General features: G+C 45.1%; 2 protein-coding genes and 1 non-coding gene across 7 annotated transcripts; all 3 read left to right on the top strand.

Moving 5' to 3' along the window:
• Positions 1–25,211: 25,211 nt before the first annotated feature.
• On the top strand, positions 25,212–30,349 carry LOC121558550 (equistatin-like). Of its 5 annotated transcripts, XM_041871922.1 has the most exons (5): positions 28,533–28,647; positions 28,897–28,960; positions 29,733–29,864; positions 30,022–30,110; positions 30,214–30,349. In XM_041871922.1, exons 2-5 carry the CDS (start codon positions 28,909–28,911, stop codon positions 30,223–30,225), a joined length of 285 nt encoding a protein of 94 aa, XP_041727856.1. In that variant the 5' UTR covers positions 28,533–28,647; positions 28,897–28,908; the 3' UTR covers positions 30,226–30,349. The 5 variants fall into 5 exon arrangements, with proteins under 5 accessions (XP_045074898.1, XP_045074899.1, XP_045074897.1 ...); XM_045218963.1 differs by lacking the exons at positions 28,533–28,647; positions 28,897–28,960; positions 29,733–29,864 and adding exons at positions 25,212–25,297; positions 25,909–26,037; XM_045218964.1 differs by lacking the exons at positions 28,533–28,647; positions 28,897–28,960; positions 29,733–29,864 and adding exons at positions 25,212–25,297; positions 25,909–26,037 and having other exon boundaries at positions 30,205–30,349.
• A 342-nt stretch (positions 30,350–30,691) lies between these two features.
• On the top strand, positions 30,692–30,760 carry trnag-ucc. The gene has a single exon. It is a non-coding gene; the product is annotated as a tRNA-Gly (tRNA).
• Positions 30,761–33,479: 2,719 nt separating this feature from the next.
• LOC123481225 (ladderlectin-like) lies at positions 33,480–36,361 on the top strand. Its single transcript, XM_045218967.1, has 5 exons — positions 33,480–33,537; positions 33,681–33,778; positions 33,962–34,111; positions 35,912–36,023; positions 36,134–36,361. Exons 1-5 carry the CDS (start codon positions 33,480–33,482, stop codon positions 36,202–36,204), a joined length of 489 nt encoding a protein of 162 aa, XP_045074902.1. The 3' UTR covers positions 36,205–36,361.
• The last annotated feature ends 14,571 nt before the right edge of the window (positions 36,362–50,932 follow it).

Here is a 50,932-nt window from a genome sequence, read left to right as displayed (position 1 = left end):
CCACGTATTGCTGGTCCAATTTTTATCATAGGTACACTTCAACTGTGAGAGACGGAATCTAAAACAAAAATCCAGAAAATCACATTGTATGATTTTAAAGTAAATGAATTAGCATTTTATTGCATGACATAAGTATTTGATACAGTGGGGAAAAAAAGTATTTAGTCAGCCACCAATTGTGCAAGTTCTCCCACTTAAAAAGATGAGACAGGCCTGTAATTGTCATCATAGGTACACATCAACTATGACAGACAAAATGAGAAAAAATATTCCAGAAAATCACATTGTAGGATTTTGTATGAATTTATTTGCAAATTATGGTGGAAAATAAGTATTTGGTCAATAACAAAAGTTTCTCAATACTTTGTTATATACCCTTTGTTGGCAATGACACAGGTCAAACGTTTTCTGTAAGTCTTCACAAGGTTTTCACACACTGTTGCTGGTATTTTGGCCCATTCCTCCATGCAGATCTCCTTTAGAGCAGTGATGTTTTGGGGCTGTCGCTGGGCAACACGGACTTTCAACTCCCCCTCCAAAGATTTTCTATGGGGTTGAGATCTGGAGACTGGCTAGGCCACTCCAGGACCTTGAAATGCTTCTTCACGAAGCCACTCTTCGTTGCCCGGCGGTGTGTTTGGGATCATTGTCATGCTGAAAGACCCAGACACATTTCATCTTCAATGCCCTTGCTGATGGAAGGAGGTTTTCACTCTAAATCTCACGATACATGGCCCCATTCATTCTTTCCTTTACACGGAAAATGTCCTGGTCCCTTTGCAGAAAAACAGCCCCAAAGCATGATGTTTCCACCCCCATGCTTCACAGTAGGTATGGTGTTCTTTGGATGCAACTCAGCATTCTTTGTCCTCCAAACACAACGAGTTGAGTTTTTAGCAAAAATTTATATTTTGGTTTCATCTGACCATATGACATTCTCCCAATCATCTTCTGGATCATCCAAATGCACTCTAGCAAACTTCAGACAGGCCTGGACATGTACTGGCTTAAGCAGGGGGACACGTCTTGCACTGCAGGATTTGAGTCCCTGGCGGCGTAGTGTGTTACTGATGGTAGGCTTTGTTACTTTGGTCCCAGCTCTCTGCAGGTCATTCACTAGGTCCCCCTGTGGTTCTGGGATTTTTTGCTCACCGTTCTTGTGATCATTTTGACCCCCACGGGGGTGAGATCTTGCGTGGAGCCCCAGATCGAGGGAGATTATCAGTGGTCTTATATGTCTTCCATTTCCTAATAATTGCTCCCACAGTTGATTTCTTCAAACCAAGCTGCTTACCTATTGCAGATTCAGTCTTCCCAGCCTGGTGCAGGTCTACAATTTTGTTTCTGGTGTCCTTTGACAGCTCTTTGGTCTTGGCCATAGTGGAGTTTGGAATGTGACTGTTTGAGGTTGTGGACAGGTGTCTTTTATACAGATAACAAGTTCAAACAGGTGCCATTAATACAGGTAACGAGTGGAGGACAGAGGAGCCTCTTAAAGAAGAAGTTACAGGTCTGTGAGAGCCAGAAATCTTGCTTGTTTGTAGGTGACCAAATACTTATTTTCCACCATAATTTGCAAATAAATTAATATAAAATCCTACAATGTGATTTTCTGGAAAGAAAATTCTCATTTTGTCTGTCATAGTTGACGTGTACCTATGATGAAAATTACAGGCCTCTCTCATCTTTTTAAGTGGGAGAACTTGCACAATTGGTGGCTGACTAAATACTTTTTTCCCCCACTGTACATCAGAAAAGCAGAACTTAATATTTGGTACAGAAACCTTTGTTTGCAATTACAGAGATCATACGTTTCCTGTAGGTCTTGACCAGATTTGCACACACTGCAGCAGGGATTTTGGCCCACTCCTCCATACAGACCTTCTCCAGATCCTTCAGGTTTCGGGGCTGTCGCTGGTGATAAAAATGACATACCTCTACATGCTTTGTAAGTAGGAAAACAGCAAAATCGGCAGTGTATCAAATACTTGTTCTCCCCACTGTACGTTCTTTATTACTTTCCAACCCCACCATCCCTCCCTAATTGGAGTAAAGTAGTGAACAACAATGCTTAGGCTTCTACTTCCAGCTTATACATACTATATACATTTTATGGACACAGTCAATAATTATATTTTGTTTGTTTTTACTCCTGAACTTCCTCGGATCATTTTCATGATGTCCAACTGGTATGCTTCTATATGCCATATCTTTCTAACTGTGCTCTTTCACAAAAGCTCTCAACCTATAACCTATATACTTATTATGGACACAGCATGTCTTACATTATTAGTTATCTTGTTGTTATTAGTAGTTGTTATTAGTCCCATCCTTCAGCTCCATTCAACACCTCCCATCTATCTCTTAACACCAACTTTTGTGATGTTTTTGAACCTTTCTATTCTCATTGTTTCTACAGTTTGTGATTTGAAAATAAACATTTTTGCTAAAAGTATTATTATATTATTGATTGATTGACAATAATTTTATATAATAATTTAAATTGAAAAAATTATACGTTTTGAATCCGGCGTCGTTTTGCGTATCAGTTCATAAACACTATGCCATGGAATCGGTACGTCAAAAATCTCTTCCCAACTATTTTGCAATCTATATGGGATGGCTGTCAATCTTTTGGACCTTAAATTAAACTGGTAAAGTTTTTTATTTATCACAATTTTCTTTAACCAATGATGGTCTTTGATGCAGTCAGACAAGTTCCTTACTTTCTCCCCTTCCACTTTCCTCTTCCAATTTTTGTGCTATACTGCAATTATTTGGTTGTACTTTTGGGTAGAGCAGACATTCCCATATGTTTTTGTTAGCTGCATGTGTGACATAACTCCACCATTCCTACCGATAATATCATTTACGAATATTATACCTTTTTTAAACATTCTCTCAAAAAATATATATATTTTTTTATCTGTTAGTATATTTGAGTTTAACCACAATATTTGTTGCAATATTTGTTCTGTCATTTCTGGAGAATTAAATAGAAATTGTAACCAACTTTCTATGGCTTGTTTTAGAAATAATGATATTTGGGAGATGATTTCCTTTTCAAATACCTTAAAGTGAGGGGTTGTAATCTGAATAAAGGGAAAAAGTCCCTTCCTGAACATTGGGTGAGACAATCTTACTAGTTCGGATTTAAGTATAATTTTTGTATGACTGAAGCTTTTAGTGATAGGTCTAATGCTTTAATATTTAATCATTTCTGTCCTCCGAATTCATATTCATTATATAAATAGGCCCGTTTAAATTTTGTCTGGCTTGCCGTTCCAAATAAAATGGAATATTTTTTTCTCATATAATTTAAACTGTTCGCTCGGCGTAGGCAAGACCATAAGCAAATAGGTAAACTGGGATAATACTTGAGTCTTGGGTCGTATCGTACAATCTGGATACACAGGTAACACACATTGTAATGTGGACATTACATAACATTGCTGGACAATGTATGGACATAATATACATTGCTGGACATGCATTTTGAAAGCTTGGGTTGAGTCTGGAAGCTTGGGGTGCGTCCCAAATTGCACCCTATTCCCCTATGGGGCCTGGTCAAAAGCAGCTTACTATATGGAATAGATGTAACCTAGGTTTCCCTCCAAAAACAGATACCAGTCTCAAGGGACTTCCTGGCTAAATATTGAAATTCTGCTACTTGTTTAAAGTCCCAGTGCAGTCAAAATTCAGTTTTGCATCATATTGTACAACAGCTGATGAAACTAAAACTGTAAAAGTGGGGTAAATTATATCAGTGTTATTTCCTAATAGTTGGTTGACAATCCAATCATGCATCCATCCAGTTGAAGGACCAAACCTTTCATATCAGAATACCTCAACACTCCAGCATCTAGACACCAATATACATCTCTGGAACTAGAGGAGTGGCATTTGGCCAGTAACCGAAAGGTTGCTAGTTCAAATCCCTGAGCTGACAAGTTGAAATATCTGTCTATGACGTCCCTGAGCAAGGCACTTAACCCTAATTGCTCCAGGGTTGCCGTTGATAATGGCTGACCATAGCTGTGACCTCGACTCTCAGGAGAGTGGGATATGCAACAACAAGACAGATAAGCTCCCAGCAATGTTTAAACAATTTATTAAATGTCGTGGGTGAGTAAGTCTGAGGTAGGCCTCGCTTACCTCCCAACGCAAAAGCCGTGCTGACAAGCAGAATGATGGTCAATGTCGCCATGGTGATATTCTCCTGAGAGAGAGTTAGTTAACCATTAGAATCAGCTGTGATTGTACAGTAATACTTCAAATTAGTGGAATGGCGGGTACCAGAGGAGAGTTAAGGAAACCCTGTGTTAGGGTCTTCATTCTATTGAAGGTGGGGTGAAAGGTCAATGTCTTAAGGCTGAAGGGGAGGTTGTGTTGCTAGGAGAGGAGAGGAGCTTCTGTATTTCTGGAAGAACAGGATAATGGAGTAGATTAATGGGTTCATGGCCATAACTACATCTGAGGACACAGAGGTCCAGACCAAAATAAAGAAAATCTATTATGGGTCAACATCTAAATATTGCTCCCATCGTTGATCAAGAATTTAAGCATTCTGAGCTTTGATCTGACTGACAAGTTGAATCATGAACAGTGGTTTGTTCGTCATGTTCGTTTGAGTCCCCCAGATTTGTTGCACGGATGTGTGTAACGATCCCTGCAGTCTGAGTCGGTTTCTGTCTGGGTATTAGTTTTTCTGCTCGGGATCTCCAGTTTCCCGAGGGTTCTGGAACGCTCCCTGCCTGGTTGCCGGGCAACGTTGCTAGGCGGGAGCTCTCTTGATTTCCGCACCTGCATCCCATCAGCAATCTGCACACCTGGTCCTGATCATCACCCTTCTTAGGCTCTGTCCTAACATCCATTCCCTGCCGGATCGTTAGCCATGAACAGTATGTTTGTCCGTGTATCAGCCTTGGAACTTCTAGCGTTAGTTTTGTTGTTTTGCACCTTTTTGACTTGCTGTATACTTACCTCCGTTTTGTTCTATCTGCAGTCACTCACCCGGAACCTTCACCCAACCTCTGCCTGATGGTCGGCGGCTGCCGAGCCATTACTGGACCTACCACTGCACCCTCAACAACCCATCCACGCCACCCGCTCTGTTCCCTGGATTATTCAGCCTCACTCGTGGATCTATTAAATAAACACTCACCTTTGTTTCAATTTACCTTGTCCTGGTCTGCTTCTGGGTTCTGGCTTAGTAAACCGGTGACAGAACGATCCGGCCAGTAATGAACCCAGCGGACCTGGACTCTGTTCGCCATGCCATTACCCATCAGGAGAAGATGTTGGGCCATCATAGCACGGAGCTACAGGAGATCGCGTTAGCAGTTCGGAACCTTTCTACCGGTCTGACGGAGGTCCAGAACCAGCGCAAGTTTCCGGTGGAGGATCCACTACCGGTTTCACCCATCTCGCCTGCCGCTTCTGGAGCTGTGTCCTTCCGTGAGCCCAAGGTTCCGACGCCGGATAAATATGAGGGGAGCTGGGAAGATGCCGTTCTTTCCTTATGCAGTGTGGGTTAGTGTTCGATCTACAGCCCTACTCTTATGCCACAGACAAGGCTAGGATAGCCTTTGTGATTGAGTTGCTGCGTGGTCGAGCGCTGAGTGGGCTTCAGCCGTTTGGGAACGACAAGACCCCTGCATGGCGTCATACCAGGGGTTCACGGCCGAGATGAGGAAGCTCTTCGACCATTCCGTCCGAGGAGGGACGCAGCCAGGCGCCTGTTTTTCGCTTCACCAAGGAACTCGCAGCGTGGCCGACTTCGTGATCGAGTTCAAGACGTTGGCTGTGGAGAGTGGGTGGAATGAGGAGTCTCTGCAAGCGGCCTTTACCAGGGTCTGTCGGAGCAGCTCAAGGATGAGTTGATCTCCCTATCCGGAGCCTAGTGACCTGGACAGCTTGGTAGCCTTGTCTATTCGGGTGGATAATCGAGTCCGAGAGCGAAGGAGGGAGAAGCAATGGGTTCCGTCCAATCGATCAGCTTCTCAGGTTCCAGTCGGGTCGGGGATTGGACCAGAATACGTCGATCATCGTCCACCACACAGGATTAGTGGAGAGGTCCTGTCTCCCGATTCTGAACCAATGCAAGTAGGGCGGCACGGGTTAACCAAGGAGGAACGCCAACTCAGACGTAGGACTAACTGTTGCCTCTACTGTGGTGGTTCGGGACAGTACCTCGCCACCTGTTCCCGGCGGTCGTCAAACTGCGCGGCTCGCTAAAGTTGGGAGGACTTTTAGCGAGCCAGTTTCGACCTCTCAATACCTCTGTCAGACCCCGTTTCCCGGCTACCCTTATGAACAGGAATCAGAGCTTAGCGATTAACGCTTTTATCGATTCAGGTGCCGATGGAAGCTTTCTTGATGCCGAGTTGGTGGAACAGCTGGGGCTTTCCAAGGAGCAATTGCCCGAAGCCATTGAAGCGACCACTCTGAACGGCAGTAGTCTGGCACGTATCACGATGAGGACTGAACCGGTTAAGATGCTGTTGTCGGGAATCATTCGGAGATGATTTCATTCTTCATTCTGCCGTCTTCCCATGTTCCTCTGGTCCTTGGATACCCCTGGCTGAAGGAACACAATCCCACGTTCGATTGGGTGACGGGCAAGGTAACGAGTTGGAGCCTTGATTGTCATGCTAACTGTCTCAAGACTGCCTGTCCCCATTCGGTTCCCAGTCAGGTGATTGAGGCTAAACCCCCAGATTTGTCCCTGGTTCCCGAGACATATCACGATTTGGGGGAAGTGTTCAGTAAGCAGAAGGCTCTGTCACTCCCTCCCCACCGACCATATGATTGTGCCATCAACCTGTTCCCTGGAGCTGTCTACCCCAAGGGAAGGTTATACAGTATCTCCCGACCTGAACGTGAGGCTTTGGAGACCTACATCAAGGAGTCCCTAGCTGCTGGTCTCGTTCGTCCTCGTCATCACCCCTGGGGGCAGGATTCTTCTTTGTGGGTAAGAAGGATGGCTCTCTTCGACCGTGTATTGATTATCGGGGGTTGAATGACATCACGGTCAAGAACAAGTATCCCCTGCCCTTGATGAGTTCTGCCTTCGACTCCTTACAGGGTGCTACGGTGTTCACCAAGCTAGACCTACGCAATGCGTATCACATGGTCCGGATCAGAGAGGGGGACGAGTGGTTGACGGGTTTCAACACACCGATGGGTCACTTCGAGTATCAGGTGATGCCGTTTGGACTGACCAATGCTCCAGCGGTATTCCAGAGTATGGTGAACGACGTCCTGAGAGATATGATCGGTCTCTTTGTGTTTGTTTACCTGGATGACATTCTGATCTTCTCGAAGGAACCTTCCGACCACGTCCAGCATGTCCGGCAGGTTCTGCAGCGATTGTTGGAGAATCGCCTGTTCGTGAAGGCCGAGAAGTGCGAGTTTCACGCCCACACGACATCCTTTCTCGGGTACATCATCTCCAGGGGAGAGATTAGGATGGACCAGGAGAAGGTTAGAGCGGTTCTGGAATAGGCCCAGCCCGACGAGATTGCAGCTCCAGAGATTTTTGGGGTTTGCGAATTTCTACCGCAGATTCATCCGGGATTACAGCCGTGTGGCCGCTCCGTTAACTGCCTTGACTTCCAGTATCAGGATCTTCAAGTGGAATCCGGAGGCGGATCGAGCGCGTTTCTGGATTTGAAGAGGCGATTCACCAACGCACCGATTCTCTCTCAACCGGACACGGCCCGTCAGTTCGCCGTTGAAGTGGACGCGTCTGATGTGGGAGTTGGCGCCATCCTGTCGCAGCCGATGCTCCACGGACAGTAAACTCCATCCCTGCGCCTACTACTCGTCGCCTTTCGCCTGCGGAGAGGAATTACGATGTGGGTAACCGGGAGCTTCTCGCGGTGAAACTTGCCTTGGAGGGGGCGGAGCAACCGTTTATTGTCTGGACTGACCACAAGAATCTTGCTTACGTGCAATCGGCTAGACGTCTCAACTCCCGTCAGGCCAGGTGGGCGTTGTTTTTCGGACGATTCAATTTTTTCCCTGACGCTCCGACCTGGATCTAAGAACGGCAAGGCGGACGCCTTGTCCCGGATGTTCTCCAAGACGGAGGAGAGTGGGTCCAAGACCGAGACAATTCTCCCCCGAACTGCGTCGTGGGAGCAGTTAGGTGGAAGATTGAGGAGGAGGTGATGGCGGCCCTTCGGACGCAGCCCGGTCCCGGTAACGGTCCACCCGGGTCGGTTGTTTGTGCCTGAGTCGGTTCGTCCTGCTGTCCTCAAATGGTCCCACGCCAGCAAGATGGCTTGTCACCCTGGCGTGGCTCGGACGATGGCGTTTCTTCGCAGACGTTTTGGTGGCCGCCGCCATGGCCGAGATACTCGGGGTTATGTTGCTGCCTGTCCAGTGTGTGCGCAGAATAAGAGTACCAATCGGCCCAGCTCTGGACTACTTCACCCCCTTCCTATTCCCCGCGACCATGGTCGCATCTGGCCCTGGACTTTGTCACTGGGTTGCCCGCTTCTGAGGGGAAACACGGTCGTTCTGACTATCGTGGACAGATTCAGCAAGTTCGCCCACTTTGTGCCTATTGCCAAGCTTCCCTCTGCCTCGGAGACGTCCGAGATCCTGGTTAGGGAGGTTTTCAGGGTCCACGGTTTGCCCAGTGATATCGTTTCCGACCGTGGCCCTCAGTTTACCTCTGCTGTCTGGAAGTCCTTCTGTTTGGCCATTGGAGCTACAGTCAGCCTCACATCTGGTTTTCACCCCCAATCTAATGGTCAGGGCGGAGAGAGCCAACCAGAAGATGGAATCCACGCTACGCTGCCTTGTCTCCTCCAACCCCACCTCCTGGGTCTCTCAGTTGCCTTGGGTTGAGTATGCCCACAATACTCTCCCTACATCTGCCACTGGGATGTCTCCCTTCCAGTGCCTGTATGGCTACCAACCTCCCTTGTTCCCTTCTCAGGAGAAGGAGCTCTCAGTGCCCTCTGTTCAGGCCCATATTCGTCGTTGCCACCGGACCTGGCATCGGGCCAGAAAGGCACTCCTTAGAGTTTCGGACCGGTATCAGCTCCAGGCGAATCGTCGCGGATCCCCGCTCCCACCTATACCATCGGAGATAGGGTCTGGTTGGCCACACGGGATCTTCCTTTACGGACTGAGTCTAGGAAGTTGTTACCGAAGTTCATTGGTCCGTTTGTGGTGGAGAAGGTGATCAATCCGGTGGCAGTTCGACTCAAACTACCGAGGACGCTCAGAGTCCATCCCACCTTTCATGTCTCCTGCCTCAAGCCTGTTCTCCTCAGTCCTCTGTTGCCTCCTCCGCCTCCTCCTCCTCCTCCTCGGATGATCGGAGGTGGTCCTGCCTACACGGTGCGACGCATCATGGATTCCAGACGGCGGGGCCGGGGTTTCCAGTATCTCGTGGACTGGGAGGGGTATGGTCCTGAAGAGAGGAGTTGGATTCCGCGGCGACAGATCCTAGATGCTGACCTCATTCGTGACTTCTACCGCCTCCATCCTGGCGCTCCGGGAGTCCGCCCGGTGGCGTTCGCGGAGGGGGGTACTGTAACGATCCCTGCAGTCTGAGTCGGTTTCTGTCTGGGTATTAGTTTTTCTGCTCGGGATCTCCAGTTTCCCGAGGGGTTCTGGAACGCTCCCTGCCTGGTTGCCGGGCAACGTTGCTAGGCGGGAGCTCTCTTGATTTCCGCACCTGCATCCCATCAGCAATCTGCACACCTGGTCCTGATCATCACCCTTCTTAGGCTCTGTCCTAACATCCATTCCCTGCCGGATCGTTAGCCATGAACAGTATGTTTGTCCGTGTATCAGCCTTGGAACTTCTAGCGTTAGTTTTGTTGTTTTTGCACCTTTTTGACTTGCTGTATACTTACCTCCGTTTTGTTCTATCTGCAGTCACTCACCCGGAACCTTCACCCAACCTCTGCCTGATGGTCGGCGGCTGCCGAGCCATTACTGGACCTACCACTGCACCCTCAACAACCCATCCACGCCACCCGCTCTGTTCCCTGGATTATTCAGCCTCACTCGTGGATCTATTAAATAAACACTCACCTTTGTTTCAATTTACCTTGTCCTGGTCTGCTTCTGGGTTCTGGCTTAGTAAACCGTGACAATGTGACTTTTAGCAGCATACTCACCACTCTCTCGAACCACCATTCACCACTCTAACTCTGCCCTCTCGTGGAAACGAACTACCCCAGCTCGGAGTTGGCTCACTAGAGAGGTAAGCAAAACTAGAGACGCTGCTGACAGTGTGTCTGCGAGATGCCGGACAATAGGCAATTTTGAAACCGTCCCGTGACTCCTGCCGTGTCTACAGACATAACGCAAAGAACATGAAAAAGACTCCGAGAACGAGTGGACAGCTGGTAGTCACTTATAGATGTGTCAGTCAGGTGGCTAGCTGCTGGAAGAGACTTATATTGCCGTAACGTTGAAGGGCTCTGGTTAGTATAGCGGACTAAACTCCATGGTGAAGGAAGTTTCTAGTGAACTCCACCTACGGAGTGGAGCAGAGACCAGCCAAGGTCATTACTTCAAAACTGTTTCATCATGAAACGCCTACCTTGTATCCATGTTTGTCCTCTCTAGTTACTTGCCTTTCTTTGTTTGCTGAAATCCATTGTAACACCGGAGGTCAGGACGCAGACGGTGAGTTTAATCATATAAATCATGTAGCTGAACAAAACCAACACTGCCTGTTGACTGAGGATACTGAGGGCTATATGAAGGGAGAGTAATCAAGGTGATGATGAGGTCCAGGTGTGTGTAATGATGGTTGCCAGGACAGGGTGGTTAGTAGACCGACGACGTCAAAGCGCTGGAGCAGGTGTGACATCCATACTTTTTCAATAAACATTCATCAAATACAACCACCGACTTTTTGCTCATTTCAGTATCACGAAGATGGCAACTGTGTCAATTTAATCGCCGATGGGGGGCGCTAGAGAGCGTGCTATGGAGTAGACGTGCATTGCTAGAGCTCCGCTCAATTTTGAAACAAATTAATATTTATCTTAACCTCTCACAACCTATAACTTCAAACAAATATGACAAAGGGAAAAGGCAACAAAAAAGGGGGCGCTAAACAAGATAATTGGAATGAGATAGACAACGAACCAATTTCAACGTCGCCGACCCACGAGGAGCTAGCTGAAGAGGCTAGCTTCCAAGAGTTCCCCACAGATCCTACTCAAAGTGACATACTGGCTGCCATAAACGCACTAAGCAAGAAGGTAGACACAAGGTTGGCTGATATCTCAAAGAGTATTGGGACTTTGGCCGAAACTGTGAAGGCAACTAAGGGAAGGGTGCACGAGGTTGAGCAGACGACAATCGATCACGAGGCCAGGCTACAGGACATAGAGAAACAGTGCGCAACGTTCAAAAATGACAACAAAACCCTGAAGGCCCGACTGGAAATGCTCGAGTCGCATTCAAGACGCCAGAACATCCGAATATGTGGGATCCAGGAGGACACTGAGAAAGGGAAACCCACTGAATTTGTCTCGGAGCTGATACCGGCATTGCTGGGGAGTGAACACTTCAAAACGGCCATCCTGATCGACCACGCACACAGAGCACAGGCAACGAAGCCGGCCAAGGGCGGGCCACCAAGGCCATTCATTGTAAGGCTGCACTATCCCCACACCAGGGATCTTATCCTCAAGCTGGCTAGTCAAAAGTTCCCCCTTAACTACAACGGAGCCAGGGTGTCTTTCTACCCAGATCTTACCTTGGAGGTGAGGAACCAACGGAAAGAGTATGATGAGGTACGCAACAAATGCAGGGCGGCCAACATCCGATATGGATTCCTCTTCCCAGCCCGGTTTAAGGTGACAGTCGAGGATCAACACGTACGTTTGACAACGCAAAAGAGGCCGATCTGTTCTTGACAAGCAAGCTCCCCCGGCTGAGGATACAGAACGGCTGTGCCACCAGGCTAAATGGCCAAATACAGGCCAGGAATGTGTGTGAATTGAATTTCCGGCCTATGTCTTTTCGATCAGAAGATCAGAAATTGGGACTTATATGATAGGTGAGATGTTGTGGCTAATATAGCATTGTTTGGCATGTCATGTTTTAGCGCCACTCACCCCTAACATGAGAGTTAAGTTAAGTGTTATTTAATATTAGTTTATATGCGGAGCATCTATAGAAGACGAAGTTAGTTCAAGCTTTATGTCTAGACACCCTAACGTTTGTGTGTTAGCCAAGGAGTGCTTCGTTTGGGGAAGTCACTCAGTAAAGGGACGGGAGGGGGGTTGGGGTCTGTGTTTTATGTTCACGTTTATTAGTACAGGTGGCATGACAAGCTCCTTCAGCACGGCGGGACGTTTTTCTTCTGGGTTTTGTATGACAGCAGCAATTTGCTTTAAAATAAGAAATGCCACATAGTGACCGAGCACAGAGTAGACCAGGTGGAATAAAGATAGTCAGCTGGAACTGTAATGGATTAGGGCATGTCGTGAAACGAGCTAAGGTTTTTTCTCATCTTAAATCACTGGGTGCTGACATAGTGCTTCTTCAAGAAACTCATATTAAACGCACCGCGCAGGCCAAGCTACGAGTCGGCTGGATCGGTCAGATATACCAGTCTAACTTTGACGCAAAAGCGAGAGGGGTAGCAATCCTGATAAGGAAAAACATTCCTTTTGTTTACTCAACCTCGATTTCAGATCCTAATGGTCGGTATATTATTGTGGCTGGTACACTGAATTCAAAACCAATAACCTTGGTCCATTTATATGGACCCAACTTCGATGATCCATTATTTTTTCAAAGGGTATTTAAGGCCATACCAAATATCTCGGATACAAGTGTTATTGTTGGAGGTGACTTTAACTGTACGTTAGACCCTCTTTTAGATAAACAGCTATCAAGGTCACTTCAACAATCAAATGCCAGTGTCTGTCTAAATACATTGATGACAAACCTTAACATTGTCGATATTTGGAGACTGACGCACCCAACAGACAGGGATTATTCTTTCTTTTCATCAGTTCATAAATCATATTCCAGAATTGACAATTTTTTGTTGGACTCCAAACTAATTTCAGCAGCTGAGTCGGTTACCTATCACCCAATTCTAATTACGGACCACTCTCCTCTGTCCATGGTGCTGAAACTCGACAATATGTCGACAGGTCGGCGACCGTGGCGCTTAGACGCATACCTGTTGAAAGATGAGGCTTTTTGTCAGTATTTGAAGGAGCAGATTGCCTTTTTCCTCAGTACTAACGACACGGGGGATGTTGACGACTCCACCCTTTGGGAATCTCTAAAGGCTGTGATTAGAGGTTACATTATTTCTTATACATCAGAGAGGAAGAAACGTGCCAATACTAGGCTGAGAGAAATTGAAAGAGAGTTAGGGGAACAGGAGAACGTTTTTAGGACAAATTCCTCGTATACAGTCCTTGAGAAGATCACAAAGTTAAAGTATGAATACAATACCATCCTTTCGAAACGGGTGGGCTCTTTACTTGCTAGAACGCAACAAAGTTATTTTGAACTGGGGGACAAACCACATAAATTATTAGCAAGACAGCTAAGGCATGTACAAGCATCTAGAGCTATTCACAAAATAAAAGACAAGAAGGGTAAAATAGTAACAGATCCGCAGGACATTAATAAATGCTTTGCACAGTTTTACTCAGAGCTATACCAATCAAAATGCGATGCTACTGATCCACAAACTATGGAACGCTTTCTCGCTGATTGTGAACTTCCTAAACTAGACAGGGGGCAGCTGCCGCACTCGATGCAGGGATAACCTTAGATGAAATTAACACAGCGATAGCACAATTTCCAAACAGCAAGGCCCCTGGGCCCGATGGATATGTAATAGAATTCTATAAGAAGTACTGCGCTTAGTCTATCTCCACTTATGCTGCGAATGTTTCAACAATCCAAAGAAAATACCAAACTCCCGCAAACACTGTATGAGGCTACAATAGCCCTGATCTTGAAAAAGATAGAGATTCCATGGAGATGTCGTCGACGCCCGTGTCGTTTACTCCCCATAGAAAACAAGGTGTTGACAAAGATATTGGCAAACCGATTAAAAAAATATATTTCCGACATCATACACCCTGACCAGACAGGTTTTATCCCGGGCCGACATATATACTACAATTTGAGACGCCTTTTCAACGTAATGTATCATGATCATAAAGTTGAGTCAGTGGTAATAGCTCTTGATGCAGAGAAGGCGTTTGATCAGATTGAGTGGAAGTATATGATGTCGGTTCTGGAGCATTTCGGATTTGGAAAGGAATTTATTAATTGGATAAGAATTATTTATGCACACCCAATGGCGTCCGTGGTGACCAATCAGGAAATGTCGCAGTCATTCCGCCTGTTCAAGGGGTGCCCGACAGGGGTGCCCTATTTCGCCTGCTCTCTTCGCTATAGCCATGGAACCCCTTGCTACGCGCGATTCGGGCATGTGCCGATATAAGCTTCTGTTAAAATAAAAAGACACACAGCACAAAAATTTCCCTATATGCAGACGATGTTCTTTTGTTTTTGTCCAAGCCTAAAACTTCTATTCCACCATTACTTAACTTGATAGACACATTCGGCTCCTTCTCTGGCTACAAGATAAACTGGCAAAAAAGTGAGTTGATGCCAATATCACGGCCTGTGGATATGCAATTTCTGCAATCTACCCCGTTTAGAACAGTGAGGGACAAGTTCACAAGCCTTGGCATTGTAGTGACAAGAGACCTTGACCAGCTATTGAAAGTGAATTGGGACATGAAAATATATCAGCTTAAACAAAATATAGATTTCTGGAAAACTCTGCCTATTTCCTTGGTTGGTCGTATAAACGCTATTAAAATGGTTGTCCTACCCAGGTTTCTTTACCTCTTCCAATGTCTACCCAATTTCATACCACAAAGCTATTTTAAGAAACTGGATTCAATAGTAACTCCATTTTTATGGGATAACAAGGCAGCCAGAATTGCAAAGAAGCATTTATGCAAGTACAAGATAGAGGGGGGCTTTGGCCTTCCTCACTTCCAACTGTATTATTGGGCTGCTAATCTGAACATTGTGTCTTTCTGGAGGGAAAGTTTACCTGAGATGAGACGGAAGGATATGCCTTCATGGCTCTTGATTGAGCAGGCCTCCTGTCAACGTTCCTCACTCCCTGCACTTGTTAATAGCCCATCATATGTGAAAAAAGCCACTTATGACTCTAACCCAGTCATTGGTCATACTCTTAGGATCTGGAAACAGATTAGGGACTTTCTTAACATACCCACTGTTTACATAGACAGCCCGATTAGCCTGAATCATGCTTTCCACCCTGCATTGGATGATGTGGTGTTTTCACAGTGGAGGGAGAAGGGGCTCACAACAATTGGTAATCTATACATAGATGGTCAGTTAGCTTCATTTCAACAACTACAGGCAAAGTTCAACATGCCAACAACACATTTTTTCAGATACCTCCAAATCAGGAATTTCTTAAGGACACATATCCCACAGTATGGCATGAAGCCAAATAGTCCTACATTAGATAGCTTGATCCTTGTCAAACCCCATTCAAAAGGGTCGGTCTCTAGACTGTATGATGTGCTACAGGCCCACATAGAGGTATCCACAGACACCATTAAAAGGGCTTGGGAACAAGAACTTGGTTCAGAAATCTCAAATGAGGACTGGATAGAAGCTCTCAGGAATATAAACCACAGTTCAGTGAATGCCAGACACAACCTTGTACAGTTTAAGGTGATACACAGGTTACACTACTCAAAAAGTAAAACTGCATAAAATATTCCCGGACACCTCACCACTGTGTGAGAGGTGCAAGCAGGAGGAGGGGACGTTGACCCACTTATTCTGGACATGCCCTAAATTACATGCTTACTGGGCTCTCATGTTTGATTACTTATCTAAGGCCTTTGATAGAGTTCTAGCCCCAGACCCATTGATCGCTCTGTTTGGTACAGTTGATGGGAATAACCAGGAGGGGAAAGCTGTCTCTCTTTGTACTCTATTAGCCAAAAGGCTCATATTGCAATTTTGGAAATTGGAGACTGTACCTACCTTTGAAATGTGGTTACGGGATTTAGGGAATGTAATCCATATGGAAAAGATTCGATACAACACCTCCAATAGAAGTCCATTGTTTTACAAAATATGGCAGCCGATACTGGATAAATGGTCTAGTCCCGCTTCATAACTGGGCTGACGATCTGCTGCTACTCTGTGCTGTACTCCACTCAATATTTATTTTTGGCTGAACTACACTGCTTGTAATGACTATATGCTGTCTTCTTATACTGTCACGATTCAGACAGACGACCAGAGGACCACAATTGCGTCACACCAGAAAGTTTATTAAACTTAAGGGAAAAGGGAAGTAGGGAGTGAATGAAGGCTCCAGGGGTAACAGGGATCCCGTCCAATGCGCTGGGTCTGTGCCCCCCAGTGGCAGCGATGCGTCCTATGAAGCCGGTGGTGGGTGGTCCAGAAGTCCCTGGGGGGGAGACACAGACACAACAGGGCGGAATGAAACCAGGCAGCAGTACAGTTCAAGGGAAATCCAAAATACGTAGTAGCAAGGCAGAAGGCTGGTCAGAGTTACCGGGATTGAAGAGTAGTCAGGAGTCGTAATGGCAGAAGCAGGTCTGGATCTCCTGAGGCAGAAGAGTATCCAAAAAACAGGCAGGTCCGGGGTCACAAAACCAGGGTGAGCCAGAAGCGCGAGCAAACAGGTTCCGGGTGTGAGCTTTGCAGACGATCTGACACCGGAGAGCTGAAAGACAGGGCCTTAAATACTGGGAGAGGTTAGTGGGTAATGCAGCGCAGCTGGCAGAGTAATTAGAGCCGAGCAGAGCAGGGACAGGTGGAGCTAGTTAGGCTGAGTAGAGAGAGGGAGGTGAGCAGAGTGGAAGATAGTGGAAACAAATTAAGGTGGTAACCCGGTGGAGTGAGAGGGCTCATGACAGAACCCCCCCCAAGGGACGGCCCCAGAAGTCCCAAGAGCAACACCACGCCGGGCGGGAGGAGGGGAGCCGGAGGAGGGCTAGGAACTCCTCCGAACGGTCCGAGTGAACGTCCTCATCCTCGGAGGAAGCCGGAGGGCCGTGGTCGGGAGATGGGACAGGTCCCGAGACAGGATCAGGCACAGGACAGGAAGCCGAGCGGGCCGGACGGTTAGGGACCCCTCTGGGGCGGCCCCTACGGATTGCAGGTTGATCAGGATGCCGTTGGTGGAAAGCGGTGATGAGAGTCCTATCCACAATCCGACTAGCTGGCACCCAGGTCCTTTCCTCAGGTCCATAGCCCTCCCAGTCAATGAGGTACTGGAGACCCCTACCCCTCCGTCTGGACCGAAGCAGGCGGCGGACGGTGTAAACCAGACCACCATCGACGAGCCGTGGAGGAGGAGGACCAGGCGCAGCAGGGACCAGCGGACTCTCATGGATGGGCTTAATCTTAGACACATGGAAAGTGGGGTGCACCCTCAGGGAATTAGGCAGTTGGAGCCGGACAGCAGTTGGGCTAATCACTCTTATGATAGGGAATGGGCCAATGAACCGAGGTGCCAGCTTCTGCGACTCCACCCTGAGTGGCAGGTTCTTCGATGACAACCACACCCTTTGACCAACATGGTAGGTGGGAGCAGGAATTCTCCGACGGTTGGCCCCGGTAGTGTAGCTGGCAACGGACCTGAGGAGTGTGGCTCGGGCTTGTGACCAGGTGCGGCGACATCGACGGGCAAAAGCAAGTGCAGATGGGCAAGCAACCTCCTCCTCCTGGCTGGCAAATAGAGGAGGCTGGTATCCATAAACACATTGGAAAGGGGACATACCGATGGCAGAGCAGGTCAGAGAATTGTGTGCGTACTCCACCCATGTCAATTGCTGCGACCAGGAGTGGGGGTTGCGTGAAGTCATGCATCGCAGCGCCTTCTCGAGCTCCTGATTAGCCCGCTCTGACTGCCCATTGGATTGGGGATGGAATCCGAAGTCAGACTGACTGTGGCTCCCAGCAGGTGACAGAACTCCTTCCAAAAAGCGGAGGAGAATTGTGGACCACGGTCAGAAACAACATCCCTTGGCAGTCCGTGGATCCGGAAGACGTGTTCCAGGACCACCTGGGCGGTCTCCTTGGCGGTTGGGAGCTTGGGGAGGGGAATGAAGTGTGCCATCTTGCTGAAACGGTCAACGATGGTGAGAATGACGGTCATGCCACTTGAAGGGGGCAGCCCCGTGACAAAGTCAAGGGCGATGCGAGACCAGGGACGTCTGGGCACAGGCAGGGGCTGCAGCAATCCGGCTGGGGGCTGGCAGGACGACTTGTGTTGGTTGCAGATGGGGCAGGCTTGGACGTAAATCCCGTACATCCTTCCTCAGAGAGGGCCACCAGAACCTCTGGGCGAGCAGGTTGTAAGTGCGGGTGGAGCCAGGGTGACAAGCTAGGCGGGAGTCATGTCCCCACTGAATGACCTGGGACCTCAGGTCTTCGGGGACAAAAAGGCGGTCAGCTGGGCAAGTGCTGGGACCTGGCTGGTTACGGAGAGCCTCCAGCACCTGTTCCTCAACAGCCCAGGTCAGAGCTGCAACGATGCAGGGACTTGGCAGAATCGACACAGGGTCCTTGGAGGGGGTGTCATCCTTCTGGAATTGACGGGAGAGGGCGTCTGGCTTGGTGTTGCGTGATCCAGGCCGGTATGACAGAGTGAAATTAAACCTGGTGAAGAACAGGGCCCAGCGGGACTGCCTGGAGTTCAACCGTTTGGCCGTAGCGGATGTACTCCAAGTTCTTATGATCGGTCCAAACGAGAAATGGAATGGTGGACCCCTCCAGCCAGTGACGCCACTCCTCCAAGGCAAGCTTCACAGCCAGCAGCTCACGGTTCCCTATGTCGTAATTGCACTCAGAGGGGGACAACCGACGTGAGAAAAGGCACAGGGATGGAGCTTCCTATCCTCCGCAGCCCACTGAGAAATCACAGCCCCAACTCCCACATCCGAGGCGTCCACCTCCACAATGAATTGCCGGTCCACATCAGGCATCTGGAGGATGGGAGCGGAGGTGAACCTCACCTTGAGGGTACTGAAGGCTTTGTCGGCTGCTGGGGTCCAGGTGAAGGGTTGCTTGGTGCTGGTTAGAGCAGTGAGAGGGGCAGCAACGGTACTGTAAGTTCCGGATAAACTTCCTATAGAAGTTAGCAAACCCCAGAAACTGCTGCAGCTTCTTTCTGTTCTCCGGAACTGGCCATGAAGTGACTGCTGATACTTTGGCAGGATCCATTTGGATACTTCCTTCTGCCACTATGTACCCCAGGAAGGCCACTGTCTTGACGTGAAACTCACATTTCTCTGCCTTGGCGTGAGGGAATTCTCCAGAAGACGATGAAGGACTTGCTGGACATGGCGGGTGTGTTCAGACAGGTTTCTGGAGTAAATTAAGATGTCATCCAGGTAAACGAAGACAAACTTGTTTAACATGTCCCGCAGTACATCATTCACTAGAGCCTGGAACACAGCAGGAGCATTGGTGAGGCCAAAAGGCATAACCAGATACTCGTAGTGGCCTGTTGGTGTATTGAATGCGGTTTTCCATTCATCTCCCTCCCGGATCCGCACTAGGTGGTAAGCGTTTCTGAGATCCAACTTGGTAAAAACAGTGGCTCCCTGGAGCAACTCAAAAGCAGAGGTGAGCAGAGGCAGAGGGTAACGGTTCTTCACTGTGATGTCGTTGAGTCCCCTGTAGTCGATGCAGGGGCGAAGAGATCCGTCCTTCTTCCCCACAAAGAAGAAGCCAGCACCAGCAGGAGATGAAGATGAACGGATTAATCCTGCGGACAGAGAGCCATTGATGTAGTCCTCCATGGACTTTCTTTCAGGAGCAGACAACGATAAAGACGACCCCTTGGAGGAGCTGTTCCAGGGAGGAGGTCGATGGCACAGTCGTACGGTCGGTGAGGGGCAGAGATGTGGCTCTTGCTTTGTTAAACACCTCTGAGACCATGGTAGCATTCTGGGGACATTGGAGAGGTCAGGAGCGGAGTTAGTAGGTACTGGCCGAGGGGTAGGCGGCAGCAAGCAGGCAGGTTCGTGGCAGTCCCTCCCCACTCCCTGATCACCCCGGTCACCCAGTCGAGCTGAGGGTTGTGCCGGGCGGAGCCATGGGTAACCCAGGATGAGGGGTTGGCCTGGAGAGGGGGAGAGCAGGTGAGACTGGATAGTTTCTTGATGGTTTCCGGACAGACCCATCGAGACCGGGGCCGTGACATGAGGTGACCGATCCGAGTAAGTGTCCGTCCAGTGCCCGGGCAGGAATAGGAGGTGTCAAACGGAGGTTCTCCAGTCCCAGTTGGCGTGCCAGCTTGATGTCCATTATGTTGGCTTCGGGCGCCAGAATCCACCAGAGCAGCCAGGGTGTGAGTTGAGTCAGAGAGGCGGAGGTGAACTTGCAGCAGGGGTTTGCGGTCGGAGGACTGGATGGTCATTGAACTCAACCGGACTCCCCTACGCCCGGTGAGCTTCGGCCCTTTAAAGGGCAGGTTACCACACGATGTCCATCACCTCCACAATAGAGGCAGAGGTTTGAGGTGAAGCGGCGCTGGCGCTCTGCAGGAGTGAGGGAGGCTCGCCCAATCTCCATAGGCTCAGACTGATCAAGCTGACCTGGGTGAGTGGCAGTAGATGACAGGAGCCCAGTCGGATCTCTCCCAATGCCGGTAGTAGGTGGACCTTGGCGCCCCCTCTCACGACGACGGGTCTGTATCCTTCTGTCGATCCTGACAGTCAGTGCGATGGCTTCATCAAGAGTGGAAGGCAGTTCATGGGAGACCAACTCGTCCTTGATATAGTCTGAGCCAAACTATGGAAGAACGCGGTCCACCAACGATGGTGTGTTCCAAGAACTTCGTCTAGCCAGGGTTCGGAAGTCGATGGAATGGTCTGCGACTGTACGTCTGCCTTGTCGAATACTGAACAGTTCACGAGACGCCTGCGGTGGGGTGAATCCAGGTCAAACACCTTCAGCATCTCCTCAGCAAACAGGTCGAAGGTTGCACATGCGGGGGTTTGACGTTCGAACTCTGCTGTTCCCCAGAGTCGAGCTCGGCCCGTCAGGTGAGTGATGGCATACCCAACTTAGCCCCCTCCGGTGGCGAAGGTCCTTGGCTGCAAGGAGAACTGAAGTCGGCAGCTAGTCAGGAATGGCCGGACCTGGGTTGAATCGCCGTTGAACCGCTCGGGGTTTCCAATCTTGGGTTCCGGAGCAGCGGCTGCAATGACCGGGGCAGGTAACTCGGGGCTGGGCTGGTGGGCAGACTGGCTGGGGTAAGGTTGGTGAGGAGTTGAATGATCATGGCGAGTTGTTGTTGCTGCTGCTGGAACTGCTGCTCATGCTCATCGGTTTCCATGTCGGGAAAGTGTGCGCTGAGTCCATAATGGTCAGATCGTACTGTCACGATTCAGACAGACGACCAGAGGACCACAATTGCGTCACACCAGAAAGTTTATTAAACTTAAGGGAAAAGGGGAAGTAGGGAGTGAATGAAGGCTCCAGGGGTAACAGGGATCCCGGCCCAATGCGCTGGGTCTGTGCCCCCAGTGGCAGCGATGCGTCCTATGAAGCCGGGTGGTGGGTGGTCCAGAAGTCCTGGGGGGGAGACACAGACACAACAGGGCGGAATGAAACCAGGCAGCAGTACAGTTCAAGGGAAATCCAAAATACGTAGTAGCAAGGCAGAAGGCTGGTCAGAGTTACCGGGATTGAAGAGTAGTCAGGAGTCGTAATGGCAGAAGCAGGTCTGGATCTCCTGAGGCAGAAGAGTATCCAAAAACAGGCAGGTCCGGGGGTCACAAAACCAGGGTGAGCCAGAAGCGCGAGCAAACAGGTTCCGGGTGTGAGCTTTGCAGACGATCTGACACCGGAGAGCTGAAAGACAGGGCCTTAAATACTGGGAGAGGTTAGTGGGTAATGCAGCGCAGCTGGCAGAGTAATTAGAGCCGAGCAGAGCAGGGACAGGTGGAGCTAGTTAGGCTGAGTAGAGAGAGGGAGGTGAGCAGAGTGGAAGATAGTGGAAACAAATTAAGGTGGTAACCCGGTGGAGTGAGAGGGCTCATGACATTATACATGTACCACCTAATAGGATTTTGTTTTATTTTGTGTATGTGCGAGTTAACTTTTGTTTTGTCCTCTAAACTGGCCATCCCATCCAACAGTACAATGAATGTCATTGTTTGTATTGCTGTCTTTTTTTACTTTATTTTTATTGGAAAATAATAAACATATTATAAAAAAAAAAAAAAAAATTAATCGCCGATGAGGTTTGTAACTGAAACCTAGGTTATAAAATGATTTCTCTCTGTCTCGTTATTGCTCAGTATCTCTGGACAGAAAATGTGCCAAGTCAACAACGTTATATGCCAGATTTAGTGTTTAGTTTGAACCTGAAATGATCTGTGAAATGTTGTTGGTCGCTACACCTCTGTAGATTGTGTGATTTGATTGCAATGAGTGTTTGAGACCTAGGCCCACGTCATCGGAGATTCAATTGACACATGCGCTTGCACTACGTTGCCATCTTTGACAAACAGAAACAAGCAAAAGCGGTAGTGGAGTTCATCATGAACTTCCTTCACCATGGAGTGGATTTTAGTTTACTCGGGTAGAATTACTTAGCCAGCTAGAAGGATGAAGTAAGAAGCTAATGTTACCTCAACGGGAGCAAGAGAATAGGCTACTAACTTCTCATAATAACGTTGCTTTACAGGAGTAGGCTATTGAGACAGTGAGGTGGCACTCAGTGGTGTAGCTGAGGGAGAAGAGAGAGGAACCAAACAGAGAGTTACTACAGTGGTTCCCAAACTTTGGGTCAGAAGCAATCGGGTCTGGGTAGTGTAGGACCTTGAACATTGAGGGTCTGGGTAGTGTAGGACCTGAACATTGAGGGTATGGGTAGTGTAGGACCTGAACATTGAAGGTATGGGTAGAGTTGGACCTGAACATTGAGGGTCAGGGTAGAGTAGGACCTGAACATTGAGGGTATGGGTAGAGTAGGACCTGAACATTGAGGGTATGGGTAGAGTAGGACCTGAACATTGAGGGTCTGGGTAGTGTAGGACCTGAACATTGAGGGGGTATGCGTAGTGTAGGACCTGAACATTGAGGGTATGGGTGGTGTAGGACCTGAACATTGAGGGTATGGGTAGTGTAGGACCTGAACATTGAGGGTCTGGGTAGTGTAGGACCTGAACATTGAGGGTATGGGTAGAGTAGGACCTGAACATTGAGGGTATGGGTAGAGTAGGACCTGAACATTGAGGGTCTGGGTAGTGTAGGACCTGAACATTGAGGGCCTGGGTAGTGTAGGACCTGAACATTGAGGGCCTGGGTAGAGTAGGACCTGAACATTGAGGGTATGGGTAGAGTAGGACCTGAACATTGAGGGTATGGGTAGGTTCATTTTTGCTAGTTTTTTTCTCCAAATAGCATTGTATATAAATGCACTAAAGTCAAAAGTAGTGCACTGGAAGGGTTTCATTTGGGACACAGTATTGGAGTCTAAAGCAGGCCCCCTTGATAACCAGTCTATTATCACATCCATCTTCTACATTCAGGCTGCTGTAGTGACCTCTGACCTCATCTAGTCTAATGTTGTGGAAGAAGATTTCTAGTGTAAGAAGATACTTAGTGTCACATTTTACTAGTGTCAAGAATTGTGCAAAGCACAGAAAATACCATAAATATCATAATAATCTGTCCATAGGTGTCTGGTCAAAAGTAGTGCACTATATAGGGAATAGTGAAAAGAGTACCCATTTGGCATGTACCCTATCTTGTAAGGTTTGTTGTGTAAGATGATACTTGTTGTACCATTGTAGCAAAATATTTTGTTGTCTTAAAGAGTTATTTTAAAGGGTTAATTTTAAATATTGATATTCCTTCCTAGGGTAGTGGTGGGGCACGCAAATTTTTAAATACAATAACAGTAGGGAGGCTATATACAGGGGTGGTACCGGTAGAGTTAGTGTGCGGGGCACAGGTTGGTCAATGTAATGGAGGTAACATGTACATGTGGGTAGAGTTAACCTCTAAAGGATGGGACCCTTTTTTCAATTTTCGCCTAAAATAACATAACCAAATCTAACTGCCTCTAGCTCAGGACCTGGAGCAAGGATATGCATATCTTTGATACCATTTGAAAGGAAACACTTTGTGGAAATGTGAAATTAATGTAGAAGAATATAACACATTAGATCTGGTAAAAGATAATACAAACAAAAAAACATGTGTTTTCCATCTTTGAAATGTAAGAGAAAGGCCACAATATAATATTGCAGTTTAAGGCGTAATCTAGATGTTGGTCACTAGATGGAAGCAGTGTGTGTGCAACGTTTAGATTGATCCAGTGAAGCATTGCAGTACTGGACTATTTTTGTTTCAAGTCTGCCCAAATGTGCCAAATTGGCCGATTGATAAATTTTCAAGTACATAACTATAGAGAACATACAAAAATTATATGGTAATACAAAATGTAAGTTTACACACTCCCAGGAATGTCATACATGTTGGATCATTAGCTTATACACTAACTCACCCATCTAGATGGCCGGGCGGGGGTGGGTGTGGAGCCAGAGACAGCAGGGGTTCAAACTGTAGAACCCAGTTCCTACATTTTAATATAAAAATTGATTTTATCAAACAAAACAATGCTACATTTTATCTCAAGGGTCCCGAATTAGGATGACAAATCAGAGCAAGATTACTGAATGTACAGTGAGGAGAAAAAGTATTTGATCCCCTGCTGATTTTGTACGGTTTTGCCCACTGACAAAGAAATGATCAGTCATATTTTAATGGTAGGTATATTTGAACAGTGAGAGACAGAATAACAACAACAAAAAATCCAGAAAAACGCATGGTTTCCCTTAACCTCTCCTCTGGTACCTCCCAGCCATACAGTAGGTTATGTACCTAACACAGGGTTTCCCTATAACCTCTCCTCTCTGGTACCTCCAGGCATACAGTAGGTTATGTACCTAACACAGCCATTCCACTGATTTGAAGTATTACAGTACAATCACAGCTGATTCTAATGGTCAACTAATCTCTCTCTCTCTCTCTCTCTCTCTCTCTCTCTCTCTCTCTCTCTCTCTCTCTCTCTCTCTCTCTCTCTCTCTCTCTCTCTCTCTCTCTCTCTCTCTCTCTCTCTCCCTGTCTCAGAAGACTATCACCATGGCGATATTGACCATCATTCTGCTTGTCAGCATGGCTTTGGCTCTGGGAGATGCCTTTATTCCGATAGGTAAGAGTGACATACCTCACACTTACTAACCAACATTTTTATTTAAAAACCATAAACATTAGTGGGTGTTTATCTGTCCTATTTCACGCAAGTACAAGTGTGTATTAATACGTAGGTGTGAATTGAAAAAAATGTCTTTGCATATCCCTTTCTCCCTGGGACACAAGCCATTATCAAACCGTGACACTGGAGAAATTAAGGTTGTGCCTTGCTCAAGGGCAAATAGACAGATATTTAAACTTGTCAGCTGAGGGATTCAAACTAGCAACCTTTCAGTTACCGTCCAAACCTTTCGGTTACCTTCCCTCCCTCTAGTTCCAAAGATGTGCATATTGGTGTCTAGATGCCGGAGTGTTGAGGTATTCTGATATGAAAGGTTTGGTCCTTCAACTGGATGGATGCATGATTGGATTGTCAACCAACTATCAGGAAATAACACTGATATAATTTACCCCTCTTTTACAGTCTTAGTTTCATCAGCTGTTGTACAATATGATACAAAACACAGTCAAAACTGAATTTTGACTGCACTGGGCTTTTAAACAAGTAGCGGAATTGTATATGTCCATACATTCTCCAACTATGTTATGTCCACATTACAATGTATGCAGGTGGTATGCGACCCAAGACCCGCTGTGAGCATTTAAGAGATTCCAAGAAAAACAGCCCGCCTGGAACCTACATCCCAACTTGTGACGACGATGGACAATACACCCCTGAGCAATGTTCAGGATCTACAGGTTACCACACTCATACACAAACACACACACACACACATGCACAAACACTAAATTATCCAATTTAGTTGAATTTGACAATCGAATTTGTATTACACTAACATTTGTAATTATGTCAATATTGTATATGCAACAGGTTTTTAACATGTCCATTTCTGGTAGGTTCCTGTTGGTGTGTGACCTGTAATGGACAGAAGATCCTGGGTACTGAGTTTCCAATAGGCTCTGCTATTATCAACTGTGCCACCCTGGTAAACACACACACACACACACACACACACACACACACACACACACACACACACACACACACACACACACACACACACACACACACACATTCTCACTCATTCACTAAATGTTAATTCTTTGCAGCTGGTTCTGAATGTTGTTAATGTTTGTTTTGTCTGTAATTGTAGATTTGCTGGTAGATGAAAGTCGTTGGAATGAAGACGGTAAAAATACTTTGACAGTTTTCTTTACTGTCCTACATGAACTGCTTCCCATTCCATACAAATCAATAAATGAAGAAATCCTGAGAGAATTTACAGGGTGTGATGCTAGGAATGTCTCTTTTATTGATGCTTATTAGAAACCTGGATAATGCAAGTTATATTACGTTTTATTTTATAGGTCCATTATGTAGTTTGCTGTACGACTGGTCTCATTTCAGATAGATAGTCAAGTTATAGATCTGTCATTCCCATGGAAAGTGAGTCTGATAAGTAGTTGACCTGCTCTATGTGCAATATGGTTTATTTTTAACTTAAGCTTCAAACACCTGAGAATTTTTTGGTTATTGAGAATATATTTTACAGAGGTTTAGATGGTACAACAATTCTCTACACTGCTTGTTTTGTCACATTAACTGAAATCAGGAGGATATTTTAGAATCTTAAAAACCATGGAAATGGAACCAGGTGTCACTAAACCGACGTGGATGTGGTGGAGGAGTCAGGCGCAGGACACTGAGGTTAAGTCCAACAGTATTTTAATAGTCCAAAGAAAAAATGGAAAACCTCCGACCTCAAAACACAAAAAGGCGAGGGAGAATTACGCACACGCGTAAACACTAAAACACAAAACAAAACAGGAAGCAAAGACGTAGCTCCGACACTGTGGCAGTAAATAACAACACACAATCATACTAGAACAAAACAAGGAACTTATAACACACGCAATCAACACACAAATGGACACAGGTGATACATGACGAAACATTGAGCGGTGGCAGCTAGTACTCGGGGACGGCGATCGCCAAGCCTGCCCGAACCAGGAGGAGGAGCAGCCTCGGCCGAAACCGTGACACCAGGAAATGGCAGAGCTAAATTAGACAAACAGTATAACGCCTTTAGAGGTGACTGTTTATGTGTTGCTCAGTTTACTAAACTCTAGTTAAGTAATTACCTCCTTATAAAGTTTCAAATTAAATCACACTGTGAGATTATGAGGTTTATGGTATTTTTGGCACTTTGCACAATCCTTTTGCACTACGATTATGTAAAAACCTACTACAAACCTCCGCTAACATTAGCCACCGCTAGCTAAGAATCATTGGGAGTGGTGGGACATGCTGTGTCTGATGAAAAAAAAGAAGGCTAAATCACCCTCTCCTCCTCTCCTCTCCTCTCCTATTTTTGCATTTTCAACGGTCTTAAGGGTGCTGGAAATTATTGTCTTGTAAATGCAAAGACCACGACACGCTGGGAAAAAAACCAAGTAGATTCTTTAAATTGATTGTAAAATGAGGTTACAAACAGCAACAGAAGACAGTGTAATACATGTGCTCAATTACATGGTTAGCGTTCCAAATCACACCCTCCTCTCTTTATAGTGCACTACTTTTGACCACAGTCATATGGGCCCTGTTATAAATAGTGCACTATATCATAGGGGATAGGGAGCCATTTGGGACATAGCCTTGGTAGGCCCCTAAGGGGTTAAGTGGCCCATCTCTGATGCAGTGGTTTGGGGTGAATACAGTTCAGAATGAACTAATAGACAGACAGCAGGGTTGGCAGTTAATTCAAATTGAAGACAGTTAATTCAAATGAAAGTTTAAAATTCCAGCGCTAGCTAGCTAAAGTTATACTGAATCTAAAGTCTATCTGGTGACATCACAAAGATGACGAAACGTTTTCCTACTCATTATTTGACTCCTTCTGAAATGTCATTGTGTTTCCAAGCCACTATAATGCACTTTAGACTAAGTCTTCATCAGCACCAATTAGGTAGAATTAAGTACAACATTCAGTTAGAAACCAGTGCTCAAGATAATCTCCATAACCATATTTTGACCCAACATGCAACACATGAATTTGATAAACAAGTTGTTCAATTTTTTTATTTTAAATATAAATGACTACCTTCACTTTGAATTGAACCCAACCCTGTCAAACAGGTAGCTATCGGACAGGTCCAGCAGGTGTTGGGCTGGACAGAAAGAGAGAGAGGGAGGGGTCTGACTGGACTGGTCCTTAAAAGGGAGAGGAGGGAGAGGTAGAACTCAACTCACAGGCAGGACAGAGAGAGAGAGAGAGAGAGCGAGAGACACCCAGTGAAGACCTTTGAAGATCTCTGAAGAAGTGAAGCTACAACTGAAGATTTGTGAAGGTGAGATCTTAACATCTGTGCATTTAAAACTGTATCTGTCTGCATCCCAAATAGCACCCTTTTCCTTTTGTAGTGTGCTTCTTTTGACCAGGGACCATATTACCTTTGTGGCCGTGGGCTATTCCCTATGTAGTGTACTGGGGACCCTGGTCAAAGGTAGTGCACTACATAGGGAATAAGGTAACATGTGTCTCTCTCTCTCTCTCTCTCTCTCTCTCTCTCTCTCTCTCTCTCTCTCTCTCTCTCTAGGAGACTATCACCATGGCGATATTGACCATCATTCTGCTTGTCAGCACGGCTTTTGCTTTGGGAGGTAAGAGAGACATACTTCACACTCAGACTTACAAACATTTATAAAGAAATTAAACATTGCTGGGAGCTTATCTGTCTTGTTTCGCACATGTGTATTAGTATGTTTTGGCATATCCCACTCTCCCTGAGAGTGGGTTCACGGCTATGGTCAGCCATTATCAATGGCAACCCTGGAGCAATTAGGGTTATGTGCCTTGCTCAATGGCACATAGACAGATATTTCAACTTGTCAGCTCAGGGATTCGAACTAGCAACCTTTCGGTTACTGGCCAAATGCCACTCTTCTAGTTCCAGAGATGTATATTGGTGTCTAGATGCTGGAGTGTTGAGGTATTGTGATATGAAAGGTTTGGTCCTTCAACTGGATGGATGCATGATTGGATTGTCAACCAACTATCAGGAAATAACACTGATATAATTTACCCCACTTTTACAGTCTTAGTTTCATCAGCTGTTGTACAATATGATGCAAAACTGAATTTTGACTGCACTGGGACTTTAAACAAGTAGCAGAATTTCAATATTTAGCCAGGAAGTTCCTTGAGACTGGTATCTGTTTTTGGAGGGAAACCTAGGTTACATCTATTCCATATAGTAAGCTGCTTTTGACCAGGCCCCATAGGGGAATAGGGTGCAATTTGGGACGCACCCCAAGCTTCCAGACTCAACCCAAGCTTTCAGAATGCATGTCCAGCAATGTATATTATGTCCATACATTGTCCAGCAATGTTATGTAATGTCCACAGTACAATGTGTGTTACCTGTGTATCCAGATTGTACGATACGACCCAAGACCCCCTGTGAGCGTGCTAGAGATGCCTGGCAAAATGGGCCGCCTGGAGCCTTCATCCCAACTTGTGACTACCAGGGACAATACACCCCTGAGCAATGTTGGGGATCTACAGGTTACCACTCACTCAGACATACAAACACACACACACAAACACACACACTAAATTCTCCAAGTCTTTTAAAGGTGACAATTCATTTTGTGTTACAGTAACGTTTGTAATTATGTCAATATTGTATATGCAACAGGTTTTTAACATCCATTTCTGGTAGGTTACTGTTGGTGTGTGACCTGTAATGGAGAGAAGATCAGGGGTACTGAGACTCCACCAGGCTCTGCTATTATCAACTGTGCCACCCTGGTAAACACACACATTCTCTCTCATTCACTGAATGTTAATTATTTGCTGGTGGTTCTGCATGTTTTTAATGTTTATGTTGTTGTTTTTTTGTCAGTAATTGTAGATTTGCTCGTAGATGAAGGCGTTGGAATGAAGACGTTAAAAATACTTTGACAGTTTCTTTACTGTCCTACAGGAACTGCTTCCCATTCCATACAAATAAATAAATGAAGAAATCCTGAGAGAATTTAAACTTTTAATGATTGGCTTTATTTATTGTTGGTTTGATATGCTGTACAATTTATATGAACCGGTCCATTTCTGGGAAATGGAGGAAGGAATATCAGTCTTTTAAATGAACCCTTTACATTAACTTTATAAGACAAGATATTTTTGCTACAACGGTACAACAAGTACCATCTTACACAAGAAGCCTTACAAGATAGGATGGAAGCCAAATGGTTCTATTCCCACATAGTACACTACTTTTTGACCAGAGCCCTATGGCCAGATTATGGTATTTTTTTGTGCTTTGCACAATTCTTGCACTAGTAAAATGTGACACTAAGTACCTTCTTACACTAGAAAACGATCACGATGTCGTTAGCTCAGTTGGTAGAGCATGGCGTTTCCAACGCCAGGGTTGTGGGTTCGATTCCCACGGGGAGCCAGTATGAAAATGTATGCACTCACTAACTGTAAGTCGCTCTAGAAAAGAGCGTCTGCTTAAATGAAACGTCTTATTTTGTTCAAGTTCCTAACTTGATTGATAAGATTAGTACAGATTTTCAGAGAGGACCCCACATTAGAGCCCTGCACGTGAATTAATTTTAAGCCCTACCCATGCCGGTCCTACACTACCCAGGCCCGATTGCTTTTGCTGAAACCCCAAATAACTTCCTCCATTAGTAAGTCCATTAACTGCGCCGCTCCGTCTGTCGCTCGGTCCCTGTGCATAGCTCACTCTGCATGCGTTCTGCATGGCTCTGAGTTTCCATATCAACTTCGCCACTTGGGCTGCTCTGCTCATGACACACAAGAGAGCAGTGAGGTGTTAGCTACTTTTCCTCACTCTAAACTCAAGGAACATTTTCTGAGAAATAATCTTATATTTCACGAGGTTGAATCACTGACACCAAGTTATTATTTTAGCAGACTTCGAAAAGGCATTTGATAAAGTACAACTGGGGTTTATATATAAATTCCTGGAGCATTTCAATTTTGGAGAATCTCTTATGAATTGGGTTAAAGTCATGTATAGTAACCCTAGGTGTAAAATAGTAAATAATGGCTATTTCTCCGAACGTTTTAAACTGTCAAGAGGAGTGAAACAAGGTTGTCCACTATCTGCATATATATTTATTATTGCCATCGAGATGTTAGCTATTAAAATCAGATCCAACAATAATATCAAGGGATTAGAAATCAAGGGCTTAAAAACAAAGGTGTCATTGTACGCTGATGATTCATGTTTTCTTTTAAATCCACAACTTGAATCCCTCCACAGCCTCATAGAGGATCTAGATACATTTTCTAACGTCTCTGGATCACAACCAAATTATGATAAGTGTACTATATTACGTATTGGATCACTAAAAAAAACAATTTTTACATTACCATGTAGTTTACCAATAAAATGGTCTGATGGTGATGTGGATATCCTCGGAATACATATCCCAAAGGAAATAAATGATCTCACTGCAAAACATTTTAATAGAAAGTTAGCAAAAATAGATAAGATCTTGTTACCATGGAAAGGTAAATACCTGTCTATTAACTCTTTAGTATTATCCCAGTTTACCTATTTGCTTATGGTCTTGCCTACGCCTAGCGAACAGTTTTTGAAATTATATGAGAAAAAAATATTCCATTTTATTTGGAACGGCAAGCCAGACAAAATTAAATGGGCCTATTTATATAATGAATATGAATTCGGAGGACAGAAATGATTAAATATTAAAGCATTAGACCTATCACTAAAAGCTTCAGTCATACAAAAACTATATTTAAATCCGAACTAGTAAGATTGTCTCACCCAAAGTTCAGGAAGGGACTTTTTCCCTTTATTCAGATTACAACCCCTCACTTTAAGGTATTTGAAAAGGAAATCATCTCCCAAATATCACTATTTCTAAAACAAGCCATAGAAAGTTGGTTACAATTTCTATTTAATCCTCCAGAAATGACAGAACAAATATTGTGGTTAAACTCAAATATACTAACAGATAAAAAAAAGTTATTTCTTGAGAACATTTAAAAAAAAGGAATAATCTTCGTAAGTGATATTATCGGTAGGAATGGTGGAGTTATGTCTTACATGCAGCATACCAGTTGGACATCATGAAAATGATCTGAGGAAGTTCAGGAGTAAAAACAAACAAAATATAATTATTGACTGTGTCCATAAAATGTATATAGTATGTATAAGCATGAAGTAGAAGCTTAAGCATTGTTGTTCACTAGTTTACTCCAATTAGGGAGGAATGGTGGGGTTGGTAAAGCAATAAAGAACGTACAGTGGGGAGAAGAAGTATTTGATACACTGCCGATTTTACAGGTTTTCCTACTTACAAAGCATGTAGAGGTCTGTCATTTTTTATCACCAGCGACAGCCCCGAAACCTGAAGGATCTGGAGAAGGTCTGTATGGAGGAGTGGGCCAAAATCCCTGCTGCAGTGTGTGCAAACCTGGTCAAGACCTACAGGAAATGTATGATCTCTGTAATTGCAAACAAAGGTTTCTGTACCAAATATTAAGTTCTGCTTTTTCTGATGTATCAAATACTTTGTCATGCAATAAAATGCTAATTAAATTACTTAAAAAATCACACAATGTGATTTTCTGGATTTTTGTTTTAGATTCCCGTCTCTCACAGTTGAAGTGTACAGTGGGGAAAAAAAGTATTTAGTCAGCCACCAATTGTGCAAGTTCTCACATTTGGAACGCATACATATTCCTGTATACTAGGTTAATCTATTGTATGTGGTGGAAGATGATACCGAGTTTTGGCAGAAGACTAATGTTTCCTTATCACAGTGTTTCCAAATCTCGGCCCAAAATGTGCAACCCTTGGCGTCCCCAGGAACGAGTTTGGAAAATGCTGCCTTAGCAGTACATCTGATAAGTGGAATGGCTGAGGGTACTTGGGGAAAAGTTAGGGAAACATTGCACTGCATTTTAGTCATTTAGCAGACGCTCTTATCCAGAGCGACTTACAGTTAGTGAGAGCATACATTTTTCATACTGGCCCCCCGTGGAGAATCGAACCCACAACCCTGGCATTGCAAGCGCCATGTTCTACCAACTGAGCTACAGGAGGCCCTACACTCTGAAGTATTCACTGAATTGGTCTTGACGGATTCCCTCTCTCCCTCTCTCAGGATACTCACCATGGCCATGTTGACCGTTCTTCTGCTTCTCAGTGCTGCCTTTGCTCTGGGAGACGCAAGTAATAGTCCACTTTACATGATTCATTCTGTTTTGTTTTTTTTGTAGCAGAGGTGACTGCTTGACATACTAATAATATTGTAGTTGTGATTTGTAGAGCCGTCTCGACTAGCCTTTAAAGCCGGCTGCAACTTCTCTTTACAGTTTCATCAGGAAACCGCTTGTGTCCCCCCGGTTGGACTCACTATGGATCACGCTGCTTCATGTTTGGCAAGACTGCAAGGACCTGGCCTGAAGCAGAGGTATCATGCTTACTATCTACTGTGAATTAAGCAAAATAATGTTCAATTGAAATCAACTATTTTCTTTGACATTACCTTAGAAGTTATATTTTCTATACTGGCAACACATGCCTCATGTAAAATACTGAACTTCCCTTTTAATCATTATGAAATGCGTTTGTCCCTTTCTACTGCTTTCTCTAGGAGATTTGTAAATCCCTTGGAGCAAACCTGGCATCTGTGCATAGCTCTGAGGAGGCGCAATTTCTACAGGGGGTGGTGTTTTCCATGACTGGCAGTTTCAGTCCTACCTGGATTGGAGGAATGGAAGCTTTTGGGGGACTGGTGGGAAAGGTACCCAGTTATCATACTTAAGTCAGAGCGATTTAATGCCTTAATAGAAAATGACCCAAGTGACTGTCACCCAGTAACATTCTGCTGTTTTCATGTTATCCAGAGCGTTGGAGAATGCAACTATGGTGCTGCCAACAATTTACACTTTTTTGCAGACTTTTACTGGCCATATTCAACGGGTGTTGCACCATTGTATGTTATTCAGCTGTCGCAGCAGTCTATTGAAATGGTTACATGCGTAGTGGAGTCTCTTGTTAAAACATGTAGCTAATTTAAACAATGAACCATAATCCCAACTCATGATGATACTACCATGCATGAATCTGCAGGTAGCTAACCAACCAGGTTCACTGCTTGCTAGGTAGCTAACAGTACACTTCAACTTAAAATGAAAACGACTTTGTCAAAATTAGTAACGTGTCATATCTGAAAATGTAGCTAGCTACATAACTTAACCGTATACATTGATTGACACTTCACCCTGTCACGGATGCCATGGTTGCCCTTAGTTTGAAGATGTAATCTGGAGATGGGTGTTTTCTCATCTCCTTAGCTATCATACTCTAATTCCACTGATTTTAAAACTTTGTCCTCCAGAAAGTGGAGAGCAACACTTATGTAGTTGAACTACGCGATATAAAAAAAGTCTCATTAGACAGGATTACCTACACATACTGACCAGCTCAAATAGACAGAAGCGTGCTATATGGCAGACCAATCCGAACTCCTCTCAGCATCTCCAGCTCACTCCTTATCTCAGCCAATTATGGCTGGCAGGAATGTTGCTGTCTTTTTCTTTGGCTAAACCAACTAGGGTCTTTTATTTGCATTTACAGATGGCATTCAAGTTTGTTATTAAGGCACATCTAAGTGTGTTCTAGAAGGTATTTCTGCCCAAAACCACTTTGATTTAAAAAAAATAGTTTACGTTCAAATAACTCTCCTGTGAAGTAGTGACCAGCGATATGCGCCCAGTTTCCTGAAACGAGTCATGTGAGATCTATGGTTAAGGGTCCAAAAAATAGCTTATTTGTGACATCACAGGGTAGGATTAAAAGAGACCAAAACAGTTTCTAGCCGGAGTATTTTGTTGCGCCCCATGTCTTCGCATCTGTTTGCAAATCATGGTTTGAACTTTTTATATCTTTGGGTAACGTTTGAGCTTTATATATATTTTTGTAAAAAACTTAGATGCGTTTTCACATGTTGAGCTGGAGATAATGAGAACTATGAAGTGGTGAATTTTAAATTTACTGAAGTAGCAAAATATAATTTAAATAAAGTGTTCCTGGATAACCAGGGGCACACTCCATGTACCATCTATAAATGCAGTATTTGTGTTTAGTGATGGCAGCAGCTTTGGCGTCCATTTGGCTGTGACACGTTTTGAATTAGATTTGACCAACATTGCATAACTGTTAGGTCAATCCATTGTTTTGGTAAAAAGTGCTCTACTGCAGTAAGTTTGGTTGGGAGTTATTGATTGATGCCACTGCAGTGACCATTAACACATAGTTGGGTAGTATTGTAGGAAAAATCAGTATTCACTAACACACTGGGTATAGTGTCTAGAACCAAAAACGGTTCTTCGGCTGTCCCCATAGAAGAAACCTTTTGAATAACACTTTTCCACCGAGGGAAAGCCTCTAAGCCGTGTTCTACCTGGATCCATAAAGGGTTCTGCTATGGGGACAGCCACGGAGCCCTTTTGGAAACCCATTTTCTAAGGGCGTAGATGGATCAGTATCCATTAACATAGTGGGATTTCTTTCATTCTGAGACCTCACTACTTCCCCACAGGACAGGATATGGTTCTGGAGTGATGGAGCTAACTTTGATTACCAGAACTGGAATCAAGGAGAGCCCAATAACAATGGTTGCAGCGAGCGATGTATTGTGATGAACTTTGGAGGTACAGTAAGCCCACTATCACGTTCAACTTTATTCATAGTCCATTTAACGACTCTCACACTATATTCTGTTTACATCGGTGTTAATTTCTGTCCCATGTTTCCTCTGAAGGTGAACACTGCTGGAACGATCTAGAATGTGAAAACGTATTGCCCTCTGTGTGCTCCCGGAGAACCAGTTAAATCAGCAACTCATCAGATGAAACCAAAAATGTTACACTATTGTCAGCATCCTAACTGAACTTTTTATGATTAAATCTAATACTTTGGAGATTATTTGTTGGTCATAAATGTTGAGTAATGATTTTGTGGCTTGTCAATAAAACTGGTGTACACGTTACTTTGTCTCATGGGTTATTAAACATGAATGTTAACAAGGAGGCACGCTCCATAGATAAGGTTTTCATTTTTATATTACATGTAGGGAAAATATTTGCTTTTGGAATTCTTTTAAATATTATTAATTTCCATGTCGCCGCTGTCCGGAGCAAGGTATCCCAATTCCATACGCTCCCAAAAAGTATAACTGGGACATTTTTTACTGAAAGCTCTTTAGTTTCTGACTTTAAAAAGCTTTCTGAAACTGATTCCTTAATGTCAGGCTATTTGGTCAACTCCATTAGTCTAAAATCCTAGGTGGCGGTGTCTGCAGCTTAAGTTGGCTGCGATCCGCCAACCCAATCCCGACTAAGACGCAAGTTTGGCTGCCGACCAAGTTACCAGTGTTCATTTTAGTGAGTTGTGGGGTTTGTTAGGTTTCATACTGCATTATGGTGATTGACTCCAAGCAATTGCCTTTGGCCTAAATACCTTATTACATCTGTAGCTGTATAGTACTGCTGCAGTTTGTATATTTCAGATACTCCATGTGTATGTCGTTTATAAGTGCCTGTATTGCACTGAATACATGAGAGTTATGCAGTAGATGTTATTGTTTAGAGATGGTTCATTCCTATAGCCTGTATACACACTTTACCAGTAGATGTTATTGGTTAGAGATGGTTCATTCCTATAGCCTGTATACACACTTTACCAGTAGATGTTATTGGTTAGAGATGGTTCATTCCTATAGCCTGTATACACACTTTACCAGTAGATGTTATTGGTTAGAGATGGTTCATTCCTATAGCCTGTATACACACTTTACCAGTAGATGTTATTGTTTAGAGATGGTTCATTCCTATAGCCTGTATACACACTTTACCAGTAGATGTTATTGGTTAGAGATGGTTCATTCCTATAGCCTGTATATCACACTTTACCAGTAGATGTTATTGTTTAGAGATGGTTCATTCCTATAGCCTGTATACACACTTTACCAGTAGATGTTATTGTTTAGAGATGGTTCATTCCTATAGCCTGTATACACACTTTACCAGTAGATGTTATTGGTTAGAGATGGTTCATTCCTATAGCCTGTATACACACTTTTACCAGTAGATGTTATTGTTAGAGATGGTTCATTCCTATAGCCTGTATACACACTTTACCAGTAGATGTTATTGGTTAGAGATGGTTCATTCCTATAGCCTGTATACACACTTTACCAGTAGATGTTATTGGTTAGAGATGGTTCATTCCTATAGCCTGTATACACACTTTACCAGGAGATGTTATTGTTTAGAGATGGTTCATTCCTATAGCCTGTATACACACTTTACCAGTAGATGTTATTGTTTAGATATGGTTCATTCCTATAGCCTGTATACACACTTTACCAGGAGATTACTGCCTCGCCTGGTTCACCAACTTCTCAGAGTTCAATGTGTCAAATCGGAGGACCTGTTGTCTGGACCTATGGGGGTGCCACAGGGTTCAATTCTTGGGCGGACTCTTTTCTCCGTGTATATCAATGTGACTCTCAGATCCAGCTCTACGCAGACGACACCATTTTGTATACATCTGGCCCTTCATTGGACACGTTAACAAACCTCCAAACGAGTTTTAATGCCATACAGCACTCCTTCAGTAGCCTCCAACTGCTCTTAAACACTAGTAAAACTAAATGCATGCTCTTCAATCGAATGCTGCTGGCACCCGCCCACCCGACTAGAATCACTACTCTCGACGGGTCTGACCTAGAGTATGTGGACAACTACAAATATCTAGGTGTCTGGTTAGACTAAACTCTCCTTCCAGACTCACATTAAGAATCTCCAATCCAAAGTTAAATCTAGAATCGGCTTCCTATTTCGCAACAAAGCCTCCTTCACTCATGCTGCCAAACATGCACTCGTAAAACTGACTATCCTACCGATCCTTGACTTTGGCGATGTCATTTACAAAATAGCCTCCAACACTCTACTCAGCAAATTGGATGCAGTCGATCACAGTGCCATCCGTTTTGTCTCCAAAGCCCCATATACTACCCACCACTGTGACCTGTATGCTCTTGTTGGCTGGCCCTCACTACATGTTCGTCGTCAAACCCACTGGCTCCAGGCCATCTATAAATCACTGCTAGGCAAATCCCCGCCTTATCTTAGCTCATTGGTCACCATAGCAGCACCCACCCGTAGTCTGCGCTCCAGCAGGTATATATCACTGGTCATCCCCAAAGCCAACACCTCCTTTGGCCACCATTCCTTCCAGTTCTCTGCTGCCAATGACTGGAACGAATTGCAAAAATCTCTGAAGCTGGAGACTCTTATCTCCTCACTAACTTTAAGCATCAGTTGTCAGAGCACCTTACCGATCACTGCACCTGTACACAGCCCATCTGAAATTAGCCCGCCTAACTACCCATCCCTATATTGTTATTTATTTTGCTCTTTTGCACCCCAGTATCTCTATTTGCACATAATCTCTTGCACATCTAGCATTCCAGTGTTAATACTAATTGTAATTATTTTGCACTATAGCCTATTTATTGCCTTACCTCCATAACTTGCTACATTTGCACACACTGTATATATATATTTTCTGTTGTATTTTTTGACTTTATGTTTTGTTTTACCCCATATGTAACTCTGTTGTTTTTATCGCACTGCTTTGCTTTATCTTGGCCAGGTCGCAGTTGTAAATGAGAACTTGTTCTCAACTGGCTTACCTGGTTAAATAAAGGTGAAAAAAAAAAAAAAAAATGTTTTTCTTGTTTAGAGATGGTTCATTCCTATAGCCTGTATACACACTTTACCAGTAGATGTTATTGTTTAGAGATGGTTCATTCCTATAGCCTGTATACACACTTTACCAGTAGATGTTATTGGTTAGAGATGGTTCATTCCTATAGCCTGTATACACACTTTACCAGTAGATGTTATTGTTTAGAGATGGTTCATTCCCATAGCCTGTATACACACTTTACCAGTAGATGTTATTGTTTAGAGATGGTTCATTCCTATAGCCTGTATACACACTACCAGTAGATGTTATTGTTTAGAGATGGTTCATTCCTATAGCCTGTATACACACTTTACCAGTAGATGTTATTGGTTAGAGATGGTTCATTCCTATAGCCTGTATACACACTTACCAGTAGATGTTATTGTTTAGAGATGGTTCATTCCTATAGCCTGTATACACACTTTACCAGTAGATGTTATTGTTTAGAGATGGTTCATTCCTATAGCCTGTATACACACTTTACCAGTAGATGTTATTGTTTAGAGATGGTTCATTCCTATAGCCTGTATACACACTTTACCGCAACTCATTAGTCTAAAATCCTAGGTGGCGGTGTCTGCAGCTTAAGTTGGCTGCGATCCACCAACCCAATCCCGAAGAAGACGCAAGTTTGGCTGCCGACCAAGTTATGTGTGAAGTAGATGTGAGAAAAAAAGACGTATAACCAAACACTGCATTCCCAGTAAGAACATCATACCAAAGGTCAACATGGTGGTGGTGGTGTGATGGTTTGGAGATGCTTTGCTGCCTCAGGACCAGGACGACTTGCCTTATAGAAGGAACCATGAATTCTACAGGAGAATGTCAGACCATTTGTCGTGAGCTGAAGCTGAAGCACAGCTGGGTCATGCAGCAAGACAATGATCCAAAACACACAATCAAGTCTACATGAAAATTGCTAAAAAGCAACACATTGGAAGTTTTGGAATGGCTAGTCAAAGTCCAGACCTAATCCCAATTGAGATGTTGGGCAGGACGTGAAACGAGCAGTTAATGCTTGAAAACCCACACGTCGCTGAGTTAAAGCAGTTCTGCATGGAAGAGTGGGCCAAAATTCCTCCACAGCGACGTGAGAGACTGATCAACAACTACAGGAAGCATTTGGTTGGAGTCATTGCAGCTAAAGGTGGCACAACCAGTTATTGAGTGTAAGGGGGCAATTACTTTTTCAGACAGGGGAATTGGGTGTTGCATAAATTTGTTTATGAAATAAATGAAATAAATATGTAATTGTTGTGTTATTTGTTCACTATTGTTCCCTTGATCTAATATTAGGTTTTGGTTGAAGATCTGATAACATTAAGTATCACAAATATGCAAAAGTAGACAAAATTAGAAAGGGGGCAAATAATTTTTCATATCCTTTAAAAATATACAGTGGGGAGAACAAGTATTTGATACACTGCCGATTTTGCAGGTTTTCCTACTTACAAAGCATGTAGAGGTCTGTAATTTTTTATCATAGGTACACTTCAACTGTGAGAGACGGAATCTAAAACAAAAATCCAGAAAATCACATTGAATGATTTTTAAGTAATTAATTAGCATTTTATTGCAAGACATAAGTATTTGATACATCAGAAAAGCAGAACTTAATATTTGGTACAGAAACCTTTGTTTGCAATTACAGAGATCATACGTTTCCTGTAGGTCTTGACCAGGTTTGCACACACTGCAGCAGGGATTTTGGCCCACTCCTCCATACAGACCTTCTCCAGATCCTTCAGGTTTCGGGGCTGTCGCTGGGCAATACGGACTTTCAGCTCCCTCCAAAGATTTTCTATTGGGTTCAGGTCTCGAGACTGGCTAGGCCACTCCAGGACCTTGAGATGCTTCTTACGTAGCCACTCCTTAGTTGCCCTGGCTGTGTGTTTTGGGTCGTTGTCATGCTGGAAGACCCAGCCACGACCCATCTTCAATGCTCTTACTGAGGGAAGGAGGTTGTGGGCCAAGATCTCGCGATACATGGCCCCATCCATCCTCCTCTCAATACGGTGCAATGGTCCTGTCCCCTTTGCAGAAAAGCATCCCCAAAGAATGATGTTTCCACCTCCATGCTTCACGGTTGGGATGGTGTTCTTGGGGTTGTACTCATCCTTCTTTTTCCTCCAAACACGGCGAGTGGAGTTTAGACCAAAAAGCTCTATTTTTGTCTTATCAGACCATGACCTTCCCCATTCCCTCCTCTGGATCATCCAGATGGTCATTGGCAAACTTCAGACGGGCCTGGACATGTGCTGGCTTGAGCAGGGGGACCTTAGCGTGGCTGCAGGATTTTAATCCATGACGGCGTAGTGTGTTACTAATGGTTTTCTTTGAGACTGTGGTCCCAGCTCTCTTCAGGTCATTGACCAGGTCCTGCCGTGTAGTTCTGGGCTTATCCTCACCTTCCTCATGATCATTGATGCCCCACGAGGTGAGATCTTGCATGGAGCCCCCAGACCTAGGGTGATTGACCGTCATCTTGAACTTCTTCCATTTTCTAATAATTGCGCAAACAGTTGTTGCCTTCTCACCAAGCTGCTTGCCTATTGTCCTGTAGCCCATCCCAGCCTTGTGCAGGTCTACATTTATCCCTGATGTCCTTACACAGCTCTCTGGTCTTGGCCATTGTGGGAGAGGTTGGAGTCTGTTTGATTGAGTGTGTGGACAGGTGTCTTTTATACAGGTAACGAGTTCAAACAGGTGCAGTTAATACAGGTAATGAGTGGAGAACAGGAGGGCTTCTTAAAGAAAAACTAACAGGTCTGTGAGAGCCGGAATACTTACTGTTTGGCAGGTGATCAGTGGGGAGAACAAGTATTTGATACACTGCCGATTTTGCAGGTTTTCCTACTTACAAAGCATGTAGAGGTCTGTAATTTTTATCATAGGTACACTTCAACTGTGAGAGACGGAATCTAAAACAAAAATCCAGAAAATCACATTGTATGATTTTTAAGTAATTTAATTAGCATTTTATTGCATGACATAAGTATTTGATACATCAGAAAAGCAGAACTTAATATTTGGTACAGAAACCTTTGTTTGCAATTACAGAGATCATACGTTTCCTGTAGGTCTTGACCAGGTTTGCACACACTGCAGCAGGGATTTTGGCCCACTCCTCCATACAGACCTTCTCCAGATCCTTCAGGTTTCGGGGCTGTCGCTGGTGATAAAAATTACAGACCTCTACATGCTTTGTAAGTAGGAAAACCTGTAAAATCGGCAGTGTATCAAATACTTGTTCTCCCCACTGTACTGTTCTTTTTATTACTTTCCAACCCCACCATCCCTCCCTAATTGGAGTAAACTAGTGAACATCAATGCTTAGGCTTCTACTTCATGCTTATACATACTATATACATTTTATGGACACAGTCAATAATTATATTTTGTTTGTTTTTACTCCTGAACTTCCTCGGATCATTTTCATGATGTCCAACTGGTATGCTTCTATATGCCATATCTTTCTAACTGTGCTCTTTCACTTCAGTCGCTATGATGAAACTGGCTCTCATGAGGAACACCACAGAAACGGAAGATCCAGAGTAGGTAGTAGTAGTAGGTTTATTTGAACAGTGAGAGACAGAATAACAACAAAAATGCATTTTAATGAGGGAAATAAGTATTTGACCCCTCTGCAAAACATGACTTAGTCCTTGTTGGCAATCACAGAGGTCAGACGTTTCTTGTAGTTGGCCACCAGGTTTGCACACATCTCAGGAGGGATTTTGTCCCACTCCTCTTTGCAGATCTTCTCCAGGCCACTCCAGGACCTTAATGTGCTTCTTCTTGAGCCACTCCTTTGTTGCCTTGGCCGTGTGTTTTGGGTCATTGTCATGCTGGAATATCCCTCCACGACCCATTTTCAATGCCCTGGCTGAGGGAAGGAGGTTCTCACCCAAGATTTGACGGTACATGGCCCCGTCCATCGTCCCTTTGATGCGGTGAATTTGTCCTGTCCCCTTAGCAGAAAAACACCCCCAAAGCATAATGTTTCAACCTCCATGTTTGACGGTGGGGATGGTGTTCTTGGGGTCATAGGCAGCGTTCCTCCTCCAAACACGGTGAGTTGAGTTGATGGCAAAGAGCTCGATTTTGGTCTCATCTGACCACAACACTTTCACCCAGTTCTCCTCTGAATCATTCAGACGTTCATTGGCAAACTTCAGACGGGCCTGTATATGTGCTTTCTTGAGCAGGGGGACCTTGCGGGCGCTGCAGGATTTCAGTCCTTCACAGCGTAGTGTGTTGCCAATTGTTTTCTTGGTGACTATGGTCCCAGCTGCCTTGAGATCATTGACATTTTTACATGTTTAGTCATTTAGCAGACACTCTTATCCAGAGCGACTTACAGTTAATGCATACATTATTTTTATTACCCCCTGTGTGAATCAAACCCACAACCCTGGCGTTGCAAACGCCATGCTCTATCAACTGAGCTACATCCCTGCCGGCCATTCCCTCCCCTACCCTGGACGACACTGGGCCAATTGCGCGCCGCCCCATTGGTCTCCCGGTCACGGCCGGCTATGACAGAGCCTGGATTCGAACCAGGATCTCTAGTGGCACAGCTAGCACTGCGATGCAGTGCCTTAGACCACTGCGCCACTCGGGAGATGACAAGATCCTCCCGTGTAGTTCTGGGCTGATTCCTCACCTTTCTCATGATCATTGCAACTCCACGAGGTGAGATCTTGCATGGAGCCCCAGGCGGAGAGATTGACAGTTCTTTTGTGTTTCTTCCATTTGCGAATAATCACACCAACTATTGTCACCTTCTCACCAAGCTGCTTGGCGATGGTCTTGTAGCACATTCCAGCCTTGTGTAGGTCTACAATCTTGTCCCTGACATCCTTGGAGAGCTCTTTGGTCTTGGCCATGGTGGAGAGTTTGGAACCTGATTGATTGATTGCTTCTGTGGACAGGTGTCTTTTATACAGGTAACAAGCTGAGATTAGAGCACTCCCCTTTAAGAGTGTGCTCCTAATAGCTCGTTACCTGTATAAAAGACACCTGGGAGCCAGAAATCATTCTGATTGAGAGGGGATCAAATACTTATTTCCCTCAATAAAATGCTAATCAATTTATAACATTTTTGACATGAGTTTTTCTGGATTTTTTTGTTGTTATTCTGTCTCTCAATGTTCAAATAAATCTAGCATTAAAATTATAGACTGATCATGTCTTTGTCAGTGGGCAAACATACAAAATCAGCAGGGGATCAAATACTTTTTTACCTCACTGTATATGTAGCCTTAGAAACAAGGTTCATAAAACCAATGACTTGCTACCGTCAGAAAACACTAATATATTGGCCATTTCTGAGACTCACTTAGATATTCCTTTTAACAAACTATAGTTATCGCAAGTCGTTTAGGACATCTACTTTGTGCATGACACAAGTCATTTTTCCAACAATTGTTTACAGACAGATTATTTCACTTATAATTCACTGTATCACAATTCCAGTGGGTCAGAAGTTTACATACACTAAGTTGACTGTGCCTTTAAACAGCTTTGAAAATGATGTCATGGCTTTAGAAGCTTCTGATAGGCTAATTGACATCATTTGAGTCAATTGGAGTTGTACCTGTGGATGTATTTCAAGGCCTAACTTAACTCAGTGCCTCTTTGCTTGACATCATGGAAAAATCAAAATAAATAAGCCAAGACCTCATCGTTGGGATCAATTTCCAAACGCCTGAAGGTACCACGTTCATCTGTACAAACAATAGTACGCAAGTATAAACACCATGGGACCACGCAACCATCATACCGCTCAGGAAGGAGACGCATTCTGTCTCCTAGAGATGAACGTACTTTGGTGCGAAAAGTGCAAATCAATCCCAGAACAACAGCAAAGGACCTTGTGAAGATGCTGGAGGAAACAGTAAAACAAGTTAAACGAGTCCTATATCAACATAACCTGAAAGGACGCTCAGCAAGGAAGACGCCACTGCTCCAAAACCGCCATAAAAAAGCCAGACTACGGTTTGCAACTGCACATGTGGACAAAGATCGTACTTTTTGGAGAAATGTCCTCTTGTCTGATGAAACAAAAATAGAACTGTTTGGCCATTGTCACGATCGTCTACGAAATGAGTGGACCAAAGCGCAGCGCGTTGAGCGAACATTACTTTATTTAATTAAAGCAACACCGAAACAACAAAACAAAATACGATCGTGAAGTCCACAGTAACACTGACTGAACACGGAACAAAAACCCACAACCACAAGGTGAACACAGACAGTTTAAATATGGCAGCTGACACTCGTTACCTCCGATTGGGAGTCACTTGACCAAACAAGGAAAACACAACCAATGACAACCCAACCAAACAAAACACAACAAAACGAACACACCCTGGCTCAAAATACAAAGTCCCGGAGTCAGAGCGTGACAGTACCCCCTAAAGCGCCGGACTGCGACGCGCATCAAAACCCCCAAATAGGGGAGGGCTGGGTGGGTGTTGCTCCTCGGAGGCGGCTCGGCTCCGGGCTTGACCACCACCCTACTTCAATCCCCGTAGTGCCCCCGGTCCGATCTGACCCAGCTGGCTGGATCAGGACTGACGACGCGCACCCTGGCTTCGCGCCAGAGGCAGGAACGGACCGGACCTGGCTGACGATACGCACCCTAGGCTTGGTGCGTGAGCCGAACGGACCTCACCAGTCTGACGACTCGCATCCCTGGCTTGTGCGAGTAGCAGGAATGGGCTGAATCAGGCTGACGACTCGCACCCTTGGCTTGGTGCGAGTAGCAGGAACAGGCTGGACCAGGCTGACGACTCGCACCCTTGGCTTGGTGCGAGTAGCAGGAACGGGCTGGACCAGGCCGACGACTCGTACCCCTGGCTTGGTGCGAGTAGCAGGAACGGGCTGGACCAGGCTGACGACTCGCACCCCTGGCCTGGTGCGAGTGGCAGGAACAGGCCGGGCTGGGCCGGCGACGCACACCGTAGGTTTGGTGCGTGGAGCAGGAACAGGCCGGGCTGGGCTGGCGACGCACACCGTAGGCTTGCTGCGTGGAGCAGGGACAGGCCGGGCTGGGCTGACGACGCACCCCGTAGGCTTGGTGCGTGGAGCAGGAACAGGCCGGGCTGGGCTGTCGACGCACACCGTGGGCCTGGTGCGTGGAGCAGGAACCGGCCGGGCTGGGCTGGCGACGCACACCGTAGGCTTGGTGCGTGGAGTAGGAACAGGCCGGACCGTACTGGGAACACACACCACTGGCCTTAAACGGGGATCAGGAACGGGCCGGACCGGACTGGTAACACACCTCAGTCCCTCTCGCCGTGCCTCAACTACTTCCTTCCCTCCTCTCGCCAATGGCTCCCGTAATCAGGTGGCCTTCTCTCCACGTCTCCCTGTGGCAGCCTCCTGCTGCCCAGCCGCCCAAGCCATGTGCCCCCCCTAACATTTTTTTTGGGGTTGCCTCTCTTCCATCCGACGATGGCCCTGCTGACGCCGTTGCTCCTCTCCATCCTGGGTCTCCCCCTTCATCGCCCTCCGGTACCGGACGGCCTCCTCCTTCGTAATATGCCCCCAGCCGAGGAGGACATCCACCAGCGTTACCTCCTGCGTGTGTTCCTGGACACGCTGCTTGGTCCTTTTGTGGTGGGTTTTTCTGTCACGATCGTCTACGAAATGAGTGGACCAAAGCGCAGCGCGTTGAGCGAACATGACTTTATTTAATTAAAGCAACACCGAAACAACAAAACAAAATACGATCGTGAAGTCCACAGTAACACTGACTGAACACGGAACAAAAACCCACAACCACAAGGTGAACACAGACAGTTTAAATATGGCTCCCAATCAGAGATAACGAGCCGACAGCTGACACTCGTTACCTCCGATTGGGAGTCACTTGACCAAACAAGGAAAACACAACCAATGACAACCCAACCAAACAAAACACAACAAAACGAACACACCCTGGCTCAAAATACAAAGTCCCGGAGCCAGAGCGTGACAGCCATAATGACCATTGTTATGTTTGGAGGAAAAAGGGGTTTCCTTGCAAGCTGAAGAACACCATCCCAACCGTGAAGCACGGGGGTGGCAGCATCATGTTGTGGGGGTGCTTTGCTGCGGGAGGGACTGGTGCACTTCACAAAATAGATGGCATCATGAGGAAGGAAAGTTATGTGGATATATTGAAGCAACATCTCAAGACATCAGTCAGGAAGTTAAAGCTTGGTCGCAAATAGGTCTTGATGAGGAATTGAAAAACTGTCTGGTTGAAAGAGACATTGACAACTTAGATGGAAGGCTATTGAGGATGGTAGCTGACTCTATGGCCACTCCTAACTGTCATAGCTTTAATCTGAGTCTAGAGGAAGGTGTTTGTCCTCTGGCCTGGAGGGAAGCCAAAGTCATTCCGCTTCCTAAGAGTGGTAAAGCCCAATCAGCTTGCTGCCAGCTCTTAGCCAACTGTTGGATAAAATGGGGTTTGACCAAATAAAATGCTATTTCTCTGTAAACAAATTGACAACAGACTTTCAGCATGCATATAGAGGAGGGCACTTTAATGAAAGCTTCTCTAATGTCAAACATACAGGGTGTGGTGTACCGCAGGGCGGATTTCTAGGCCCTCTACTTTTTTATATTTTTACAAATTACATGCCACTGGCATTAAACAAAGCCTGTGTGACCATGTATACTGATGATTCAACCATGTATTTGTCAGCAACCACAGCTAATGAAGTCACTGAAACAAGGAATTGCAGTTAGTTTTGGAATGGGTGGCCAGTAATAAACTGGTCCTGAACATCTCTAAAACTAAGAGCATTGCATTTGGTACAAATCATTCCCTAAGCTCTAGACCTCAGCTGAATCTGGTAATGAAGGGTGTGGCTGTTGAACAAGTTGAGGAGACTAAATTATTTGGTCTTACCTTAGATTGTAAACTGTCATGGTCAAAACCATATAGATTCAGTGGTTGTAAAGATGGGGAGAGGTCTGTCCGTAATAAAGAGATGTTCTGCTTTTTGAAGCCCACACTCCACAAAGCAAGTCCTGCAGGCTCTAGGTTAACTTATCTTGATTATTGTCCAGTCATATGGTCAAGTGCTATGGGTTATTGTCTTGCTGGAAGATCCACTTGTGGCCAAGTGTCAGCTTCCTGGCAGAGAACTAATTTTTTCGACAAAGATGTCCGTGTACTATGACCGAAGAGCTCTATTTTCATGTCATCAGACCATAGCACCGCCTATAGTTTGAGAAATGGCACTTGGATTGGAACCGGTGATACTTCCGCCTTAAAGGTATAGTGTAATATTTTGGAAATGAAAACCTTTTGCTACTTCCTCAGTCAGATGAGAACATCGTTTTTTGTTGTTGTCTCTGCATGCAATTTGAAGGACGTTGAAGGACCTGCTACAGTGAGATTCTGTTGAACTGTCTTGTGTTGATAGAAACAGCAGCACGTAATGACATCACACCTAAAAAAAAAACATTTACCTAGAGTGTCGAATAAACAAACTGTCCGTCTAGAGAACATTTATCCTATAGCTGCCGTTTCCATTGCAGATGGCGCTATGTTTTTTTGTTGTGACATTGCTTTAGTGGAATAAACCTGGGTCAATGGAAACCTGCCTACTGATCCATCACCCATCTGTAGAATTATAGCATTAGTAGAATAATATGCCATTTAGCAGACGCTTTTATCCAAAGCGACTTACAGTCATGCGTGCATACATTTTTGTGTATGGGTGGTCCCGGGATCGAACCCCCTACCTTGGCGTTACAAGCGCCGTGCTCTACCAGCTGAGCTACAGAGGGACCACCAGATGACCACAACCCTGGTCCTACTACATATCTCCCCCTCCAGCCCTTCAGACATTGACCTTTCACCCCACCTGTAATAGAATGGAGACGTTGTAGAATTAGAATGACAGACATTCCTGTTCCATTTCAATGTTCCGTGCTGGCTGGACTGGACCGGCAGCCTTACAGGGTGTGATGCTAGGAATGTCTCTTTTATTGATGAATATTAGAAGCCTGGATAATACAAGTTATGTTTTTAGGAGCCAAAGTGCAAAAGCAAAGTGCAAAGTGAATAACTTACCATAAACCTTTTTTAAAGACAATTTTCTAATGAATTTACACTGTGAGATTATAATGAGGTTTACGGTACTCTTTGCACTTGAAAATGCTTCAGCGCTATGAAAACGTTGCCCTTATTATGTAAACAGCTGCACAAACTTTAGCTAACATTAGCCACTGCTAGCTAAAAATGCCAATGACCAAATCACCTTTATCATCAAACCAAATAATTCCTCTCCTCTACACCCCTTCTGTCACATCTCCTCTCCTCTCCTCTCTTCTCCTCCTCTCCTCTCTTCTCCTCCTCTCCTCTCTTCTCCTCCTCCTCTCCACTCTCCTCCTCCTCTGCTCGCTTCTCCTCCTCCTCCTCTCTCTCCCCTCCTCCTCCTCTCTTCCTCCCTCTCTTCCTCCTCCTCTCTCCTCTTCTCCTCCTCTCTCCCTCTCTCCTCCTCCTCCTCTCCTCCTCTCCCTCCTCCTCCCTCTCTTCTTCTCCTCCTCCTCCCTCTCCACTCTCCTCCTCCTCTGCTCGCTTCTCCTCCTCCTCTCTTCCTCCCCTCTCTTCTCCTCCTCCTCTCCTCTCTTCTCCTCCTCCTCTCCTCTCTCCTCCTCCTCCTCTCCTCTCTCCTCCTCCTCCTCTCCTCTCCTTGCTCTTTCATTCCAACATCTTAAACAACGGTCTTAAGGGTGCTGTCCGCTAAAAGGAAATGATTTTACTCTGAAAGGCCAAGAGGCTGAGCTTTTTCTCTGATAGAGGCCAAGAGGCCGAAACCTAAGTTTTAATAAAATATATCATATGCATCATAAATAAGTAAGGCATCATTCACATACACCTGCAACTAGATAAATTAAAAAACAATTAAATCCCTAACTTCTCTGTACCGGGCATCCACCAAATACTGTGTTCTCACCCACAATTACAGCACTTGACCTTCACATTGCTTCCACATTCACTGTAATCATGCTCCCCTCCACACTTGGCACATCTTCTCTTTCCTTTACGCTGAGCAACTACATGTCCCATTCTTTGGCATTTAAAACACTGCAGTTTATATGGATCAAATTCTCTAACATTGAATTTAAGGAATCCTATCTGTAACTTTCTCAAACCTCAGAATCACTGATAGGCTTTCACTTCTTTGACCCCCTTTCCTACTGATCAACCTGTTAGCCTCAATCACTCTGCCTCCCTTCACATTTTCTTTAATATTATCTGTGGACATAGATATTGGGACCCCAGGGATGACTCCCCTCAATCTAGCAGAAGCACCAGGGACATGGCTTTTAATCTTCTTCCCATTAAGCTTTTCCATTTTCAGAATCTTCTCTTGCTGAGCCTGGCTACCACACAATATTAACAATCTACCATTTCCAATGAACCCAGCTAATTTCACTTCCCCTACCTCTTTCTCTACGGCATTAGTGGGTCAGAGAGGGTGTAAGTGAGGCTCTGTGGTCTCATCCAACACCATCACCACTTTCCACTCCAACACTTCACTACTCTTGCTTCCTACCTTGACCCTCTTTGTGCTTTCTATACTAGACGCTCCACTGCTTTCTGTATCATGATCTCTCTTCTTCCTGTGTCTTTCTGTATCATGATCTCTCTTCTTCCTGTGTCTTTCTGTATCATGATCTTTCTTCCTGTGTCTTTCTGTATCATGATCTCTCTTCTTCCTGTGTCTTTCTGTATCATGATCTCTCTTCTTCCTGTGTCTTTCTGTATCATGATCTCTCTTCTTCCTGTGTC

The sequence above is a fragment of the Coregonus clupeaformis genome, unplaced genomic scaffold (genome assembly GCF_020615455.1).
Source record: "Coregonus clupeaformis isolate EN_2021a unplaced genomic scaffold, ASM2061545v1 scaf1935, whole genome shotgun sequence".
NCBI classification, from domain to species: Eukaryota; Metazoa; Chordata; class Actinopteri; order Salmoniformes; family Salmonidae; genus Coregonus; species Coregonus clupeaformis.
Note: the sequence above shows the minus strand (reverse complement) of the source record. Positions and strands in the feature narration are given on the sequence as shown.

Excerpts from the sequence above, each read along its gene's own strand:
- LOC123481225 (XM_045218967.1), top strand. The coding sequence starts at position 33,480 with ATGGCCATGTTGACCGTTCTTCTGCTTCTCAGTGCTGCCTTTGCTCTG. Across the intron at positions 33,538-33,680 it reads CTTTGCTCTGGGAGACGCAA|TTTCATCAGGAAACCGCTTG; the intron begins GTAATAGTCCAC and ends TTCTCTTTACAG. Across the intron at positions 33,779-33,961 it reads GGACCTGGCCTGAAGCAGAG|GAGATTTGTAAATCCCTTGG; the intron begins GTATCATGCTTA and ends TGCTTTCTCTAG.
- LOC121558550 (XM_045218963.1), top strand. The coding sequence starts at position 25,228 with ATGGCGATATTGACCATCATTCTGCTTGTCAGCATGGCTTTGGCTCTG. Across the intron at positions 25,298-25,908 it reads AGATGCCTTTATTCCGATAG|GTGGTATGCGACCCAAGACC; the intron begins GTAAGAGTGACA and ends CAATGTATGCAG. Across the intron at positions 26,038-30,021 it reads GCAATGTTCAGGATCTACAG|GTTACTGTTGGTGTGTGACC; the intron begins GTTACCACACTC and ends CATTTCTGGTAG.